At 33.0% G+C, this 65,882-nt stretch overlaps 2 protein-coding genes across 3 annotated transcripts in view; one reads left to right on the top strand and one right to left on the bottom strand.

The window, feature by feature from the left end:
- Positions 1-5,337: 5,337 nt before the first annotated feature.
- On the bottom strand, positions 5,338-38,979 carry LOC133172517 (ankyrin repeat domain-containing protein 27-like). 2 transcript variants are annotated; one of them, XM_061307418.1, is made up of 25 exons: positions 38,850-38,979; positions 38,494-38,610; positions 37,591-37,647; positions 37,026-37,119; positions 36,693-36,779; positions 36,486-36,580; positions 35,177-35,236; positions 34,884-34,940; positions 34,244-34,517; positions 32,498-32,576; positions 31,951-32,016; positions 31,650-31,737; positions 31,124-31,183; positions 30,474-30,663; positions 29,752-29,891; positions 29,341-29,433; positions 26,755-26,863; positions 25,774-25,934; positions 23,847-24,029; positions 23,139-23,258; positions 22,310-22,504; positions 21,497-21,616; positions 11,559-11,717; positions 6,086-6,179; positions 5,338-5,942 (listed from the first exon to the last, which is right to left on the bottom strand). In XM_061307418.1, exons 1-25 carry the CDS (start codon positions 38,949-38,951, stop codon positions 5,395-5,397), a joined length of 3,348 nt encoding a protein of 1,115 aa, XP_061163402.1. In that variant the 5' UTR covers positions 38,952-38,979; the 3' UTR covers positions 5,338-5,394. The 2 variants fall into 2 exon arrangements, with proteins under 2 accessions (XP_061163402.1, XP_061163403.1); XM_061307419.1 differs by having other exon boundaries at positions 36,693-36,776.
- Positions 38,980-46,125: 7,146 nt separating this feature from the next.
- Positions 46,126-65,882, top strand: part of LOC133204628 (trichohyalin-like) — a 21,484-nt gene continuing 1,727 nt past the window's right edge. The window contains exons 1-47 of the mRNA XM_061340379.1: positions 46,126-46,215; positions 46,838-46,868; positions 47,047-47,103; positions 47,778-47,834; positions 48,140-48,196; positions 48,501-48,557; positions 48,863-48,919; positions 49,225-49,281; positions 49,593-49,649; positions 49,962-50,018; positions 50,324-50,380; positions 51,063-51,119; positions 51,432-51,488; positions 51,794-51,850; positions 52,529-52,585; positions 52,896-52,952; positions 53,629-53,685; positions 53,991-54,047; positions 54,410-54,466; positions 54,772-54,828; positions 55,138-55,194; positions 55,509-55,565; positions 55,871-55,927; positions 56,237-56,293; positions 56,970-57,026; positions 57,381-57,437; positions 57,743-57,799; positions 58,162-58,218; positions 58,524-58,580; positions 58,892-58,948; positions 59,262-59,318; positions 59,624-59,680; positions 59,986-60,042; positions 60,363-60,419; positions 60,724-60,780; positions 61,135-61,191; positions 61,497-61,553; positions 61,859-61,915; positions 62,236-62,292; positions 62,597-62,653; positions 63,008-63,064; positions 63,370-63,426; positions 64,101-64,157; positions 64,463-64,519; positions 64,824-64,880; positions 65,235-65,291; positions 65,597-65,653. Of these exons, the coding sequence (XP_061196363.1) occupies positions 46,126-46,215; positions 46,838-46,868; positions 47,047-47,103; positions 47,778-47,834; positions 48,140-48,196; positions 48,501-48,557; positions 48,863-48,919; positions 49,225-49,281; positions 49,593-49,649; positions 49,962-50,018; positions 50,324-50,380; positions 51,063-51,119; positions 51,432-51,488; positions 51,794-51,850; positions 52,529-52,585; positions 52,896-52,952; positions 53,629-53,685; positions 53,991-54,047; positions 54,410-54,466; positions 54,772-54,828; positions 55,138-55,194; positions 55,509-55,565; positions 55,871-55,927; positions 56,237-56,293; positions 56,970-57,026; positions 57,381-57,437; positions 57,743-57,799; positions 58,162-58,218; positions 58,524-58,580; positions 58,892-58,948; positions 59,262-59,318; positions 59,624-59,680; positions 59,986-60,042; positions 60,363-60,419; positions 60,724-60,780; positions 61,135-61,191; positions 61,497-61,553; positions 61,859-61,915; positions 62,236-62,292; positions 62,597-62,653; positions 63,008-63,064; positions 63,370-63,426; positions 64,101-64,157; positions 64,463-64,519; positions 64,824-64,880; positions 65,235-65,291; positions 65,597-65,653 (2,686 nt within the window). The remainder of the gene's footprint in view (positions 46,216-46,837; positions 46,869-47,046; positions 47,104-47,777; positions 47,835-48,139; positions 48,197-48,500; positions 48,558-48,862; positions 48,920-49,224; positions 49,282-49,592; positions 49,650-49,961; positions 50,019-50,323; positions 50,381-51,062; positions 51,120-51,431; positions 51,489-51,793; positions 51,851-52,528; positions 52,586-52,895; positions 52,953-53,628; positions 53,686-53,990; positions 54,048-54,409; positions 54,467-54,771; positions 54,829-55,137; positions 55,195-55,508; positions 55,566-55,870; positions 55,928-56,236; positions 56,294-56,969; positions 57,027-57,380; positions 57,438-57,742; positions 57,800-58,161; positions 58,219-58,523; positions 58,581-58,891; positions 58,949-59,261; positions 59,319-59,623; positions 59,681-59,985; positions 60,043-60,362; positions 60,420-60,723; positions 60,781-61,134; positions 61,192-61,496; positions 61,554-61,858; positions 61,916-62,235; positions 62,293-62,596; positions 62,654-63,007; positions 63,065-63,369; positions 63,427-64,100; positions 64,158-64,462; positions 64,520-64,823; positions 64,881-65,234; positions 65,292-65,596; positions 65,654-65,882) is intronic.

Below are 65,882 nucleotides of genomic sequence, written 5' to 3'. Positions count from 1 at the left end.
TATGTAAAACTTTGATCCTCCATTGTGGCCCCGCCCTACCCCCGGGGGTCATGATTTGAACAAATTTGAATCTACACTACCTGAGAATGCTTCCATATAAATATGACTCATCATGGCTTTGCTGTTCTTTAGAAGATTTTTAAAGATTTTTCCTATATATTTCTATGTAAAACTTTGATCCTCCATTGCAGCCCCGCCCTACCCCCGGGGGTCATGATTTGAACAAACTTGAATGTACACTACCTAAGGATGCTTCCACATGAGTTTCATCTTTCCTGCGCCTATGGTTCTTGAGAAGAAGATTTTTAAATGATGCCATTATTTTTTCAGTAGTTCCTAATTATCTCCCCTTGAAAGAGGGCGTGGCCCTTCATTTGAACAAACCTGAATTCCCTTTACCCAAGGATACTTTGTGGCAAGTTTGGTTGAGATTGGCCCAGTGGTTCTTGAGAAGAAGTCGAAAATGTGAAAAGTTTACAGACAGACAGACAGACGGAGAGACGGACAGACAGACGGACGCCGGACAAAATGTGATCAGAAAAGCTCACTTGAGCTTTCAGCTCAGGTGAGCTAAAAAAGTGAAAATAAATTCTTTGTGAAAAAATCAAAAGCCATAAAATTAAAAAGGAAATATTAAGCAGTACATGAAGAGGTCATGGGTGGAGTTCGGAAATGTTCATTTTTATACACATTTGATAAAAAGCAAGCTTATAAGAATTAAATTTAATTACATTACTTTATTTTAAATTTAACCTCTGGATTTGACTCTAGATAAAAAATTTAACATGTGAAAGACAGCCTTTTGGAGGCTTCGTGAATGTTCTTACATATATTTAAAACAAATTACCTGATATTTTAAAACTCTCCAGGAATAGGTGATTTTCAAAACAAGAACGATAACTGTACAGCTTGGATAAGATTTGGTGGAAAATTTGGAAAAGGTTTTTTTTTTCAGAAATTGTGTTTTTGTCGCTGACAAATTCGTTGCATACCTCAATACAATGAACCCTAAAAATACTCTTCCAAAGTAACATACAACTTGTTGTTTCTTTACAAAAGAACTTACGACTAAGATGCCATAACTTTTATATAGAATAATTAATTTTGAAAAACTTTACAATCGGCTAAAGTATTTGGTCTTAGTCGTAAGTTCTTTTGTAAAACGGGCCCATGTATCCTAAATTTATCCCTTTTTTATTTACGATGCTGGTTCCAGAATCACGAACGAATTTTGACTTAAAGTTCATCATTCTTCTGTTAATCAAATAATATTTTGCCTTGATACGTACAAATGATTTTCCAAATGAAATCTAAATTATAACTGATATGCGAACAATTTCAGCATACCTTGCGGTACAAGGTCCGTGGGGGGGGGGGGGGGGGGGATATATTCTCCTTTTAACAAGTATATCTCTTGTCATCACTAAAGGACCTTGACAATATCTTGGCTATAATTATCTTCTTTTGTCATCAAGATATGAAACACGGTAATGTCATAAGCATAAACAAATCTAAATTTGAACACTCCATCAAATGGTTTCGAAGGTGCATCAAATTGCGAATTCACTACCTCAATGTCAAGTGACTTTATCTTCAAGATATGATCTTGAGTCATAAACATAACACATATTAGTCATCAGCAATTGCATTCTTAAGTCTGTATAACATTCTTCAAAATTCTGACTTTTGAAAAATTACCTTGCGTCAAAATCTAGCTGCGGAACTGTGGCTCTCTGGTTGAGAAATTCGGACAGACAAACCAGAGAGTTACATATCCAAGCATTGTAAAAGCCTTCGATTTACGGCGACGCTTTTTGTCGCACACTTTAGGTATTTTTTTTTATTATATGCATCCCCCTGCTAAAAGCATGGTATCCGCTTATTAACCAAATCATGACAAAGAGCACACGGCGGGTGTGACGGGTCGGCAGGGGATGTTCACTCCTCCATGGCATCTGATCCCACCTCTGATGTTGTAGAGGTCAGTGTTTGCTCTGCTTAATGGACCTTTGAACTTGAACACTGTTCGTTATTTCCATATATTTCATATTCTACTCCCAACCTTGTTACATGTACTTTCTTTACTTTTCAACGATCCTAAACAGATTATGTAGCCAGGAATATATATTTCCAAAAACTTCGCATTCCGGCATTCATGTCAGGGTCATGCTGTCAGGGATCGTTGAAAGGTAAATAAAGTATCAAGATAATGGATAAATTATATGTTTTTAAATTAACAGTTACCATGCCTTTGGAGGGGACATGCAATTAATTAATATAATACAAGAAATAATACCCTTAGCCGGCGTGCACAAGAAATTAGCGTCGCCGTAAATCGAAGGGTTTTTTACCATTCTTGAATCTGTAGTTCTCTGGTTTGTCTGTCCGAATTTTCTCAACCAGAGAGATACAGTTCTGCTGCAGGTTAAAATCATTTTGGACATGAGCAACAATACAATAATGTTTAAACCCATTCTAATCAATCCTTCAAGAATGAGCACGATTTTTTTTAAGGACAGACGTTTATTCAGAGGACAAGTCAGACAGATGGACAACCCTGCCAAGCTCAATGAATCCTTCCTGTGGAGAGGCATAATAATCAAACAATATTTTACTGCCATGCTTATTAATGTCCTCATCATACAATAGGTTCGAGTATTAATAGTAATTAACTCAATTAAAAAAAAGCTTTTTTATAACAGTTATCCCAAAGTGTACCTTTTGCTATCATTTTATGAACATCATGACATAAAATTGACCTTTATGACATTTTGTCAATCTCATGACACACCATTAGCTCAATGATTCCTTCTTTTGCACAACATGTCCATTCCGCTGCATATCAGAATCGCTTCGTGGACTGTTTATCCCTGTGCAACAATATTGAGGATATGAACAGAATTTACTGCTATTCAACACGTTTGATAGTTCAAGGAGTATTTTACAGGTACACTGTTTGGTGTTTTTATAAGTTGGCATATTAAATACAATAAGAAGCAGAAGTTAAACAATAATCTTCTTTATAAAAACCACCCTTATTTACATGTGAATAATAAAACTTTCAAAAATCTAGATTTTCATTGCAAAATTCATTTATACTAAAAAATGCATGAATGTTGAAATGTTTGCAAAGAAATTTTTTAAACAAATATAGCTGCAGAAATAAGAATGATAAGCCAATCCTTCTTGGAACAAAACTTCAGGCAGTTGTATTTCACAACTGTAAACCTTATCTGAGTGTTTAATTGGGATTTTTATCATTTCTAGGAACACGGATATTAATATGTAACTATACAATACCAATTGATCATAATAAATCAAAACGCCCAACTCCCAACAAATCTGGTGTCAAAATACAAAAAAGAAGAAAATCCCGGTGATATGATTGTAATCAGATTTCGGAGCAAATCCCTATGGTATCCTATTAAACACCACTGAGCCAAACTATGGTATCACTGTGAATCAAATAAAGAAAGGTACAGAATCTAACGCCTCTAACATATGGAATAATTGAATAAAGGAATACAAAATCTGCAATTATCATCAAAAGAGAAATGTGAGGACTTCGAGAAAGATAGGAATATACCTTCATGTAAAGTTCTAAAATTGTATACAAAAATTTCCTCCGTTAACAAACATCTTACAGCACAACAAAGGAAAAATGACGGCATCGAAAGGAAAGAACAGACAATAAGAATTTTTATTAAAGCTAGCGTGTATTTAGCAGCAGTGTATTCATAATTAAACCATTATTTGAGACATGTGTAAAAGACGTGAAAAATCATAAGCCATAAATTTTAATAGGAAAATTACGTTCATGAAGAGATCATAGGTGGGGTTCGGAAATGTTCATTTAAGTACACATTTCATAAAAATCAAGTTCATGGAAATAAGGCGAAAAATTGTGATATTAAAATAAACTCTGAAATAGAATCTGGAAAACAACTTAAACACATGGAAGAACAAATTAATCTGAGAGCCTTTTGGCGGCAAGGTCAATGTTCTTAAGCATAGCTTCTAAAAAATAAGTTGTTTTTAAATTCTTTCCTTTGGACAGTTAATGAAGTATACAGACTGCAAAAGATTTTATGAGAAATTCCGTATGTTTTTCAGATAGTATTTCTGACCGCTAATTCGTATAATTACTTAATACTTAGTTTATATAATAAAACATACACTAATAACTTACAGTTGTCTCATGAAATAACGGGTGTTCCAACAACGCAGATTAGGGTGGATGATTGACATAAAATGTATGGTTGTTAACCTTCTCACGTTTTATTGTTCAGTTCTACTAAAAAAGTAAAATTTTACCCGAAGGTACCCGCCTTCTTAATCTAAAAATTATTGTAAATGTTTAATCGAATTCTGTTGAAAAAAAAATTTCCTAAAGGTATCCGCTTTTTCAATTTTAGATGCTGGCTTCAGGATCATGAAACAATTTAGACTTAAAGTTCACATCCCCCGGTTTACTCATATAAAATTTTGCTCTAATAATAACAATTCTTCCAAAAGAATCTAAATCACAAGTGAAATGAGGAGATTTTCAGCTTATTTGAGGTACAAAATTTGACACATACAATATCGCCTTCTAATTTGACATTTTAGGAATGTCTTAATCCCTGTGCAAGGTATATCTCTCAACAGAGGGTAAATGTACCTTAAGTTATAATCAGTTCATTGCCCTGAAATATGTAGAGGTCAAAGAGTCCAAGATAAATGATTTTTCATGATGACATCGCCAAAGTGCTGCTATCTCTAAATTTTGATTTCAGTTCGTAATAAAACAAGTATCTTACATAAGACTGAAATTTGACTTTATTTCAAGTCCCGGGGCCAGATCTCTGAACGCAATTTCAATTTCCACTTTCAGTACTGTGATAGTGCTATAGAAAAATACACATTAATTTTGTTCAGATTTTTTACAGCGTTTTCTTTCCATGTATACTTTTCAAAGCACATTCTTCTCTATGTACCTTTCACAGCGTTTTCTTTTCCATGTAATTTTCACTGTCATTTTCTTTAACACCAATACTCTTTTTATCATTTTCTTTTCTGTGTACACGTGTATTTCATATTATCTTTTTTTTTAAATCTAGAAGTACATTGTGTGGTCTAACACAAATTAATGTTGCAATAACATGTTTTAGAACACAAATATGAAGAACCTTAGTTGTTCTTTTCTTCAATGCAATTCATGCAATACAAAACGAACAAAATTAAACGTTTCTTTTTATTCAACGTAAAAATAACTCAATATTCATTTTTTTTAATTTATAAATATTAAATATATTGCTTTTAAAATTATTAAATTAAATTTTAAAAAATACTGATAAACATTTCACCACTACTGCTTAAAAATAAATTCTAATTCACAATCAAAATGTCTTTTTTTTATGTAACACTACTTTCATTAATATTTGTATCAGAGTCTGTGTTGCTCTCTTCTCTTCCTTGTAGCTGATCATGAGTACTTTTTTGCAAATCAGGGTTGGTCAATAGGGGTTCAGCTGTGTCGGTTTTGTCATGGTGTATACTATTCACAATTGCAGTACTTTCTATATTAATCTGTTGACCATCCCCGATTTTGTTTCCTGAAAACACATCATCTTCAACTTCGGAATTTTCAGAAGTTGCTTCTATTCTATTTTCTGAATTCTTGGAATTCACATTCATCACTAATCTATAAATATGCAAGGGTTCACTCCTGTCCAATGACTCAACATGTCGAAGTCCGCTCAAATCAAAATTCTGGATAGACAAGGAATGTCTGAGAGAACGCAAGTTGGGACTACTTCTGTCGTTAACAACTGGGGTTTGCTTTAAACTTTCCCTCCTATCAACGTTTTTGATGGACGAGGTCAGGGTTTGTAAATTTTCCCGACTTCTCTCTTCAAACGCAGCAAATAAACTTTGTATACTGTCTGGGGCTTCCGGTGATCCTATGAAAACAAACTCAAGAGTTGATAATTTGATTAAGTATTTTCCCCTACGCAAGCATTTTTTCAGAGAAATCAGGGATACACTTTTGGGGGTTTTGATGAGGGCTTTTTTTTGTCAGAGGAAGAAAAAATCATTCTCTTACCTTTAGAATCCCTCTTTGTTACTACCTCAGGAGAGGTTGCAGAAAGTTGTCTCTTTGTGATATGTGCATTTAGAAGGTCACGGATTCTAGAAACCTATATAACCAATGATAACGATTTATATAATAAATATACATTTTACATTTTGAAAATTGATGAAAGTGCTTACTTTAACATTAAGGCTAAGTCTGAATTTAGTGTGGTGGTTCATCCGAAAAGAGTACACGCAAATAGAAGAGTACATGTATGTAGAAAATATAAGTTAGCATTACCATCTTCACAGTTACATTGTACATAGAATGTATTTTTGCAAAAAAAAAATACAAAAGCTGCGAAAAATAATGTTCTACAGAGAATGCCAAAGTAGAAAAAGAGAAAAGAGAAATATATTAAAAGATTTATTGGTGATATTCCATTTTATTCATACTGCCTGCCTATGATAATATATGGGCCTAGTGTTCTAAATACTCGTGTTTGAATTAATTCAGAGAAAATGACATTTTAGCATTCCATTAAAATATTGATAAATCGGGTTCCTGTGATGTAGGAAAGGGAAATATGTTCCCAATATTGTGTTTTGATTTGCTAAAATATGCTATAAAATATGGCAAGATTAGTCATTTGGTAAAAATGTTACATTTTCAAACACATTTTTCTATAAATTTCCTATCTCTGAGTCAACTCTCCACGATTTTAAAACTCAAAGCATTTTAACTCAAAGAAACGAACAACTGTTACACTTGTAAAAAAAAAATGGAGAGAAGACCAAGAGACCATAAAAAATGAACTTTCCCCCCAAAAATCACTTTGTTTAATCTATTTTATTGTCGTTTAAAAACCCAACCTTAGTATGCTGCGACGATAGCACAGTGATATGTTACTGTCCATGACAGTGATGAATCGATAAGTTTTGGTTTTATCCTCGCACGGAACGTTTTTTGTAAACAATGAAGTCGTTTAATTTTATTTTTTTTTAATTTATCAATTATAAAATTTAAAAGTAAAGTTTAATTTTGATTATGTTGCACCGAGAACAAAAACAATTCTTCCCACAAACTGAAACTTTAATACATCTAGTGCATCTAAAAGTCTTCTATTAGTTTTCAGCTGCTTCATTCCCAAACCAACAATCCACTTCATTTTATTCCAATATAAACTACGCTCACCTCTCCCTGCTTTTAAAATAATAAAGCCTACAACAAAGTTTCTACATGAACTATTTGTCGTAGGATACCAGTTCTTTATCTACAATGTAATAAACTCCAAATGCTGTGACATTCTCCGTATTAGTCCTTTATGTTGAACACGAACCTTAATTAACATTGACTGCCCATCTATAAACCCCTGATCATCGCAGAACTTGGCGGGAAGGACATTTTAATCCCGGAAAACTAATGGTAGACTTCGAATCATTATTTTATCTACTTTTACAGACCAAAACCGAACAGAGAGATATAGAGAAGCTGAATAATTGTGATAACCGCATCGGTAGATACGCTGCTGGACTATCATCGCGGTCAATGGGAGATACAAAAATTCCATTCATCAAAGAGATTTACCATTACCTCAATGGTAGAGAATTAATTTACAGCAACATAGACCGTGTTGGACTTCGGATCATAAAGGAAGTGACTACTTGCGCTACGTCAGAAAGACAAATTGCTAGAACATTGGTTTAAGATGAAATTTCCTTCAACAATATTAGATCAATTTTCCCTACGATTCCATAACACCTCTGACATGACTAATCAAGCGGATGTCGCAACACTGTTATTTTATCACCATTAATGTTTCTATCTGCTCAAATAATGAAAGAATAAAGATTTTTTTCAAGCATTAACCTATTTCTTGTTTGTTACAAAACCGATGCGAATGAACCGAATTTAACGATGTTCATCAACCGCATTTCCGACAGGGGTTTAGCCTGTAGAGGGGATATATTTTAATTAGTCGACAGAAATTATACTTAAAAATGATTTACATAAAACTTTCTACAGGCCTTTTTTCCCTCCTTAGTCGAACACGTCTGTCGCCTAATTCTATTGTAGTTCTACTCAAGTGCTGTAAGATAACGCACTAACTGTTGTAATTTGTCACGTGCTTCAACTTTTCTCCGTCACTGTATCCAATTTAGCATAACCACATTTTCAAAGTTATCAAATTTCCGATTTTATGTATCGTTTTTATTTGGTATTCGTAGGATCAAAGGCTAGATAAGATGCGTGCCTGATAACTCGTTTATTCGAACTTTTACACAGTGAACGCATTACTTCATACAGTATACACAGATTATCTTACAGGCTAAAGTACTTAAGTATATAACTTTTTTTTACCTATTTGCAGGTCAGTTGATGGTGTTGGAAAAAAGATAAGTCTAATTCAGTAGCTATGGGATAGATAGACATTTTCAAATTTGTCAATACTCATAACTGCTGAAAGATAGCCTCTAAAAACGGAGAAAATTATTCAACATCGAACTGGATTCTAAATTCCGAGGGGAAAAAACTTCCACACTTTTGGGATTAACTTTATTTCCTACGATTCTGAAATAAATATTTTATTACTTAAATATATTTTAGACTATTTTAATGCAAAATTTGCGGATGGAAAAAGAGCGATTTACTTGAACTCATAATTCTTCTTGCCCAACACGTAAATAACTAGGTGAAAAAAAAAAATATTGAATATATTTAGTAGTGACATTACATGTGTATAAATGAAGACTTCTACGGTTTAATTTCTCGCCGATTCGTCAATCGTATTTTAAATGAACAGCGAATGCATTCAATTTGCTTTTAATCATTGTACTGCGATATTTTCATTCTTCACTTTTGTTGTAGAATGAACAGGACAAAAAATTTAATTTTCCTAAATAGTAAATATTGCAAACTGCGTAAGTTAAGATGTGGTTCCAACATAAATATTCGCATTATATTGCATGTTTATGTAACTCCATGAATTATGATGACACGAAATCCTGCAATGAAGTTACGTAAATTCACCGTCTATTTATCTGTGTACTTGTCTAAACGTTGTTATAAAATTTCTTTTAAGGTCTACCGTTCCAGACAGAAGACCTTATAGTGATTGTACTGTTTATTCTATTTTCCCCCTTTTCTTCTCGGCAGGATTTCTCAGAGATTGCTGAACAGATTTTCATGAAATTTTCAGGGACGATAGAGAATGAAAATACCGAGAGAGGTTTTTTTTTCATTTTTTTTTCCAAAATTCACTTTCGGTCGTCAGATATGTCCAATTTCCTTTTTTCAAAAATATTTTGTCCGAGTCATATCTCAGAAACGGTAAAAGATTAAGACACAGACTTTTATGAGTAATAGGTCTTGAGGAGTAGGCGAAACCGTTTGGGTTAAGAGCGTCAACCGTCACTTCCGATCGTCACAGGAAGTGATCACAGATATCGAGAATTTCAACTTTTCTTATTTTGAATTAAATTTTGCCACACGTTATTGCGTCAACTTAGTACTTTCGAAATACGTGGTCCCATCGGAATCAAAAACATCAACTTCCGGTTTTAAGAAGAAAACTACACAATTTGAGTATTAAACTTTCCCATAAATATCGCTTAAAGATAAAGTATTTGAAATAATTTTTTCATATGTTATTAAGACTAAAGATATCTAGAGTAACTTCGAATATCTTTGTAAAATTCACTTCCGGTCGCGTGTTTTCCTGTCCTCAAAATGAGAAGTTGTATGAGCGAATTCTAGGAAATGGTAAGAGATTAAGACACTAAACTTATACGAATAATAGCGAGCTCATTAGACTAACGTGTAAGAACAGAGTAAATTCAGAATGACATAAACGTCAGGTAAATTTTGGTATGAAACCTTTCCAAAATTCCCCCACTACCAGGATTCCATGCGATAATGGCGAATATTAAAATTATATAAAATATAAAAGGCCTGCAGTTTGCAGAGAGCTTAAAAGAAACAAAAAAATAATTACAGCTATTCTACAATGTATTTCGCTAAATATTGCACTATGCCTGTAGTCTCAATCAACTAGACGCTCGGCTGTCTCCGTAAATTCCGACGTCATGTGACGTCACAGTCTAGACTGTGTCTCTTGCGGTTTGAAGAGGCGGATCAAAGTTACAAGTGAAAGGTGTGTAACGGTTTTTGATGGAACTTACGGCTACACCGTAAAACAAATTAGACACATTCTACCTGATCAATACATAGGGCTCACGGCGGGTGTGACCGCCAACAGGGGAGGCTTACTTCTCCTAGGCACCTGATCCCACCTCTGGAATTTCCAGAGGTCCGTGTTTTATGCCCTCTTCACATATTTGTATTGTTTGTAGATTTTTTGAGATCGATCACTGATCGTTATCTTAACCTTTTACCTTGAGAAGAAGGCGAAACCATATGGGTTAAACGCGTCAGTCGTCACTTTCGGTCGTCACAGGAAACGATCAAGAAATCAAAAATTTTACTTTTCTTTTTTGAATTAAAACTTGCATCACTTTATTGCATCTCTTTCGCTGTCTTGAAACATGTTAGATTCCATCGCAAACAAAAACGTTAACTTCCGGTTTTAAGAGATAAACTACGTTATTTCTATGTTTAACTTTCTTATAAATATCGCTTATAGGTAAAGTATTTGAAATGTTTTTATACATGTTGTAAATACTGCAAATGTCTAGAGAAACGTCAGATTTTTTTTTTAACACTTCCGGCCGCGTGTTTTCCTGTCCTCAAAAATTAGAATTTGTTCTCGCAATTGCTCGGCAACAGTAAACGACTGAAATCTAAAACTTCCAGGACTGATAGTCAGTGATCAGTTTATTGTATCGTGTGAAAATTGTGTGTCGCCGTTACTTCCGGTCGTGCAGGAAGTGATGCAAAAAAAAATGAATTTTTCATTTTTTTTCTACAGAATTTTTAGGCTAATACCAACTTTAGAAAGCACATGTCCATGCAAACTTTTTTCGCTGAAAGTGACGGCCGAAAAAACGTAAGTTGTCTCAAACATGAGTATTTTATAATGGAAACTTGTAGGGATTATCAGTTGTGACTTTAGGGGTAGAATGACGTTTTTATTCGTTTGGACCACTTCCGGTCATGACAGTAGTAAATAAAGAAAACAGGAAAGTTAATTCAGAAATATAGATATTTAATTTTTCAACTTTATTCACATATCTTTGGAAGGTTACAGATGACCTCTATTAATCATTTAACGTTATCTAATTTATAAGATTGTTTTTAGAAGGAGTCAAGAAGTCAACTTGGTATAGTAATCTACTGAATGTTCTGTTCATTTCCTTTCAGTTACAAATCTTAGCATGTGTAGTCAATATGTTATCCTGACTTCTTGTCCATCATCTTTTTGTTCAATTAGTTCAATATCTTAGGTTATCTGGATCATTTTTTTCAAATTAATCTACGTAAGAATAATTTTCAATAGAAGACTAACACCCTGTAGAATTTTTTCAATACCAAGTGTAACTCTTACCTTTGTTAAATCGAAAGGAGTTAGGCCCTCTTTATTTTTAGCTAATGGGTACGCTCCCTCCGCCAACAGCTTCGTTACCACCGCTTCATACCCGGTCTTGACAGCAATGTGTAGAGGGGTATTGCCAATGGAGTTTGATATATTTACTTTAGCCTGATACTGAAAACACAAGTTAAGGTTTAAAACGTGAACAGATACCTATGTATAGTCTCTCTCTCTCTCTCTCTCTCTCTGGTGAACTACAAAGCATTCATTTACCTAATATTCTTCAACAAAATAATTTTAGCTGACTTTTTTGTTTCACATTCCCCATCTAATAAAGTAAAAAAATCTGGTAACCGAAATCTAATTTTCCTAGTTAAAAATAATTAATAAATAGCACGGCATATCTAAGGCATCTCTCCATTAAAGTTCGGGGAACTAGATTTTTAAACAGAGCTCAATTTTTCATCGCTTAATAAAACCTGTAGCTGGAAGATATCAATTGAATGAGTAAAATGACCAGAGACATGTAGTTTTTAAAGAATGAGGCATTATTAAACGGTGTGTTCACTTTTTGTAATTTTTTTTCTGGTTTGATTCTCAAATCTGTGCAAAATGGGAGCAAGGCTATCAAACACAAAGTGCTCAGCTTCGCATACCGTAAAATATGCCAGTCTTATTCTCTTATGCCATCTTATGGAACCATAAAAAAAAAAGATCTAGAGCACTATCAGTTTTAATTAGTTCAGCATGTAAATTACAATATACCTTTCAAGTTTGTGGTGGTAACCACTCACAAATATTTACGTAAATACAATAATCTTATGCGTATGTCATGTTGTAAATTTTGAATTTACCGCGTGGCAGTAAACATACAGTTGTCATGTTGTAAATTTTATATTTACTGCCACCTGGTAAATTCAAAATTTACAATATGACACATATATTTTTTGAATAAGCAACCACTTGTTAATGCTTGATAGATTATACACAAAAAATTGTAAAGGATGAAGATAAGTTTTAATAAATATTCTTCTATCTGGATCTGCCCATGTTGTGGTATTTACAATTACTGGTATAAGGTTATTATACCAAATATGTCACTATTCTATAAGCTACACAAGAACTTGAGGACAAATTACCATGACTTCTGTATAAGAGAATTAAAATAATGTTACTGACTTGTAAAAAATCACCCAAGTGCAACCTTAATTTCACAATAGCATCACTTGCAGACAAAAATGTAAATCATTCTTAATGTAAATTTCTTTTATGAATTTTGCTCTATGTTGCTGAACGACTTCTACTAACCAAAGGCAAACAGGTCATCCAAAAATTGGACAAATTTAGTACAGATAAAATATTTGAAATTCAAATCAAGAACCTCTAGGAAAGATAATAAAATCTACATTCTGAGTAATCATACACTAACTTGCTTTACATTCATAAAGACAAACCCAAACCGCAATATATCTGAAAATTAGTCATAGTACATAAATCTTTGTTTATACTGAACTACTATGTCTATGTCATTGATATTAACAGGGTCATTTCAATTGTTCCTCACAGAATGAGGCAAAATACTGTATTACAACAAATCTGATCAAGGTAAATTATATTTAATTGACATCTGAAATGAGCCCAAATGCATCATGACTTTTAACTTTTATTTACAGGCAAACAGAGAGATTTTTCAAGATACCATAGGTACGAGGGTTAATGCAAAAGTAATACCACAACTACTACAAAATCTGTGTAATCGAATGTTATCAACAAAATTTCACACACTGATGCCCCTAGCTGTTTTGATTTTTGCCTAAAGTTTCATTCAATTATATAAAAAAAAAATTTAAACTATCAAGATAAACACAACGTTAGGTTTTGTCTATCGCCGCACGGCAAGAATGTTACCGACGTCCGCGTCGTTATGACGTTACTTTTTGGCACTCGTTTTCAATTTATTCGCAGATCTTTTTTAATCTTTCACATGCTTCTTTTTTAATAAGCTTTACTCCCATTTTGCTATAAAGCGCCTTGTTTTGAGTTGTAATTTTAAAATTATTTGAACTATGTCCAATGTTATTTCTAAATTTAATCCTTTTGCGTAGATCTTATGTATCGTCAGATACAAGAGTAAGTGATGTTAAAGGTTGTCCGATCGTCCAGAGCTACCTCAGTTGAAATGTTCATAGGTTTGATAACCTGACTTTATGCCAGACTTGACGATCGAAAAATTTAATACTAATAAGAAAAATAATTAACATTATAAAGATACACAATTCCAAGGTAAATGTCTATATTATAATATTTTAAAAAGTATTGCATTTATCTGAATGAAATTTCTAGACAAAAGACAAAAGTCAAAATAATTAGACGTTTTTATATACGTTTTTATTATGCATAAAATGTTGTCGATAACTTTCGATTATTAAAGATTTTATATCAGTTGTTTCATTACTTTCGGATCAACCTTCGTAACTCACATTACAGAACAGGCTAAAAGAACATGACACATATGCCTTGATGTTCATTAATGACAAGTGGCCCACCTCTTGGATCTAAATCCCAAATACAGCAAATTTGAATTTTTAAAGTTCATCATAACCATGCAATGAAGCTGTTTGCTAGATCGGGCATGAATTGTACAGCTCATTACAGTCATGTAAAAATCTCTCTGCTAGATGTCCGTGAGTAAAGAACAAGATTTTAATCCATAGGACATGAATGCCCCGCCCAAGGTATATTAGTAATACGACATGAAAATTTGTATTAGTGTATGAAGTTTGATGAGAATATCTTAAATAGTGTCTATAAAATTGAAATCTAAAAAAATTGATATAGATGATAAATTCTCACCAATTTGTGCATCAGTGCATAAGCTTACATAAAAATATATAATATAAATGTATTCTTTAAAATTGAGAAAAATGCAAATTTAAGAAAAGTGAGGTCAAGGTCACGGGAAAGTTCAAGGTCAAAAGTTTTTGATGCAGTTGAATAGCTCTCAATAATATACATCAGTATATTAAGTTTGATGAAAATATCTTGAATGGTTTCTTTATAAAATTTATTAAACTTAGCTCAACATTAATTCAAGGTGAAAGGAAAGGTCAAGGTCCAAAAATGTTGATGCTGTTGAATAGCTCTCATCAAAATGTGTAAGTATATAAGGTTTGATAAGAAGATCTTGAATAGTTTCTTTGAAACTGAGCTAAACACTAATTTAAAAAAAGTGAGATCAAGGTCAAAGGAAAAGGCAAGGTCAAAAAATGTTAATGCAATTGAATAGCCTACATCAGTATGTATCAGCATATGAAGTTTGATTACACTATCATGAATGTTTTACTGTCCCCGGCTTTCATGAAATCGAGGGGACATTAAATCTCATTCGTCTGTCAGTCTGTCTATTAATCTGTCACAAAAACTTTAACATTGGTTATAACTTTTGAATGAAATAGGGATTTCTTATTTCACATGTACATTACCTGTGACAAGACCTTTCCAAATATACTATGATTTTTGAACCTGTGACCTTAACCTTGAAGTTTGACCTACTTTTCAAAAATTTAACATTACTTTAAATTGGTCATAACTTTTTAATGAGAAAAGATAGGGATTTCATATTACAAAAGAATATTACGTGTGACAAGACCTTTATAAATATACTACAATTTTGACCCCGTGACCTTAACCTTGAAGTTTGACCTACTTTTCAACAAGAGGCCCAAGGGCCTTGAATCGCTCTTCTGATAAACTGTACAACCTATCATTTCTATTTGAAGCCTCTAAGTATCCTGTATATTTAGATAAACCCTTGAAATTCCAATTCACACTCTGAGAACCCAAGATGATTCTAAGCCAATTAGTACCTGAGAGTTGGTCATGGTGACCTACTTATCACTTGTCATTCTCTGAGGACCCATCAACTAAGTTTGATGATTCTAAGCCAATCAATACCTAAAATATTTTTTAAAATTATAACCATAAAATTTTATAAGTAGGTCAAGGTGACCTACTTTTCAGTTGTTGTACTCCGAGGACCCAAGATACATCGACTGACAAAGTCTGATGATTCTAAGCCAATTAGTACCCAAATATTTAATTAAAGCCATAAATTTTCAAAAGTAGGTCACGGTGACCTACTTTTCAGTCAACCTACTCCAAGGACCCAAGATGCATCAACTGACAAAGTTTGATGATTCTAAGTCAATTAGTACCCGAAATATTTAATTAAAGCAATAAATTTTCAAAAGTAGGTCACCGTGACCTACTTTTTAGTCGACCTACTCCGAAGACCCAAGATGCATCAACTGACAAAGTTTGATGATTCTAAGCCAATTAGTACCTGAAATATCTAATTATAGTCATATAAATTGAAAAGTAGGTCATGGTGACCTACTTTTCAGTTGACCTTTTTTTAGGACGCAAGATGCATCAACTTACAAAGTTTTATGATCATAGGCCTTAAAATGTCCAAATTATGCCTCTAAAACACTTTGAAATCGAATGCCTGCAAAGTTCAAAAAGTAGGTCACTGTGACCTACTTTTTAATAAAAATGTTTTATGGCCCCAGGATGCATCAACTTACAAGATTTAATGATTCTAAACCTCTTGGTATTTGAATTAATGACCTTAATTGTTTTGAAAAAGATTAGCCATAAAGTTCAAAAAGTAGGTCAAGGTGACCTACTTTTTAGTTGATGTACTTCGAGGACCCAAGATACATCAACTGACAAAGTTTGATGATCATAGGCCTTAAATTGTTCAAAATATGCCTCTAAATCATTTTGAAAAAGAATGGCCGCAAAATTTAAAAAGTAGGTCACCGTGAACTACTTTTGAGTCAACATGAAATGAGATCCTTAGATGCATCAACTGACAAGATTTGATGATCCTAGTCCTTATAGTAAGCAAAATATCAACATTTTAATAAAATGTCATTTTTGGTCAACTTTGAAGTGACCTTGAGACCACACCCTTTGCCCCAGGGTGATGCCTTGAACAATTTTCAATCTACAACATATCCTCATCCTTTTGTGTAAGTTTGGTGATAATCTGCCCAGTGGTTCTTGAGAAGAACATTTTTTAGCAACCAGTACTTTTGTTTCTATTTTCCTAATTATCTCCCCTTGTTTAAGGGTCACAACCCTAGTTTTAGTACAAACAGGAGCCCTTGGGCCAAGGATACCCTGTAACAAATTTGACAATAATTGGCCAAGGGGTTCTTGAGTTATGGCCCATAATCTAAAAAGTTTACGCACACTGCACAAATGGCCATAGCATTACCTCTTTGAGCCATTGGCTCAGAAGAGCTAACAAGAGGCCCATGGGCCACATCGCTCACCTGAGCACATTGGCAAGGCAAAAGCACAAATCAGTTCAGTATTGAAAAGATTGGCGGGGGGGGGGGGGGGGGGCTTGAATTTTAAACTACCTGATGATGCTTCCATGTCAATATATAATTTGTTTTAACAAATGGCTTTGTTGTACTTGAGAAGATTTTTTAAAAAAAATTCCCATATATTTCTCTGTAAAAATTTGATCCTCCATTGTGGCCCCGCCCTACCCCGGGGGGTCATGATTTGAACAAACTTGAATCTACACTACCTGAGGATGCTTTCATATAAATATGATCAATTAGGGCTTTGCTGTTATTGAGAAGAAGATTTTTAAAGATTTTTCCTATATATTTCTATGTAAAACTTTGATCCTCCATTGTGGCCCCACCCTACCCCCAGGGGTCATGATTTGGACAAATTTGAATCTACACTACCTGAGGATGCTGCAATATAAATATGACCAATTAGGGCTTTACTGTTATTGAGAAGAAGATTTTTAAAGGTTTTTCCTATATATTTCTATGTAAAACTTTGATCCTCCATTGTGGCCCCGCCCTATCCCCAGGGGTCATGATTTGAACAAACTTGAATCTACACTACCTGAGGATACTTCCACATAAATATGACTCATCATGGCTTTGCTGTTCTTGAGAAGAAGATTTTTAAAGGTTTTTCCTATATATTTCTATGTAAAACTTTGATCCTCCATTGTGGCCCCGCCCTACCCCCGGGGGTCATGATTTGAACAAACTTGAATCTACACTACATGAGGATACTTCCACATAAATATGATCAATCAGGGCTTTGCTGTTCCTGAGAAGAAGATTTTTAAAGGTTTTTCCTATATATTTCTATGTAAAACTTTGATCCTCCATTGTGGCCCCACCCTACCCCCAGGGGTCATGATTTGAACAAACTTGAATCTACACTACCTGAGGATGCTTTCATATAAATATGACCAATTAGAGCTTTACTGTTATTGAGAAGAAGATTTTTAAAGGTTTTTTCCTATATATTTCTATATAAAAATTTGATCCTCCACTGTGGCCCCGCCCTACCCCCGGGGGTCATGACATGAACAAACTTGAATCTACACTACCTGAGGATGCTTCCACATGAGTTTAATCTTCCCTGGCTTTGTGGTTCTTGAGAAGAAGATTTTTAAAAGATGCTACTAATTTTTCACTAATTCTTCATTATCTCCCCTTGAAAGAGGGCGTGGCCCTTCATTTGAACAAACTTGAATCCCCTTCACCCAAGGATACTTTGTGGCAAGTTTGGTTAAAATTGGCCCAGTGGTTCTTGAGAAGAAGTCGAAAATGTGAAAAGTTTACAGACGGACGGACGGACAGACAGACAGACAGACAGACGGACAGACGGACTACAGACAAAATGTGATCAGAAAAGCTCACTTGAGCCTTCGGCTCAGGTGAGCTAAAAATGTTATCTTTGCTTATAACTTTTGATTGTGAAGAGATAGGACTTTCATATTTGACATGTGCATTACCTGTGATGCCTTTTTAAATATACTGAAACTATGATTTTTGACCCCTTGACCTTGAAGTTTGTCCTACTTTTCAAAAATTTTAACATTACTTTGAATATTCATAAAATTTGAATGAGAAAAGATAGGGCTTTCATATGACATATGTATATTACCTGTAAAAAGATCTTTTGAAATACACTATGGTTGTTACCCCATGACCTTGACCTTAAAGTTTGACTTACTTTTCAAAAATTTTATCTTTGCTTATACAGGTGCATTACCTGTGACAAGACGTTTCTGAGCATGCTAAGATTTTTGACCCCTTGACCTTCATGTTTGACCTAAATTTCAAAAATTTTAACTTTAGTGATTACTTTTAAATGACATATGATAAGGGCGTTCATAATTTGACTAGTGCATAACTTGTGTCAAAATGTTTCTGAATGTACTGTAATATTTGACCATGTGACCTTGACTTTCAATTTTGACCAAATTTTCAAATATTTTATCAGTGTAGCTAACTTTTGAAGGAGCGAATAGGGCATTCATATTTGTCACATGCATTACCTGGGACAAGCATTTCCAAATATACTGATTTTTAACCCCATGACCTTAGAGTTTGACCTAATTTTCAAAACTTTTAACATTGCTGCTAACTTTTGAATGAGAGAAGACATGGCATTCACATTTGACATGTGCATTACCTGTTTCAAGACCTTTCTGATTGTATACTCTGGTTCTTGATATTATTTTTCACATGTACATTTTTGTGACAAGACTTTCGAGTTGCATTATATTTGACTTCATGACCTTGATCTTGAAGTTTGTTGTAGTTTTGAGAAGCTATAATCTTTGCCATACCTGTTATTATTTCATAATTTATGTCTTTTTGTATGATGCATAGACAATACAGGACACACAAACAAGACAGTTACAATATGCCATAAATAATGGCATCCCATCCACTAAGACACTGAAAGAGGGGGACAACAATTCTTTAAATTTGCTTGTTAAAAACTTGAGCTTAACACTAATTTAAGAAAAAAGAGGTCAAGGTTAAAGAAAAAGTCAAGGTCAAAAAATGTTGATACAAGTTTTTCGTGAATTATGATTTGAGGAAATTGAAAAAGATATGTAAAGCAAATTAATACAAAGAGAATCATATTAAGAGTGGTATATATACTTTTTCCTTACTGTAAATTTGGAAATTTAGGGATGGGGTAATTTATGCTAAATACTTGATAAGAAAGCTTTCAATTGCATAAATATTCCCCCTTGTACAATGTCTTTAAACATATTTTATTCAGTTTTAAAAATACATTATCCTGTCATCATGGAAATAACTCCAGTAATAATGTCCTTGCTTCTTATTAACGTAATTAACAACACGCATAAGTATTAGGTACAGCTATCAGTCACCAGGTACTTTTACTTTCTTTTATATATATTTAAATTGTGAATCAGAGTCACCGTCATTTAACGACGTTGGATCCTGATATTTAAAGTCTTAAACTTTTTTTGTCAAGTATATTTTTAGCTTGTACACACATAGCTTAATTAAAAATCAAAACAAAAAATGGGGGTCAATATGCTTCTTTTGGCGCTACAGTACATTTAAAATGACCTTTTTGCACTGAATTTGTATCTTAATCAAAAATAACATCTTCGACGTTTTTCCCTCCAATATTTTTTATCCAAATAAATCATGGGACAAAGTATGCTATTATTCTCTCTTAAAAAAGACACATTAAAATTGTGACAAAGAAAAATTTTCAAATTGCTTCGCATAATCAATTATTTGACCTTTCTGCACTCACAAAATGTCATTTTTCGGGCATTAAAAATTTAACAAGCAAGAAAAATATTTTAAAGTCTTAAACTTTTGCTGAATTTAAGTAGATTGATCAGAGTTATCTTATATATTCAGAAAAGAAAATCAAAAGTGGAGGTCTATGATGTTATTTTTTAGATATTACTAAAAAACTGTTAATTTTGTGATAAAATTGGCTCAATTTTTTCCTGGAGTTTCAGAATATATTTTCTATATTTGTCACAATATGATGATAGAATTCACAAAAACTGATTTAATTAATATTTTAGAACCAGCATTAAACATTTCAATGCACAAAATAGCTCTGTGTGCAACCAGCATGGAAAAATAGGAATCTAAACTTAACAGTACTGTATATATTTCAAAAGGGAAAAAATGATCATTTTCTTCTAAAAAATCTTCCGCCACAAAATATAGTTCCTGACTTAATCCTATTTGAATGGAATTTAATCGCGTTTTTTTCTTTGGATATAGTATAATTTGCATTGTAGAATCCAGATTTAAAGTTAGAACTTAAAAATAATGCAGAATTTTAGAAATAAAGCTCCAGACCAAAATCTGCTCAAAAGCTCAGGATCGAACATCCTTAATATTACATGTACTTACTTTTTACATATTTTAGCCTAATTCACAATTTAGAAAATGAATTAATTACCCATATGCCTAACTGCATAAAATGATATGGAAATTTAATGACAGATTGTACATACTTAGTCAAATACCTAAAAATACCTGATTGATAAACAAATCCCAATAAGACAGCATTTTATATTTGTCTCCAAGCACACAAAGTTCTGTATTGATAAATGTTACCTTGGATTACTTAATATAGATTCTTGTTTCAAACAAACTTAGCTTTTAGCATAAAAATGGCCATAATGAAGGAAATAGTTCATTGTCAGATCTAAACAAATCAAAGTTTATCTTATATAACCAACCTGTGACAATTAAGTGGATAGCATAAATATAATAACAAAATCTAAAGTTAAATAACTGTATGACTTTGATATGCTCTGACATTTGCAATACTTTTAATCATTGGCATGTTTATATTTTCCTTACAGGTGAATCAATGATATTCTCGTTTGGTTTTGCGTTTTTTGTTTTTGTTTTTAAAATAGATTCCTAGGAGACAAATTCCAGAACAACTGCATATGTATCCAATGACAAAGTTTGAAGCACACAAATAAAAGAATGGAATCCTTGAAAGAACAAGTCAGCATAATGTCAAAAGTGAAAATTGTCAGCTAATTACCAATTAAATAGAAAATTAATAATAAAAAAAATTCATATATTCACCATTAATAGACAGTCTACTGTATCCTTACAACTCTTGTAACAGGCCAGATGTAGAGGGGTGTCACCGTAATTGTCTCTGGCATTGACCTTGGCATTGTGCTTCAGGAGGTGAAGGACAATCTAATAAAGATATATGATAAAACTGATAATACCACAGAACATCTTCTTTTTAAAGAGGTAATAAATAATTTCTTTTAATGATATGCATTAAATTTATGTCACATAAAGTTGTCGCAAGTGGGAGAATTTAAAACAGGGTGAATTCAAACAAGACAGCATTATTTCTTAAACACAACCGTTTCTGGGCAAATTTAAAATAGGACAAAATTGTTTTCAAAGTTAATGGTGAACAGTAATCACAAAGTTGTCTTACAATGGATTCAAACTTAATTTGAGACCTGCAAATATATATATAGGTGCTCATTTCTTTAGACCCATGAGCCTTGTCATAAAAATTTTTAAAACACTTAATGTATTATGCAGATTTGCATGCAAGAGCATTCCTTCACAATGCTTCTAGATCCATTTGTGTATTTACTGTATATATCTTTGATGCCATAACTATTGTGCCTTATCGTTCTTCTATTTTAAAAATTGAAAAAACCCACTGATATTATGCAATACATGTATCTTCTTATTGAAGAACAACCACCCAGTAAAAATGGCATTCTTATACAGAATTTGGGTTAGAATCATGCAAACATATTTTTTCAAGTCGGGAATTGGAGCATCAATTGGCACTACTGTTTGTTCCTGAATTTTGAAGCTAGACCAATCGTGTCATTGAAAGTTTTACTTTAAACAAACACAAACCTGAGTACTTTTATTAATGGCAGCCAAGTGTAGTGGAGTTATCCCTTTCTTAGTATGAACATTGACTTGAGCACCTTTGTTGATGAACAGTTTGACAAGGTCAAGATTTTGAGCTTGGCAGGCTTTATGAAGAGGTCTGAACAATTTCTCATCTGTTATGTTCACATTTAAAGCATTTTCTGATGGAGCAGAACCCTAAAAAGAGAGGCAAATTATTAGAAATACATGTACTATAAAGTGTGACTTATATCATGTATAGCTGCAATTCTTATGATTGTGCTGTCAGATATACATCATCAAAGAAAAAAGAAAGGGGTTTTTGAAAAAAAAAAGTTTCACAGAATTTTTTCCTAATTTTTGTCCAAATGTTTCACTTAACAAAGTGTTTGAAAATAAATCATCAATTTATTTAAATTACAGTCAAACCTCGTTATCTCGAACTTGATGGGACCATGAAAAAACTTCAAGATACCAAGGATTTGAGATATTGAGGGTAAAATACTTAAAGAATATGTGGTTGGGACTTCCAAATCACTTCGACATATCCAAGGTATTTGAGATATCAGTGTTTGAGATACCGAAGTTCAACTGTATTAACAAATATTTTTTTCTATCATACACAATTGTGCTTGCTCTAATTTCCATAAAAGTGAACATGACATTTGAAGTCTTCACATACATGTATGTCTTGTATGAATAATAATTATGTCAGAAATTTTTTTTTTAAAGATACATGTATTTTCTCTTGATGAATATTTTTCACCAAATAAATAATGAACAACTATTTGTTTCAATTACAGTGACCTGATTTGCAGATATTAGCCCTGACCTGTTGGAGAGCTGAGCACTTTGGACATTGACAGAGTGGATGACACAGCTCACTACTGGGGGAGGGAGAAAGGGAACCAGTCTCTGGGGCAGAGTTATCCCACTTCATATAAAACATGACCTGGAAGAAATATAACTACAGGGCATACTGTTAAGTACAGTGTATAAAATATTCCTCCAATATTACTGATATGCTGTAGCAGCTAGTATACTTGCAAACTAAATGTTAATATCTTACAGAATGATATGAATTCAAAGGAAATATCAATTCTTTTCAGATTAAATACCATATAGCGGGTTTCTTTAGCGGTTGTAAAATTTGGCGTTTTGCTTGCTCAAAGGTATGCCGATAATTTTGGCAGAACTTTTTTTGGTGGACAAAGAGTTCCATGACTTTGCAAAAAAGAGGAAATTTGACTTTAAGATGAGTTTCAGTACTTTAAATATACGTTTGAATACCAATTTACACAAGAGTTTTAGCAAATACAAATACCAGTTGAAAGATATAAAGTTTAACAACAGACTGATCAAAGTTATTTAAGTATATATAAGTTTTCTTATATTCAGTACTTATAAGCAAGAGTGTAAATTTCGCGATTAAAATTTTAGCAGTCTACTACAAAGCCGCTAAAATAAGCCAAAAATAGCATCCCACTAAAAATTCCTATTATACGGTAATATATGAAGCAAAAACAAAGACAATAAATACCAGTGGGACATCTCCATTTTCTATGGCTCTGAAAAGCAAATTAATTCTATGGTTCTTGGCCTGGTCAAGGGAGGCCACTTCAGGTGTAAACAGTTTTGGGGGTGAGGACGGAGACTCTGGAGGGTGGTGTACCAGGTCCCTGTGGGGCTTGATCACTTTTACAACCTCATAATCTACCAGGGACTGAAAAATAAATTTCATATACAAATAATGTACAGCAAAACTATATAAACATGTATAATGATACATTCAGTGTTTGTTTTCACAGCAGACACATCAAAAGAATTTTGAAATACGGCTAGAGGTACAACAATGTCTACTCTATAAATATGACTCATGTTTCAATTGATTTCTTTTAAAAAGGAAAAAAAATATTTATGGACCATAATTAAAAATAAACGATATAGATGTAAATACATTTGTAAATGGGTTGTCCAATCAGTCAAAATCTAGTACCTGGTTAACCTAACCTTTTTCTGATCAAATATCTGGCTACTCTTTATTTTATACCCCCTGAACACATGTAAACTGAATATACATTTAACACTCTTACTGCAGTCTTCACATGAACTAAGGAATACATTTTTTTTATCCCAAAACATAGGTAATCAAAGATTACAAAGCTCACCTCGACGAATGTTATCTTTTAAGTAAGGCAAATTTCACATCATATTTTTTTTTTTAGTGTACATCCCAAGATCAATGTCCATGCAAGTTTGGTTTAAGTAAGACTTATAGTTACTCGGAAATAGACCTATTCAAAGAAAGTTTATCCTGTTTACTATTCAAGAAAATTTTGGTCAGTTACAACATCCAAAGTAAGTCGGGAAGTTTTCATCCTTAGATGCACCATCTATGCAAGTTTTATCATAACAGGCCATAATGTTATATAGCTACTCCAAAAAAAATTATCCTCGTCACTCATCTGGAAAATGTAGGTCAGATTCAGAATCCAAAGCAAGTCTGGAAGTGACCATGCCTAGCTACATCATCCATGGTATTTGGTTAAAATATGGCTAAAATTCACTCATGTGGAAAATCTAGGTCGAATCCAGCATCCGAAGCAAGTGTGGTAGTGTCCATCCCTAGATGCATCATCCATGCAGGTTTGGTCCAGGTAGAGCTTATAGTTACTTGGGAATGGACCTGCTCCAAAAACTTTAACCTGGTCACTCATCTGGAAAATCTACATCAGATCCAGCATCCTAAGCAAGTGTGGTAGTGTCCATCCCTAGATGCATCATCCATGCAAGTTTGGTCCAGGTAGGGCCAATAGTTACTTGGGTATGGACCTACTCGAAAAACTTTAACCTGGTCACTCATCTGGAAAATCCAAGTCAGATCGAGCATCCGAAGCAAGTGTGGTAGTGCCCATCCCTAGATGTATCATTCATGCAAGTTTGGTCCAGGTAGGGCTTATAGTTACTTGGGAATGGACCTGCCCCAAAAACTTTAACCTGGTCACTCATCTGGAAAGTCTAGGTCAAATCCAGCATCCGAAGCAAGTGTGGTAGTGTCCATCCCTAGATGCATCATCCATGCAAGTTTGGTCCAGGTAGGGCCAATAGTTACTTGGGAATGGACTTGCTCCTAAAACTTTAACCGGGACGCTGACGCTAATGCCGATGCCGACACCGACGCCAGGGGTATACCATAAGCTCATCTTGACTTCGTCAAGGTGAGCTAAAAATAGTAAATTGGACCAAGCGACTTTTACTACCATTTTCTTTTTCTTGAAAAAGAGTAGTGGTGTTGGTATTTGATGAACTGACCTTTCAAAGAGTACCCAGTTATTCCGGTACTTGTTGACAACCCTTTACATAAATTATATCTGTACATTTATTTTTCATTATGTATCTAGCTGAGACTGATTAACACATATCGAAGATGCTACACATTTCCCCTATAGTTACATATAAGGTCTGACCTCAGATTTTTGTCTTTCTATCAGCACTGTGGGTGTTGAGTCGTACTCCTGAAATATCCTCTGTATGTGGACATTATGGGCTATATTGTATGGAGTCTGTTTCTTTCTGTTTTTAATGTCTGTCCTGGCTTTACTGTCCAACAGTATTTGGATGATAGATTCTGTAAATCACAAATAAATCTCTCATGATAATCATGTTTTTTAAAAGAGATTCTCAGTACTAAAAGTGAGTTAACAAAACTGCAGCAAAGCAGTAAGAAAAAGACATTGTAAAAAAAATCAATAAGGTGCAATAGGGATTGTCTCAATGATAATAATTTTATCTCAATGATATTAATTTCCTATCAATGATATTTAACTTCATCTCTGTGATAGAGAGTATAATCATGTACATTACATATGTAATTCTACTAGTGCTAGTGCAAAGGTCAAAGAAATGTAAAGTGGCCACTATTCTCCAATAAATCAAATGTCATCAACAAATTATCAGTAAAGAACCGTTTTCCTCAATTGTGATGCACATTGGTGGGAATAATGTTTACTTTGGATTAAGATTACATCACACTTTTTTAATGTGTGAAGTGCAAATGAACAAGGCGTATCATTTAATAGTGATGTCATAAGACACTTCTGTTGGTGTTGAAATCCAGCTTCTCTGTTTCTTGATCTATATAGGAGTTCAAAAATTCTCTTGTCATCTGAATTGTTGAAGAATATACCCCTCAGTCTGGAGATTTTGTTGGAAAATTAAAATCTTGCCATTCGATCAAGCTCAGTTTTTATCTTTTAACGAAATCTCTCAACCGTTAGGGTATAATCACCACCAATTCCTCTGGCGCGGGAATTATTTCTTAATTTTACCAAGTGTTACGTTATATTATTATGCATAAAGGCATACAAAATTAGAAGTACATGTATGTCATATTTGACCGACAGGTTTAAAAAAAGAAATGCAACATATCTTTAAAGTGACTATCTTACCATATCCCCACTTTGATGCCAAATGAAGAGGAGTGTCCCCTCTATTATTCTGAGCATTCACTTCAAGTTTAGTCCTGACTTTATCAGTAAACACTAAAGCCTTCACACACTACAATATAAATATCAAATGCATAGTCACACATTTTACATTAGACATATACATGTAATGCACCAGTACCATAATTGATCTAAATACAAAGTTGAAAAGCTAGGTCATGATGAGAAAGTACAATAACTTAAATAAGACTGGGACCACAAAAGACTTTCAATTTGTAGTCACACATACCGGGTATTACGACAAATTGGAAAATTCAGCACACAGGATGTTATGAAGCCTTCAAGAGGATTTAAAATGAGTCAGGCTCTCTCTTTTTCCAAGAATAGCATGCTATATATATATATGTACTAATATCAAGGCTTTGAATTCTAAATACATGTACAGTTGCTATTTGTTTGGATTTTTTTAATGCACATTACATTTAATATGCACTCAAAGTATATCTAGGCCAAAGTTTTTTTTTCAATTGGTTTACGATTCCGCCGACCCTAATTTTCACAAATCATGAAAATAAAAATAATGTCTTTTTCCGACATATTTTTCCGGATTTTTCTCAGCTGAACTGTTGGGTTTTAAATTTTAGAATGCATCTTAGTCAAATAAGCGCTTATAAATATATGAGACCTTTACAAACATTTAGGTGACCGTAAATAAACACATGTGCAACCAAAAATGGCGGTTCTGTCATGTAAGAAGGTAATTCCTCACTGAAAGGAATGACACACACTTAAAGAACTTTTTATGCATGGAAAAGTGAATAAAATCTTGGATGCATGATCCCTTTCTCTAATTGCGATGTCTCAATTGGCTAAATTCATCCCGTAATATTGGAGAGTGTATGACCAACCCTGATCGACCTAGCAGACAAGGATACACCTATAGGTAACAGGGATTTATCAGTGCCTTCTCATGGGCCGAAATTCGGCCTCATTCCCAATTGAAAATGAGTTCAGTTTTCCCAATTTGGCAGTATTTTTTCCCAATTGGTGAACAATGCTTTTATTTTTAATTATCTTTGGGAAAAAAGTAAAATTGTCAGATTGTCTGTAATTTTCATCTATTTAACTCATTTAGCAAAGCTACAGTCATAACACATGTTTTAAAACACTGAAAAAACGTCGCCAACTTTTAATCCGAATTTCCTCCGTTTTCTAAAAATGATGATATTGTGTAATTATATAGATTTATTAAGTTATTTCCATCTACTCAATTGATCTACAAGTGAATGGTAAGGACTTTATGCATTATTTCAGATAGAAAAATATATTTTCAATGCATTAATACATATTAAAAGAGGACTTTTAGAAATGTGTACTTAGTATAATTTTTTGCAGGAGATTTATAATCTCCAGAAACAGATACTATAATGACCTAAATTGAAATCTCATACACACATGTACATGTACTACCCTAAGTTGTATAAATACTTTATACTCATTGAAGTCCATTCTAATTGTCGTTTGGTTGCCCAAATTAGAGTTCATGCTGAAATGTTAAATGAATTACCCCTGAATACATGATTTAAGCAACATTTTAATTTTTTTTCCAATTTCATCAAATAGCCGATATTTTTTTCCCAATTTCCCAAAAATGGTGTTTCCCAAAATAGGCTGATAAATCCATGGATAATAGTTAAGCCAATTTAGTGTTGAGAGATACATCTTAGTTGAAGTAACGCTGACCTGAGTGATTATTTCACTGGATAAGTTCAAATGTGTATAAAACATTTTGTTAATTTATAGAAGTAATTTTAATATACAAATCTTTGCAAATTTGATACTCAATTGAGATTAGAGCCCTCTGAATTACTAAGTAAATAATGAGCATTGCCTACTGTGCAGGTACATAACAAAATTTAAAGAAGGGCTTGATCGAGAAATTATTTGAACATTAAATTTAATAGCTGCATGATCAAATTATTACAGTATAACCTTTATTTCAACGTCAATTACTTTCAATATTGTTAAACAATTAAATTGTATTTTTCTTCAATCTAAATTTAACTTAAATTTGGATCCTTATTTTTAGTTTGTGGGGATACCGAGGTTTATAACACATCACATATCACTGAAGAGCACAAAAAGAAGTTGAACATCATGAACCAAGCACTGATTGACAAACAAAAATCAGAACTAAATGAAAATGACATTCAGTCTAAAGTTAGAAATGAATTAAAATTAAATAAAAAGAGTTATGTGATCAAGACAATAAAACTTAAAAGTACTATTGACGTGTATTATTTTCATTAAAATAAACATTGCTGGTATTTAAAAATGAAATTGTTGAATTCTAAATTATTTTTATTTTTATTTTTCGACCACCCAATGCATTTTTTTGAGACAGAAAATCGTAAACCAAAAAAAATAAAAACTTTGGCCCTAATTTTTTTTTTAATATGGTGTACATGCAACAATTATGTATATAGCATTTATACATGTATGTATCTCTTTACATTTGGTTTTTGGTTTAACCAGAAATTCCAAGATGTCTTCACAATATGGGTATTAGCAAAATTAGACTAAACTTACATCTTCATGTCCACTGTCTACACAGAGATGGAGAGGGGTATTACCGACACCATCAGCCTGGGTACAGTCCGCACCAAAGTGAATCAACAAAAGCTGAAGAAAAAGAGTTTGAAGTTATCTGTATACACAACAATTCATATAAATGAAAGTTTGTAGCTCAGCTGATTCTAGAAATATAAAGTTTACCTCCTACCTATATTACAAAGCGAGAAGATATATGTTACATAAAACCAGTGTCTATGATGGAGTATAATAAATTAACTTTAATAAAGGTGTTTTGCACCTAATAAATTAATTAAATTCTTATTATTTCATTTTCAATAAAGATGGCATGCCATGATTATGTAAGATGTAATTGATAAAAAAAATCTCTTTAAATGCCAACATCTCAGTCTCCAATAAGCCACTTACAATAATGTTCTGGTAGCCTTTCTGGCAAGCCAGATGTAGTGGGGTGTAGCCCAGATAATCACTGGCATTGACTATTGCTCCATGCTGAACTAAAAGGTCCACAAGGTGGGCTTGTCCATGTAATGCTGCTATGTGGAGGGCTGTAAGAAAATGATCAGTATTTATCTGCACCATATGTAAATTGTATGTTTTTCTTTTAACTCTCAATAAGCTTATTTTTTTTTTATAATTACTTTCATTTTTAGAAGAAATTTTTTTTAGCTAGATGCTTTATCAGCTTATTTTTAGTAACACTGCCGTTATAGTCTTCTTCAGAAAAAACATATAAATGATTAATATATAGCAATACTTATCATTTCAATGTAATTTTATTGTAAAAAAAAAAGCTTAAATCATTTCAATTGTAATCATCATTTAATGGTACAAATCTAAAATCATTCAAATCTGAACATTTGTGTCACTTTCAAATATCTGTTACCAGTAATTTGTTTAATATACTTTGATTATGAAAACATTACAGTAAAACATCATTATCTTGAACTTGATGGGACTGAGAAAAAACTAAGATATCAGAGAATTCCAGATATCGAGGGGAAAATACTCAGAGATTAAGTGGTTGGGACTTTCAATTTACTTCGACATATTCATAGTATTAGAAATATGGGTGTTTGAGATAACAAAGTTCAACTGTATTTTAGTATAAACTTTATGCAAAACTGTACCTGTGTACCCATGGTCATCTCGTGTGTATGCTGTAACCAGGGTTTTCTCTGTTGGATTTTGCCTTAACAATGTGTGACATTTGTTACAGGAACACAGAGGGTGACACATTTGTAAGAGGATTTCCTCCCCAGGGGTGTTGGGTTTCCCCAGCATTGCCCTCACTGCTGCCTCATCTCCCCCCTCCACATACTGATCAGAAAAATGTATAAAATATACTTAGCCATTTTCTGCTAATCACCACCCTCCATATTCTGATTTTAAAAATGTTTGAATCAAATACATTTGGTATTGTTTGCATTCTAAATATATTTGAACATGATGTACAATGTAACTTAAAATATTTCCATACTGACAGTCAAACTAAAAGAATTGGGTTACATTCATTGTTGAGAAAATCATTCTTAAGACAAAGCAATTAACTTAATTCTAATAACAAAAGCGACTGAAATCAGTGCAACTATTATGCAAGTGCATTATTTTAAATATTCTCAAATTTATATCAGAGATTTTTTTCACTGGTAAATACTGGTGAATGGTTTTTTTTTTCTTTCATTATCTTCGTAATCAACAGAATTAACACAAATATCTTTACATTACCCATTCTAGAGAGAAAATGAAGACCTATGTACTTTGTTTCTGTAAAGCTTACACTGAAGAATCTATCCACACTCTTCGTTGTGCCTGAAGCCTGGCGGTTTACCTGTTTCCTCTACAAAAAACAAAGACAATTATTGGCACTTGAAAGTTTATCATAATTTATCTATTAAGTCATCAATTGCTAATCCATAACCAGCAAAATGCCTGAAGAATTGTGACAAACTATTAATTTGTAAATTTTGTGTTGCTGACATTTTATATGACTGGAAAAGGTCAGATATTTTATATTCTAATTGATGCTTTATTATTTTTGCTGGAAGGGCTATAATATTTTATATCTTTAAGATGCTCATGGCATTATATTTGCAAGTGATGCATCAGTTACCATAAACTGTTTGATAATACATTTTGATGCAAATATCAGCCTAATTCCAATGTCTATACCTTGAGAGAATATAAACTTAATGAGGTTATTGCTATGTGTGTTATATCTTAAGATTCTGAAGACATTATTCTAAAGTGATACAGCAGCTAACGTAATGTCTATGCATACATCAGCCTGTTTCTGATATCTATACCTTGAGAGAGTATGACTTGATGGCCTCTTTCTGTAAAATGCCACTTCTTATGTGTTCAATAGCTGCTTCCACAGTAGTCAAGTAAAACCTTCAATACAAATGACTTCTCCTCAATAAAATTAAAAGGTGAATTTGTAAAAATATGTCACATTCTCAAAAGCATTATTTAAAGTCTACTATAGGTAGGTATTTATAAATCTATATTTATGTAATGTTATTTGTTTCAAAACAAAAATCAAATTAAAGTTCTCATTCCAGGTTAAGAAAACAGAGGTAAAAGAAATTATTAGGTCATACTTACATAAATTCATCAAAATTATAAGCTCGTGAGAAGTGAAATTCCTTCATATATCTTAGATTTGCCATCCTGCATAAAAATACACATGATAAAGACTATAATTCATATATGCCATTCATGCATAGAGGTTAAAGTACAGCACTGTAGAATCATCAGACATTGTATTTTGTGGGGTTCAATTTTTATGGATTTCATGGATATCCAATACCAAAAAAAAAATAGATAACTTCAACAAATAATAATTTATAGCATACTGCATACATAAAAATGCTTGCTTACAAAATCATCTCCCCAAGACATGTAAATTTTGAGCAATCCGCAAATACAGAGAAACTTGTCTAATCCGGACACCACTGGTTCCAAAGAAATTGGCCGGATCAGTCAACATTCCAGATTAGGCAACATACATTTTAAGCAATTGAATTTATTGAATGGGACTTAAAGTTTACAACAAGACTTCGGAATACACAACATCTGGATTACACAATTTTCACTGTATTGACCCTATTAATGAATTTAAAGATTCCACAGCATGTAATTTAACATTTACCAGTTTGGAATCTCAGACTTGATTAGGAGGTATATCATGATGGGGAGAAACTCATCAGTAGTCAACATCAATGATGCATCTGTGAAGAGAAAAAACATCACAAAGCATGCCCTATCTTTTGTACATATAGATTAAAACAAATATAACTCAATATTTAGTTCTGACATTGATTATGATTCAAATAGCTATAATTCTATATTCAAATCTAATTGTGATACATATATTTGGGGTAGAATAACTCATATACAGGTTTACTGAAAAACTAAAAATCTTACATGTAACGTACATGCACATGTCATATAATTGTATCTATATACTTTATTTTTCCTATTATAAAAATCTTTGTAGATTCTATCAGACAATATGACTTTTTTAAATCTCCAACCAGGGAGCAAGAACACAACACATACTTGTGACTTCCATTGTCATTTAAGGAATACATTCTTTTTTATACATTGAAAATGCCATACTAGTATACACTTTTAAGTACTCTATGGGGATGAATTCCACAGGTTGTAATTTTCATTTTTTTTTCTCTCTTATGACATTATCATGTTTGATGAGGGTATAAAATAAAAGTTATCTCCCTTTGCTTGCATTATTAATCAAGACCATAGATCAAATAGGGTCCATGTTTAACAATAAATACTGGTCATTATCTGCTATAAAAATGCACTTTTTAATTAAATCAATGATGCTATATTTTAAACAGTTAAAGACAATTTCAATATTTCTAACCTTGTGTAAATTTTGGTAACAGTTCACATGACTGAAAATACACCAGGAGTAAATTTACTCATATATGTAAAAGTTAATTTGCACTTAGTCTGACTAGATGTAAATTGTGCACTAGGAGTAAAAATAAAACGTACTCACATGCAAATCTTGATTCCCCCCCCCCCCTCCCCTCCTTCACACGCACTAAAATACACTCAAGCACAAAATTTGCAAATAGGTAAAATTTGCTCACTGTGTGTAAATAGGCACATGTGAATGGGGCATAAGACATAATAAACTTTGACAATGCATGTATTGAGCTGTGAACAACTTTTCTTTGCAAAGGTCATAAGACAATATGCATTCTAAATGCTTGCATTTTTGATAAATAAAAAGAAATGACAGGGTATGGTGATGGCCGAATCTGGCCCCTTATTTGATGTAAAAATCAGAACACAGTTAAAATTATGACAGTTTGAAGTTAAGAACTTAAAATGATGCTTGTTTTAAAACCAGCACTAATTTTGATTCAAAGCTTACACGGAGGCCACAAGAGGGTGCAGAAGTAGGACATTTTCCCGAATTTCCTCAATTCTGGTGGAATTTCGTCAAATTTGAGATACTTTTCACTTCGGGAAACACAGAGCACAAGCTTGCCTATCTGAGATTTTTATACATGAGATGCATCTGATACTAGTGTATGGAATATATAAATTTGGTAGATAGGCAAGCTTGTGCTCTATGTTTTCTGAAACAAAATATGCTGTAAAATCGATGAAAATTTGCATAAAAATGAGAAAATTTGGAAATTGACATATTTTCTGACCTTCCTGTGACCTCTGTGTATCCCATAACTTAGAACCAATACTCATTTTGTGGCAGGGGTAACAACAGGTTTCTACTGATAAACTGGTGCATCATTCTGAAAGACACCCAAAACCAGGGGCCAAAAAGGGGCCTTAGCCTGTCTTGTCCTTTATTTAACCATGAATACAGTTACTGTTGATTTTCACATTGCTGTCTAATCACCTTTCTTATCCATATCTTTAGTTGGCGTGCTAAGATTGGACACAACTCTCTTCAGACAAAGAAGTCGACCCAAAGGAGTAGAAAACTTGTTAATGCTTTGTAATTCTTTCTTGGCCAGTCTTATGTTAGACATAAACTCGTGGCGGACACCCAGGTCATCCAGTTTGATGTCTGACAGAGTGCGAGCACACCTGTTCACTTCTGCATCCTCTCCTGTCAGGTTTGTCTGAATGGCTTGGAACAATCCACGATGAATAGAGACCATCATGTACACCTAAAACAAATGCACAATAAAACCTTCAAAAACTGACTTATATACCAGTATGATATGAATGAGGTTTCTTTTGAAAACAAAATTATATCCCAGTCTGATCATACTGTCAAACATAAAGAAAAAAATACTAGATCATTTCCAGTTTATCTGATTCAAGACCATAAAAAATATGCATCTTTAAACCATACTGAATTCATATTGTTCAATCAGGCAGTGAACATACTTTTATAATGGTATAAATTTAATGTCAGAAATATAGAATAAATTGTCAGTGCTATAAATACATATACACATTGATCAAAGCTAAGATATAAACAAAGAATGCCAAAAATTAAATGTACATGTATTAGGAAATTAAAAGCTGACCTCAACTGCGGACTTCAGCATATCCATTTCTTTCTTGTTCTCATGAACTCGCCTACGCTGGATAAAAAAGGGATACATATAAATGTCACATATTACACGTACTTTTTCAAAATGATTTATTCTTTTTAAAAAGGATAACATGTAAAATTAATTATAATAATTTACAAACTTTATCCATCCATGCATGCATGCATGCTGATAATATATATTTACATGCAGTACTTCAGTAATCAGTGTATGTTCTATATTATTTGAAAATAAGTGTAGCACTGTTTCTACATTTTTTCCCTTACAATTGATGAATCTTTAAGAACAGTCTGCATTGCCTTTGTAAACTGAGTACTGGCAACCTCCTAAAATAGAAAATTTCATTTTGTGTGGCAATTTAAGTAAGTGAAATTAAAACACATTTAAATGTATACATATATAAACTAATTAGGAACAATTCTGCATTCTCTTCATCTCTAACAAATACATGTACATTTAAAATCATTTCAAATACATGTACATGTACCAATCATTATTGCAATGAATCATTTTCAATATTGAAGATAGATGCAGGAGTTTTCAGGACACTTATATGCTGTCAAGAGATAATTCTTTAACAGTAAAAATGAAATACTACAATATAGTTATGATAACAAATTATTATTCATTAATCATGTAAAATTTCATATCAATTTTCTAAACAAAATAATTTTATAATTACAATATATGTACGAGGGTTGTTCATAAAGTTTGTGGACAAATGCTATAATTTTCTTTTAAATTAAAGTCTGCACTGGCAAGCGTGTACGATAATATTAAATTTTATACTATAAACCACGATTTAGTAAATAAGCTAATAGATAATTTATGAGCGTCATCAATATAAACAGTTCCTATACACAAGCTGAACAGCCCAGTCCTACTTTGCACAAGATTTATCACAACGCCATGAATAGGGATATCACATTTTCATCAAAGAACAGTGGTTTTCCACTTCTTGTAGTGTCTCTGAAATTGTTCACACTGTTGAAAAATTGTATAAATCAATTTCAAATCAATGAACTAAATATATTCCAATAATTTCAAATTGTTTGAATAAATATTTTGTCTCTGACATCGTTTCAACCATATTAAAACATAATTTTAGGATTGGACGCTGTTCTGTTTGGATGGCTGACGTCACTTTTTCTGTAATTTTTGAAACATATTTCTTGCATTTTTTCTTGATATTTTCACTGTCTGTATAGTGATATTAAAGATGTCAGAAAATGGCAACAGCAGCTTTATTTGCAACACATTTAATTTTTTCTAAAGCTTTGACTTGATTTATAAAGAAAATAACAATTTTAATCAGAACACTTTATTTCAGAGTTTTTGGCATTTTAACCCTGGGCTGTGCACACTATCTGTGACCTTTAAGGACAATGGTTTTTACAAAAATATTAAGTTCCAACAACTCAAATCAAACTATTCCAACTTGGATTTTCATAACAAATAATTTGGTATACTATACAATAAGTATATCTAAAACCATTAATTTCCACAAAAACGTCATTGTCCACGAACTTTAAGGACAACCCTTGTATACATGAGAACAAACTTTTGACTTCTCACCACAATGACAATAAATTTCTCTGAGGCCAAATTTCTGTATTGTTTAGAAAATGAATCCAATTGTCTGTCCAATGTGTCTTGAAGTCTTTTTCCTCCTACACAACACAAACATTACAACTTACAGAAGTGTAGAATGCAAAATGGAAAGGGTTTTTCCTTTTTTTTGTTGTTTTTTAGATGAATTTGACAACAATATCTCAATCTTACCATGGCTACCAAAAAGGAAAGCTTTACACTGCTCATAAGACCTTGGCATAGTTTCTTGAACTGTTTTCTCCTTTTGCTGACTTCCTGCTTACAAAAAATAAAGTTTACCAGTAGGTACTTGGTGTATTTTAATAGAACAATGCAATCACTATGCACCAAATTGTTATAACACTTGAAAACTTTTGTGTTGCAATTATAAATTTCTTAAGAGGAAGAAAACGAAATGGTGAAAATACATGACAAGTACATTTTGCATATCAAAAAGTTTTCCCTTTTAAAATCTGCTCAATGATGAACCCCCCCCCCCCCAATCCCATCCCCCACTAAAAATACCAGAATGAGGTCTGTTAAGGAAATTTTCAATGCAGAGAACTTGGTAGCTTTCATCGTTGTTGTTGTAGAATGCTTCTTCAAACAATATATTGACCTGTAAAGAACAAGATGCTGTTTTATGTACTGCATAAACTTAAGATTCTTTGTATTGAACTTCATTTTTATTGCTTTGTGAGTTCCAAGACTCCTACTGAGTACAAGCTAAAACAGTCTTTGTTGTTAATTTATGTTGCACAAAATTATTCCTTTATACTCATGATTCATGACAGTAAACATTGAATGGCACAAAGGATTTACTTCCCCAGTAAATCATGATCAGGAAATTATTGAAAATTTGCAATATATCTCTCATACATGTATTTTTAAAGTTAATTTAACACAGATAAGTTTAACATTTATCGATATATATACATGGAAGTTAATTTAATAGTACATATATCAGATACTTATGCATGTCTATAAAAGCAATTCTAGTAATAAAGTACAAATCATATTGAATCATACTCTCCTAGATTCCTCGATCCCCCCAGTCATTATTCATTCCTTATAAGGTACCAGTACTCACCTTGTTTTCCTCCTGACCCAGGAATATCTTAACTTGATTTTCTTCTATTTTCACAGCCTTTAGAAAAGTCAAACAGGAAGACTCCAATAGATATACAAAATAGTTAATTCATGGGTAGGAAAGACATACAAGAAGATTGTCTATTGTAGATTCTTTATTTTATGCAAGTACTTATAATATTATGAAATGACTCATACATGTCAAATCCTAAGATTGTGAATTCTTGAGTGCAATGTCTGTTAATCAAGAGCTTTTACATGTATTTCAGCAATATAAAAAATAAAGCAAGAAGTTTCATTTTGAGAGTAGCACTTCTAGCGAAATTATGCTATAATAATTTCTTATATAAAAAAACATATAAATTCTTATAATAAATAAAAAACAGTATTTTAAGTCTATATTAGCATTTACCATTATCAAGCAAATTGTAACATGAAAAATCTAGAATGCATATTCCTTTATATAATGTTTGATAAGGATCCATTGAAAAGAAAAGCATAAATCATATTAGCCATATATTTTAATTTTCACCATCACTGACTGATAATTTTTTTTATACCAGCATTTTGAATATGTAGCATGTATATCTTTCTTAAATTTTTAAACACTTTCTAAATATTTTGTGAAAATTTGATACATTAAAAAAAATTCTTAACCCACCATAAATATATAAGTAAATGTATATTGATCATGTGATAGCATATTTCACACTATGATAGCTAGGACAAGATTCATAAAAGGAAGTGAGGCTGTACAGGATCATCTAGCATAATTACCATCACTTTCAATTTCATAATTAAGAGGCTGGGATTATCTACCAAGACATGATTTCACTGTGTATTATCTCCATTATATAATTTTTTTTTTTTTTTTACATAATCTACAAGTAGTCACAACACTCACCTTATCAGACCATGTTTTCCACACCCCACTGTCTCCCTGAGTTGTCAAAATATGATCCCTTAGATCTTCCTCTGATATTTTCTTTTTTTCCACCACAGAATACTGTGGAATGCAAAGCTACAAAATATACCATTCTAACATGTTCTAAAATTGTACATGCAAAACCTGTGGTGGGGTACTTTGCTCACATTTAATTCAACATATGCTATCACACAAATGACAATTAAATTTATATAACTATGCAAATGAATAATTTGCAAATAAAATTTAGAGTATAATGGTATTTACATACCAAAAAGTAGATATCATCTATATCATAGAAAAATATACATCATTTATTGAAAACATTAATATACCGTGCATCTTAACGAAGTTGCTTCTTCATACAGTTGGCTGAATTCACTTTGAAGTGTTGTAAAGAAGGGATTCTCATAAATGTCTTCATCATACTTATCCATTATATTGGGTATTGTCCAATAACAAATTAAAATATTTACCTGAAAATATACACATTTTTTTATTAATATTTTTTCTTATCGAATAATTTTTTCAGAGTAAGAACTTACTTGTCTGAATTCATACACTATAAAGCTGCTGACAAAACTTACTGCTCAAAAAACTTAATTCAAGTCAACTTGGCAACAGTTTTAAAGTGTGACTTAGACTTATGTATAAAAGTCTTAATTAAAAATCATCATATTAAATTTTAAAAAAATAACTCATAAAAGTCATATAAAAATAAAAAATATATAATATATTAATATATATAGATATAATATAAATATAATATAATGTAATATTTTATAATACTGGCATGGTAAATAGTTTATTAATAATAAAAAAAAAAATACTAAGAGTCTAGAGAATTTTAACATTCAATATCTTGGCATTTTATTGAGATTGCATTATGTATTCATGTTTGCCTTAAATTGAAACAGCATTCAAATGAATATTGAGCAGCCCCTTGTAAACAAAAATTGTCATCTGGTCAATCACTCAACGGTAATATTTATGATGGGTATTGGCAGCTAGGTAAGATGTGTATATTAATTTTCAAACAAAATTATCATAATAATTTAGTACCAGGCCTATTAGCCTCTGTCAATAAAAACCTCAATCACCAAGTCATAATGCTTGGAAGGGTCATATTGAACACTTACAAGACAGATGCTGATACTAGTACTGCACATGCAGTTTTTATTTAAATATTGATACTGACAAATCTCATTAATTTTGAGTTATTTCATCATGTTCATTGAAATAATTAATACAAATCAATGGGAAACAATTTACCTATATAATAAAGGAGTTGTTGGAATTATATTAGTGAATATTGGCCCTTGTTAGCTGTACAAATGCACTCCCAAGCTTGTGCATTTGTACAGCCAATTAACTCATGTCAACATTCAACTCATGTCATATATTCACCAATTAAAGTTCAATTACCCTATACTATATAATATAAAAATATATTTTTTAAAAAATAAGTCAACTTGGCAATAATTTAAAGTGGATCTAAAACTATGACTTAAAGTCTTAGATGAGGGTCTTAAATGCTTGTCACCTTAATACATTTGTGAAATATAATGCATATAACGTACTGTATAATGTCTATAGTTAATTCTGTTTTTTTTTAATTCACATACATTGCATAGATCATATATAAATGATTCTTTTGAATGAAATAAGTTCAGAAAAATAAATGTATTACTTGATCGAATCAGGGACCTATAATATATTAGTTGAATTTTTTTTTAAAAAAGTGTCCCAGTCCAGAATGCGACACATACATCACAGCATGCATTTCTTCAGATGCTGCAAATATGAAGTTTGAATTCCTATGAAGGCATTCTAACACATTGTTTAAAAAAAAAACAATTAAAAGCTACCATACTTCAACTTCTGGGTAAATTTTATTTCACTGCCTTTTCGTACACAACATATACACATATTGATGAAATCAGTTTTATTACAAATTCTACTGCACAGCAATTGATTTCTGTTTGAATTTCAGTGTGTGACTTTTTATATTGAAAGCTGTTTGTTGATGAAAAAAAATCCCTTTTGCCTGTTAATTCTTGTAAAGTGTACTACTATAAATCAGATGAATCACAAGACAAACACAAAACAAGGCCAAGGACAACTGCTTAAAAAATCTCTCTGGAAGAGCCCCACAATCAAGCCACACATTTGTCCATTTCATACATTGACTTCAAAACCATCTGTAGTGGATACATTATGTACCTAAACAATACATATACTCGTGATATTTTTCTTCTTTTATGCAACGCATTTTCATTTGTGATTTTTCTTCTAACTGACGAGTAAAATGTACAGTAACAATAAACTGATGAGAAATGGATTACTATTTCTCTTCTCATATATATACCAATGTTTTACTCAGTGTTTATGTACATTAATCAAAGCATAACAAAGAAAATATAGGATACACTACCCATTTTTAACCTTTCGCACTCATAATCTGTTTGTTTTCCTACATACACTAAAATTACCTCCAGGAACGAAAGAGTAGCTAAGAACTTTTGAGAAGTTATCTTTCCTTTTTTAAAATTATCACGGAGCTATTGTGATTGTGTTAGAAATTGTACATATTGAATTTAAAAAAGGTGAAGGTAACAGTGACCGATCTATAAAAGGAAGAGGAAAAAACAAATCAGTGAACAGCCACAGGACATAAAATACGGACCTCTAGAAATTCCAGTGGTGGGATTAGGTGCCTAAGAGGATTTAACATCCCCTGACGACTGGTCACACCGGCCGTGAACCTTATGTATTGTTCAGATAGATGGAGTAATCGTAGTCAAATTTAGTATAAAAATTGGTATGAAAAATATCAGTCAAAATACGATGCAATGATAGATTATATTTGCCTGAACAAGGTTATTATATCGACCATAGAATTTACGAAATGCTGACTTTAAATGATGATTTTGAAATCCCTGCAGCATCAACATATTATCTGTCAGTAGCCTGCCTAGGTTTAAAAATATTGTTTGTACTCTGAGCATGCTCTTGAGTATGGAGTGAGCTAGGAGACATGATGCAAAAACACCATACATGTACATGTATGCATGTGATAGTGAAATATTACTAGTTCATAAATAAGGAAAGTTGGTGATGGGAAAGCTGAAGTCATCTGGTTTGTCATACAGTTTAGAAGTTAATTGGTCCTTAACGTCTGTAGTCAGTAAATCATCCTACAAATATTACAAATATGAATCAGATGGTCTATGGTCTTTTATTTCGAGTTCACTGGGATATATCGAGTCGACATCTGAATGGAAATAACTATTGTTAACTGATAAAACGTCTTCGATATATATCTAAATGTCGAGTTGAAGGCTACAACAAGTGTTTTATTCTCATATAGAAGCTTTTGAGTAAATTCTTCTTCGTAGGAATATAAAATAGTTCGGCTTATAAAGGACACTCGGGTGGCTCGTACCTCGCACACTACTTAACCTCAGACGTCAAATGTGTTCTACCACATTGCTGATACAGTCATGTGTTCTTATTTGAAATTCATTCAAATCTTATGTATACCTTTGAAATCTGAGTTACTTTTTGGCATGCCCAACACGATGTTTTTGTTTTCAAAGACTACTAACATAAGGTCGTTATCAAAAGCAATATACATGTACAAGGAAGAATTAGACAAGTTAAAAGAAAACTTTTGAAGATCTCTATGCAGAGCGAAATATGAAATGAGTTACAAGACCGTTTCCGGCGGAGAAATGTATCGATTTGATGCATACTCTTCCACCAATCACATCCGAGGTTTATATGGAGCGTAGCGGAGTCAGCCGAGGATTGCCGATTGAATAAAGGAGCATAATTAGTGTCCATCAAAATTCCAACAGACTGTTGGAAAACTCGGCCTTGTCAATGAGGAACTCCAGCATCCTTTTAATACCAGAGTACTTGCGTAGAATCAGAGTAATTTTCAAAAAAGTAATTTAGGTGATGACTTATCAAAAGATATGAAAATTTCCAAGTTCCATTTTTATTGAAATGATGTCTATGATATCAAAAAGCCTGGACTTTAATTTATCCTGAGGAATGGTTGCATAAAATGTAGAAAAGTCATACGTTTTTAATGTTACTAACATTTTTTTCCTCTAAAATTGTATAGCAGATAATATGAAAAAATTTAAAGAAAAAAAAACTAACAAACAAAAACAAGGGTGTTAAATGTTGCCCGATACAATAAGAATGGAAAGATTCATATCGATTTCTAATTACATGTGTATTTATTTAATGAAATGTAATTTAGTCACAGAGCAAAATATAAATTTTGTCTTTTTAAGTAGGGAATCCCCAGTGTTGCCTCCTTGAAACAAAACGAATTCGATATAAATATTAAGAGCCAGGAATTTTCTTCAAAACTGTCATTTCCGATTTTCTTTCAAGGAGGCATAATTTTAAAAATTGAAGGAAAAAAATATCCCTCCAAAATGCAAGAACTAGTGTACGAGCGTATCGGGATTGGTTGAGCACGATGTCTTTTTGAACTTGGTTCGAATCCTGAAATGGCTGATTTTTATACATGATATTTTTTCTTCATAAAATAATGAAAATATAGTGAAATACATTGTATCAATTCAAAAAAGAGATTATCCCGATATGATGTTCTTAGGAGTAATATTTTAATTAACTTTAATTACATTTACATGTAAATTGTTTCCCTCATTACTGGGATCTCAAAATAATAAATCATAGGGATTTTATATAACTAAATGACGATGTGATAAAAATGAAGTATAGTTTTAAATGATTTAATAATAACATGTTATCGTTATTAGTAATGGTCCTGAGACGACTTAAAACAGGGACGTATATACTAGGGATGCGCGATTTTATCGGTATACCGGTATATCGCGATTTTTCATTGCGTGATACGTATCGTGATACGGAGACTAAAATACCGGTATTAGGTACATAACTATAAATTCCGGAAATTATTCATGTATTTGTTCAAAGTATTGAATGACAATTATAGGAAATGTAAAAAAGGTTGAAAACAGTTAAACAATGGCATCAAAATGTGCTATATACTAAATAAATGAAAATTTAAAAAGTAAAGTTATGTTTTTATAGCATATTTTTAAGAAATATGATGGAAATTCATTTTAAATTGTAGTAAAAATTGTGTGTAAAAATATCACGATTTATCGTGATATTTTTGGGAAAAAATCGTGATATATCACGATACGAAGTTTTTGCCGATACCCATCCTTAGTATATACCGTACGCCCCTGCTTTAAACGACTAAATTGAAATGACATAATCAAGTGAAAGTCTTGGATCTAGCATCTACAACTTAGATATGGTACAACATTTTACTTTAAAGAAATACATTCACTATAGTTATCTTCATTTAAAAAAAACTGTTTAAGGTGCATATTGTATTATATGCTTGTAAGTTCTCCCTAACTATACATATATAGAGGCAGTAAAACGTACATGTATACAGTATGTATAAGTTGAATAAATTCCAACAGGTCGTCAATGTTCCATAAAATAATAACATATATGAAAGTTATGAATAAAATATATTTTTTAAAAACTTGCTTTGTTTTATGCAGGCCCCTAGGAAGCACTTTCGGGGGGGGGGGGGGGGGCAACCAAACATTTCCATTATATTTCATACTTTGATATTGAAGAAAACATTTTTGGTAGCTTTCTGCATGTCAGCTGTTGATGATAAAAAACATCCATGCATATGAACAATGTCGAATTTGTTTCAGTTGAGAACGTACTCAAAAAAGTTTGTAACCTCAAGCATAAGAACTGTACTCAATGGAGTACATGCATGTACCCGGAGTGCGGAGTAAAAGTCTGAGTACGAGTGTGGTAAAAGTTTTATAAAGTAAATCTCTCAAGACCATAAATTGAGAACAGATTTTTAAAAGTCAAAATTACAAAAGAAATAATTTTCAATAATCAAATAAAACTTTCATCACGTGTTTGTATTTAAATATCATAAAAATATCCAATTTTTGAAACACATTTGTAAAATAAAACTCAAGATATCATGACAAGTCCATTCTCAGTCTATTCTCAGTTTATTGTCTTGGGGCCTGCTTATTTTGCAATTTATGTTCAAAAATATTTCTTTTAAGCTTTGTATACAGTTTTAATGTACATGCATATAATAATGTTTTTTCTAGTTAATTTCTGTGCTTTTCTTGGCAGGACTCTTTCTTGTGAAAATACTTTAAAATCCTAAATAATAATTTTGCTTGCGGTCGATTTGATGTTTTGCATCAATCTTACATTGTGACTTGTAACATGTTAAATTACGTTGTATCAGAGACCGGTATGAACCGGGGGTGGGAGTGAAATGTTGCGGTCTACGTTATGCTTTACAGCAAAAACTACATACTGTATAATTGGCAGTTGTGCCTCCTCAATAAACTACACAGTACAAATGAAAGCTAATATACGGGTTTCCCCCTCTTAATAAAATATGATGACCTCCTCCCCAACTCTATTTTACCCCCCCCCCCGAAATTTCTTCTGACGGACCTATAAATAAAAGCCTAATGTACTGTTTAAATGCACATACGACGTATTTCTCTCAATTTTTAAATGTTCGGAAGTATTTATGTAATTATTGTGTAAGAGTTCATTTTGTAGCGTAAACATTCATAAACTTCTAGACAAAAATATAGGTAGAATGTTAGATCCGCCAATAAAAGTGAACAAAGGGAAATCACTCGTCTATGAAGCAATCGGAACACTTGGAAATATTGGGTAGCTTGTGTAAGAAAATGACCGAGTTTATTCCGAATGATGATGATGGGTTACCAAGGAAGTAGATCCTTTATGACAACAAAAGAGTTACAGAGCGCGAAAGTTTGTGGACGTGAAAAGGAGCAGAGAAATACACGAGGAAGAAAGCACCCAGACAGGTTTGTTTCTTACAAACATGTTTGATGTTGGTTTCAACTTAATTCATATATTACATATTTTGCGAAATTTAAACATGTAAGACCCTGTATTAATATTCATTTTGAATTTTTATCATAACATAAAGAGATGCATCAGAAGATAGTACTATTAATTAGAGGTCAAATCTATAAATTCAGTGGTCTTGATTTTCACAAATTCCACCCGTTTGTTAGGAAAACGATTTTAAATATTAAACATAGCATTTTCCACGGAGGAAGTTTCTGCAAATAGGCCTAGATACTTTATTCAATGGAAATTAAACTTATAAAATGGTAGATCAGTCACTATACTGGAGACACAGACAAATAATCAGGCACCAACAAGGGAGTTAAGTTAATCAACAAATAGATTTACTATTTATCAGGTTTGGATACATGTAAAGATAGATATGTATTTGAAACAAAATCAACGATATGTTCTGAACAGTATCACAGTCTCCGCTAAGTAGACGTACATGTATACTACGATACCCTACTTGCATTTTATATTTAGCAAAGATTTTGAATATCAATCAGTTGCTTGACTAATAATTTAGAGTAGTTTTTAATTCATTTTATTAATCTTTAGATAAAATTATTAAAATTTCTTCGAATTCCGGATTTTTACACCGTATCTGCTCCGAGCGTTACAAATGTAAATAACCCGGATACTGTTACCATGACTTCACACGAGTTGCAGGCCGCGGAGGATTTGGATGCACGGACAGAAGGAGAGATTAAAAATAGAAATATACAAGAAACACAGCAGGTATGGAGATTTTAAAGCGTTTTATGGCAATGTTCATATGGTGTTCATATTCTATATTACTGATTTTTACGCAAAATAACACAGGAAGTCATCATATCATATATTGTTTACACACAGAAAACTGGTTTTCAAAACAGTGTATTATAATGAAACATCCCTAAGTAACCAAACTCCGTCAAAGACTCAAAGTAAGCGAAAACATACAGCTTTATACTCTGATATATTTTTGGATTTGTTTTTCGATAGCAACTCACAGATTTCAACATTGTTTTTGGAACTGGCAGCAAAAATGCATTTACTGGGCCAAAATAACACTACTGAAATGATATCAAAAATGTTCAAATTCAAAGAATACATTAAAACCACTGTCATCAATAAGCATGAGAATAAGGCTATGTAAAGATTATAAGAATCAATAAGATTAAATAAATTATTAAAAATAGAAATTTAATAACTGCGTTTTACAAGAAAAAAAGAAGGATAATCTTGGAAGAGAGTGCATGAGTAAAGCTAAGCTAAAAACATTTCACCCCCTCCCCCCCCCACCCCCCCCACCCCCCGCCAAAAAAAAACAACAACAAAAAGTGATAGCTGCAAGTGTTTTGTAATATTGTATTTTCAGTTGAATGTGATTAGCATGGTACAGAAGAAAAGTGTGCATTGTTGATGCACTCAAGTCACAGTCTGAATAGGTAGTGTTAGTGGTACCAGTTGCTAATGTCCCTGGTTTTGTCTATGCTATAAACAAACCCAGTGGATTAAAAAACTGTTTTGAGCCACTCACTCATAAAACTTCAGAATGTGACTTGTACTGAATCTTGGCTGTGATAGAAGCCAAGAAACAACACCAATTGAAGAAAACTGCTAGCAGCACACAATGTGAAGATGGTAAGTTTATTTAATTATCAGATTCCTTTTCAATTGTAATGTTTATTTAATTCTTTTTTGGATAGCTGCAAGTGTTTTGTAATATTGTATTTTCAGTTGAATGTGATTAGCATGGTACAGAAGAAAAGTGTGCATTGTTGATGCACTCAAGTCACAGTCTGAATAGGTAGTGTAGTGGTACCAGTTGCTAATGTCCCTGGTTTTGTCTATGCTATAAACAAACCCAGTGGATTAAAAAACTGTTTTGAGCCACTCACTCATAAAACTTCAGAATGTGACTTGTACTGAATCTTGGCTGTGATAGAAGCCAAGAAACAACACCAATTGAAGAAAACTGCTAGCAGCACACAATGTGAAGATGGGAAGTTTATTTAATTATCAAATTCACTTTCAATTGTAATGTTTATTTATTTCTTTTTTTTTTTTTTTGATAGCTGCAAGTGTTTTGTAATATTGTATTTTCAGTTGAATGTGATTAGCATGGTACAGAAGAAAAGTGTGCATTGTTGATGCACTCAAGTCACAGTCTGAATAGGTAGTGTTAGTGGTACCAGTTGCTAATGTCTCTGGTTTTGTCTATGCTATAAACAAACCCAGTGGATTAAAAAACTGTTTTGAGCCACTCACTCATAAAACTTCAGAATGTGACTTGTACTGAATCTTGGCTGTGATAGAAGCCAAGAAACAACACCAATTGAAGAAAACTGCTAGCAGCACACAATGTGAAGATGGTAAGTTTATTTAATTATCAGATTCCTTTTCAATTGTAATGTTTATTTAATTCTTTTTTGGATAGCTGCAAGTGTTTTGTAATATTGTATTTTCAGTTGAATGTGATTAGCATGGTACAGAAGAAAAGTGTGCATTGTTGATGCACTCAAGTCACAGTCTGAATAGGTAGTGTTAGTGGTACCAGTTGCTAATGTCCCTGGTTTTGTCTATGCTATAAACAAACCCAGTGGATTAAAAAACTGTTTTGAGCCACTCACTCATAAAACTTCAGAATGTGACTTGTACTGAATCTTGGCTGTGATAGAAGCCAAGAAACAACACCAATTGAAGAAAACTGCTAGCAGCACACAATGTGAAGATGGTAAGTTTATTTAATTATCAGATTCCTCTTAAATTCAATGTTCATGATAATTTTTTTTTGATAGCTGCAAGTGTTTTGTAATATTGTATTTTCAGTTGAATGTGATTAGCATGGTACAGAAGAAAAGTGTGCATTGTTGATGCACTCAAGTCACAGTCTGAATAGGTAGTGTTAGTGGTACCAGTTGCTAATGTCCCTGGTTTTGTCTATGCTATAAACAAACCCAGTGGATTAAAAAACTGTTTTGAGCCACTCACTCATAAAACTTCAGAATGTGACTTGTACTGAATCTTGGCTGTGATAGAAGCCAAGAAACAACACCAATTGAAGAAAACTGCTAGCAGCACACAATGTGAAGATGGTAAGTTTATTTAATTATCAGATTCCTTTTCAATTGTAATGTTTATTTAATTCTTTTTTTGATAGCTGCAAGTGTTTTGTAATATTGTATTTTCAGTTGAATGTGATTAGCATGGTACAGAAGAAAAGTGTGCATTGTTGATGCACTCAAGTCACAGTCTGAATAGGTAGTGTTAGTGGTACCAGTTGCTAATGTCCCTGGTTTTGTCTATGCTATAAACAAACCCAGTGGATTAAAAAACTGTTTTGAGCCACTCACTCATAAAACTTCAGAATGTGACTTGTACTGAATCTTGGCTGTGATAGAAGCCAAGAAACAACACCAATTGAAGAAAACTGCTAGCAGCACACAATGTGAAGATGGTAAGTTTATTTAATTATCAGATTCCTTTTCAATTGTAATGTTTATTTAATTCTTTTTTGGATAGCTGCAAGTGTTTTGTAATATTGTATTTTCAGTTGAATGTGATTAGCATGGTACAGAAGAAAAGTGTGCATTGTTGATGCACTCAAGTCACAGTCTGAATAGGTAGTGTTAGTGGTACCAGTTGCTAATGTCCCTGGTTGTGTCTATGCTATAAACAAACCCAGTGGATTAAAAAACTGTTTTGAGCCACTCACTCATAAAACTTCAGAATGTGACTTGTACTGAATCTTGGCTGTGATAGAAGCCAAGAAACAACACCAATTGAAGAAAACTGCTAGCAGCACACAATGTGAAGATGGTAAGTTTATTTAATTATCAGATTCCTTTTCAATTGTAATGTCTATTTAATTCTTTTTTTTTTTTTTGATAGCTGCAAGTGTTTTGTAATATTGTATTTTCAGTTGAATGTGATTAGCATGGTACAGAAGAAAAGTGTGCATTGTTGATGCACTCAAGTCACAGTCTGAATAGGTAGTGTTAGTGGTACCAGTTGCTAATGTCCCTGGTTTTGTCTATGCTATAACAAACCCAGTGGATTAAAAAACTGTTTTGAGCCACTCACTCATAAAACTTCAGAATGTGACTTGTACTGAATCTTGGCTGTGATAGAAGCCAAGAAACAACACCAATTGAAGAAAACTGCTAGCAGCACACAATGTGAAGATGGTAAGTTTATTTAATTATCAAATTCACTTTCAATTGTAATGTTTATTTAATTCTTTTTTTTTTTTTGGATAGCTGCAAGTGTTTTGTAATATTGTATTTTCAGTTGAATGTGATTAGCATGGTACAGAAGAAAAGTGTGCATTGTTAATGTACTCAAGTCACAGTCTGAATAGGTAGTGTTAGTGGTACCAGTTGCTAATGTCCCTGGTTTTGTCTATGCTATAAACAAACCCAGTGGATTAAAAAACTGTTTTGAGCCACTCACTCATAAAACTTCAGAATGTGACTTGTACTGAATCTTGGCTGTGATAGAAGCCAAGAAACAACACCAATTGAAGAAAACTGCTAGCAGCACACAATGTGAAGATGGTAAGTTTATTTAATTATCAGATTCCTTTTCAATTGTAATGTTTATTTAATTCTTTTTTGGATAGCTGCAAGTGTTTTGTAATATTGTATTTTCAGTTGAATGTGATTAGCATGGTACAGAAGAAAAGTGTGCATTGTTGATGCACTCAAGTCACAGTCTGAATAGGTAGTGTTAGTGGTACCAGTTGCTAATGTCCCTGGTTGTGTCTATGCTATAAACAAACCCAGTGGATTAAAAAACTGTTTTGAGCCACTCACTCATAAAACTTCAGAATGTGACTTGTACTGAATCTTGGCTGTGATAGAAGCCAAGAAACAACACCAATTGAAGAAAACTGCTAGCAGCACACAATGTGAAGATGGTAAGTTTATTTAATTATCAGATTCCTTTTCAATTGTAATGTCTATTTAATTCTTTTTTTTTTTTTTGATAGCTGCAAGTGTTTTGTAATATTGTATTTTCAGTTGAATGTGATTAGCATGGTACAGAAGAAAAGTGTGCATTGTTGATGCACTCAAGTCACAGTCTGAATAGGTAGTGTTAGTGGTACCAGTTGCTAATGTCCCTGGTTTTGTCTATGCTATAACAAACCCAGTGGATTAAAAAACTGTTTTGAGCCACTCACTCATAAAACTTCAGAATGTGACTTGTACTGAATCTTGGCTGTGATAGAAGCCAAGAAACAACACCAATTGAAGAAAACTGCTAGCAGCACACAATGTGAAGATGGGAAGTTTATTTAATTATCAAATTCACTTTCAATTGTAATGTTTATTTATTTCTTTTTTTTTTTTTTTTGATAGCTGCAAGTGTTTTGTAATATTGTATTTTCAGTTGAATGTGATTAGCATGGTACAGAAGAAAAGTGTGCATTGTTGATGCACTCAAGTCACAGTCTGAATAGGTAGTGTTAGTGGTACCAGTTGCTAATGTCCCTGGTTGTGTCTATGCTATAAACAAACCCAGTGGATTAAAAAACTGTTTTGAGCCACTCACTCATAAAACTTCAGAATGTGACTTGTACTGAATCTTGGCTGTGATAGAAGCCAAGAAACAACACCAATTGAAGAAAACTGCTAGCAGCACACAATGTGAAGATGGTAAGTTTATTTAATTATCAAATTCACTTTCAATTGTAATGTTTATTTAATTCTTTTTTTTTTTTTGGATAGCTGCAAGTGTTTTGTAATATTGTATTTTCAGTTGAATGTGATTAGCATGGTACAGAAGAAAAGTGTGCATTGTTGATGCACTCAAGTCACAGTCTGAATAGGTAGTGTTAGTGGTACCAGTTGCTAATGTCCCTGGTTTTGTCTATGCTATAAACAAACCCAGTGGATTAAAAAACTGTTTTGAGCCACTCACTCATAAAACTTCAGAATGTGACTTGTACTGAATCTTGGCTGTGATAGAAGCCAAGAAACAACACCAATTGAAGAAAACTGCTAGCAGCACACAATGTGAAGATGGTAAGTTTATTTAATTATCAAATTCACTTTCAATTGTAATGTTTATTTAATTCTTTTTTGGATAGCTGCAAGTGTTTTGTAATATTGTATTTTCAGTTGAATGTGATTAGCATGGTACAGAAGAAAAGTGTGCATTGTTGATGCACTCAAGTCACAGTCTGAATAGGTAGTGTTAGTGGTACCAGTTGCTAATGTCCCTGGTTTTGTCTATGCTATAAACAAACCCAGTGGATTAAAAAACTGTTTTGAGCCACTCACTCATAAAACTTCAGAATGTGACTTGTACTGAATCTTGGCTGTGATAGAAGCCAAGAAACAACACCAATTGAAGAAAACTGCTAGCAGCACACAATGTGAAGATGGTAAGTTTATTTAATTATCAAATTCACTTTCAATTGTAATGTTTATTTAATTCTTTTTTTTTTTTGGATAGCTGCAAGTGTTTTGTAATATTGTATTTTCAGTTGAATGTGATTAGCATGGTACAGAAGAAAAGTGTGCATTGTTGATGCACTCAAGTCACAGTCTGAATAGGTAGTGTTAGTGGTACCAGTTGCTAATGTCCCTGGTTGTGTCTATGCTATAAACAAACCCAGTGGATTAAAAAACTGTTTTGAGCCACTCACTCATAAAACTTCAGAATGTGACTTGTACTGAATCTTGGCTGTGATAGAAGCCAAGAAACAACACCAATTGAAGAAAACTGCTAGCAGCACACAATGTGAAGATGGGAAGTTTATTTAATTATCAGATTCCTTTTCAATTGTAATGTCTATTTAATTCTTTTTTTTTTTTGATAGCTGCAAGTGTTTTGTAATATTGTATTTTCAGTTGAATGTGATTAGCATGGTACAGAAGAAAAGTGTGCATTGTTGATGCACTCAAGTCACAGTCTGAATAGGTAGTGTTAGTGGTACCAGTTGCTAATGTCCCTGGTTTTGTCTATGCTATAAACAAACCCAGTGGATTAAAAAACTGTTTTGAGCCACTCACTCATAAAACTTCAGAATGTGACTTGTACTGAATCTTGGCTGTGATAGAAGCCAAGAAACAACACCAATTGAAGAAAACTGCTAGCAGCACACAATGTGAAGATGGTAAGTTTATTTAATTATCAAATTCACTTTCAATTGTAATGTTTATTTAATTCTTTTTTTTTTTTGATAGCTGCAAGTGTTTTGTAATATTGTATTTTCAGTTGAATGTGATTAGCATGGTACAGAAGAAAAGTGTGCATTGTTGATGTACTCAAGTCACAGTCTGAATAGGTAGTGTTAGTGGTACCAGTTGCTAATGTCCCTGGTTTTGTCTATGCTATAAACAAACCCAGTGGATTAAAAAACTGTTTTGAGCCACTCACTCATAAAACTTCAGAATGTGACTTGTACTGAATCTTGGCTGTGATAGAAGCCAAGAAACAACACCAATTGAAGAATACTGCTAGCAACACACAATGTGTAGAGGGTAAGTTTATTTAATTATCAGATTCTCCTTAAATTGTAACGTTTAGGATAATTGTTTTTGATATCTGCAAGTGTTTTGTAATGTTGTATTTTCAGTTGAATGTGATTAGCATGGTACAGAAGAAAAGTGTGCATTGTTGATGCACTCAAGTCACAGTCTGAATAGGTAGTATTAGTGGTACCAGTTGCTAATGTCCCTGGTTTTGTCTATGCTATAAACAAACCCAGTGGATTAAAAAACTGTTTTGAGCCACTCACTCATAAAACTTCAGAATGTGACTTGTACTGAATCTTGGCTGTGATAGAACCAAGAAACAACACCAATTGAAGAATTCTGCTAGCAGCACAAAATGTGAAGATGGTAAGTTTATTTAATTATCAAATTCACTTTCAATTGTAATGTTTATTTAATTCTTTTTTTTTTTTTTTTTTGATAGCTGCAAGTGTTTTGTAATATTGTATTTTCAGTTGAATGTGATTAGCATGGTACAGAAGAAAAGTGTGCATTGTTGATGCACTCAAGTCACAGTCTGAATAGGTAGTGTTAGTGGTACCAGTTGCTAATGTCCCTGGTTTTGTCTATGCTATAAACAAACCCAGTGGATTAAAAAACTGTTTTGAGCCACTCACTCATAAAACTTCAGAATGTGACTTGTACTGAATCTTGGCTGTGATAGAAGCCAAGAAACAACACCAATTGAAGAAAACTGCTAGCAGCACACAATGTGAAGATGGTAAGTTTATTTAATTATCAGATTCCTTTTCAATTGTAATGTTTATTTAATTCTTTTTTGGATAGCTGCAAGTGTTTTGTAATATTGTATTTTCAGTTGAATGTGATTAGCATGGTACAGAAGAAAAGTGTGCATTGTTGATGCACTCAAGTCACAGTCTGAATAGGTAGTGTTAGTGGTACCAGTTGCTAATGTCCCTTGTTGTGTCTATGCTATAAACAAACCCAGTGGATTAAAAAACTGTTTTGAGCCACTCACTCATAAAACTTCAGAATGTGACTTGTACTGAATCTTGGCTGTGATAGAAGTCAAGAAACAACACCAATTGAAGAAAACTGCTAGCAGCACACAATGTGAAGATGGTAAGTTTATTTAATTATCAAATTCACTTTCAATTGTAATGTTTATTTAATTCTTTTTTTTTTTTTTTGATAGCTGCAAGTGTTTTGTAATATTGTATTTTCAGTTGAATGTGATTAGCATGGTACAGAAGAAAAGTGTGCATTGTTGATGCACTCAAGTCACAGTCTGAATAGGTAGTGTTAGTGGTACCAGTTGCTAATGTCCCTGGATTTGTCTGAATAGGTAGTGTTAGTAGTACCAGTTGCTAATGTCCCTGGTTTTGTCGATGCTATAAACAAACCCAGTGGATTAAAAAACTGTTTTGAGCCACTCACTCATAAAACTTCAGAATGTGACTTGTACTGAATCTTGGCTGTGATAGAAGCCAAGAAACAACACCAATTGAAGAAAACTGCTAGCAGCACACAATGTGAAGATGGTAAGTTTATTTAATTATCAGATTCCTTTTCAATTGTAATGTTTATTTAATTCTTTTTTTGATAGCTGCAAGTGTTTTGTAATATTGTATTTTCAGTTGAATGTGATTAGCATGGTACAGAAGAAAAGTGTGCATTGTTGATGCACTCAAGTCACAGTCTGAATAGGTAGTGTTAGTGGTACCAGTTGCTAATGTCCCTGGTTTTGTCTATGCTATAAACAAACCCAGTGGATTAAAAAACTGTTTTGAGCCACTCACTCATAAAACTTCAGAATGTGACTTGTACTGAATCTTGGCTGTGATAGAAGCCAAGAAACAACACCAATTGAAGAAAACTGCTAGCAGCACACAATGTGAAGATGGTAAGTTTATTTAATTATCAAATTCACTTTCAATTGTAATGTTTATTTATTTCTTTTTTTTTTGGATAGCTGCAAGTGTTTTGTAATATTGTATTTTCAGTTGAATGTGATTAGCATGGTACAGAAGAAAAGTGTGCATTGTTGATGCACTCAAGTCACAGTCTGAATAGGTAGTGTTAGTGGTACCAGTTGCTAATGTCCCTGGTTGTGTCTATGCTATAAACAAACCCAGTGGATTAAAAAACTGTTTTGAGCCACTCACTCATAAAACTTCAGAATGTGACTTGTACTGAATCTTGGCTGTGATAGAAGCCAAGAAACAACACCAATTGAAGAAAACTGCTAGCAGCACACAATGTGAAGATGGTAAGTTTATTTAATTATCAAATTCACTTTCAATTGTAATGTTTATTTAATTCTTTTTTTTTTTTTTTTGATAGCTGCAAGTGTTTTGTAATATTGTATTTTCAGTTGAATGTGATTAGCATGGTACAGAAGAAAAGTGTGCATTGTTGATGCACTCAAGTCACAGTCTGAATAGGTAGTGTTAGTGGTACCAGTTGCTAATGTCCCTGGTTTTGTCTATGCTATAAACAAACCCAGTGGATTAAAAAACTGTTTTGAGCCACTCACTCATAAAACTTCAGAATGTGACTTGTACTGAATCTTGGCTGTGATAGAAGCCAAGAAACAACACCAATTGAAGAAAACTGCTAGCAGCACACAATGTGAAGATGGTAAGTTTATTTAATTATCAAATTCACTTTCAATTGTAATGTTTATTTAATTCTTTTTTGGATAGCTGCAAGTGTTTTGTAATATTGTATTTTCAGTTGAATGTGATTAGCATGGTACAGAAGAAAAGTGTGCATTGTTGATGCACTCAAGTCACAGTCTGAATAGGTAGTGTTAGTGGTACCAGTTGCTAATGTCCCTGGTTTTGTCTATGCTATAAACAAACCCAGTGGATTAAAAAACTGTTTTGAGCCACTCACTCATAAAACTTCAGAATGTGACTTGTACTGAATCTTGGCTGTGATAGAAGCCAAGAAACAACACCAATTGAAGAAAACTGCTAGCAGCACACAATGTGAAGATGGTAAGTTTATTTAATTATCAAATTCACTTTCAATTGTAATGTTTATTTAATTCTTTTTTTTTTTGATAGCTGCAAGTGTTTTGTAATATTGTATTTTCAGTTGAATGTGATTAGCATGGTACAGAAGAAAAGTGTGCATTGTTGATGTACTCAAGTCACAGTCTGAATAGGTAGTGTTAGTGGTACCAGTTGCTAATGTCCCTGGTTTTGTCTATGCTATAAACAAACCCAGTGGATTAAAAAACTGTTTTGAGCCACTCACTCATAAAACTTCAGAATGTGACTTGTACTGAATCTTGGCTGTGATAGAAGCCAAGAAACAACACCAATTGAAGAATACTGCTAGCAACACACAATGTGTAGAGGGTAAGTTTATTTAATTATCAGATTCTCCTTAAATTGTAACGTTTAGGATAATTGTTTTTGATATCTGCAAGTGTTTTGTAATGTTGTATTTTCAGTTGAATGTGATTAGCATGGTACAGAAGAAAAGTGTGCATTGTTGATGCACTCAAGTCACAGTCTGAATAGGTAGTATTAGTGGTACCAGTTGCTAATGTCCCTGGTTTTGTCTATGCTATAAACAAACCCAGTGGATTAAAAAACTGTTTTGAGCCACTCACTCATAAAACTTCAGAATGTGACTTGTACTGAATCTTGGCTGTGATAGAACCAAGAAACAACACCAATTGAAGAATTCTGCTAGCAGCACAAAATGTGAAGATGGTAAGTTTATTTAATTATCAAATTCACTTTCAATTGTAATGTTTATTTAATTCTTTTTTTTTTTTTTTTTTGATAGCTGCAAGTGTTTTGTAATATTGTATTTTCAGTTGAATGTGATTAGCATGGTACAGAAGAAAAGTGTGCATTGTTGATGCACTCAAGTCACAGTCTGAATAGGTAGTGTTAGTGGTACCAGTTGCTAATGTCCCTGGTTTTGTCTATGCTATAAACAAACCCAGTGGATTAAAAAACTGTTTTGAGCCACTCACTCATAAAACTTCAGAATGTGACTTGTACTGAATCTTGGCTGTGATAGAAGCCAAGAAACAACACCAATTGAAGAAAACTGCTAGCAGCACACAATGTGAAGATGGTAAGTTTATTCAATTATCAAATTCACTTTCAATTGTAATGTTTATTTAATTCTTTTTTGGATAGCTGCAAGTGTTTTGTAATATTGTATTTTCAGTTGAATGTGATTAGCATGGTACAGAAGAAAAGTGTGCATTGTTGATGCACTCAAGTCACAGTCTGAATAGGTAGTGTTAGTGGTACCAGTTGCTAATGTCCCTGGATTTGTCTGAATAGGTAGTGTTAGTGGTACCAGTTGCTAATGTGCCTGGTGTTGTCGATGCTATAAACAAACCCAGTGGATTAAAAAACTGTTTTGAGCCACTCACTCATAAAACTTCAGAATGTGACTTGTACTGAATCTTGGCTGTGATAGAAGCCAAGAAACAACACCAATTGAAGAAAACTGCTAGCAGCACACAATGTGAAGATGGTAAGTTTATTTAATTATCAGATTCCTTTTCAATTGTAATGTTTATTTAATTCTTTTTTGGATAGCTGCAAGTGTTTTGTAATATTGTATTTTCAGTTGAATGTGATTAGCATGGTACAGAAGAAAAGTGTGCATTGTTGATGCACTCAAGTCACAGTCTGAATAGGTAGTGTTAGTGGTACCAGTTGCTAATGTCCCTTGTTGTGTCTATGCTATAAACAAACCCAGTGGATTAAAAAACTGTTTTGAGCCACTCACTCATAAAACTTCAGAATGTGACTTGTACTGAATCTTGGCTGTGATAGAAGTCAAGAAACAACACCAATTGAAGAAAACTGCTAGCAGCACACAATGTGAAGATGGTAAGTTTATTTAATTATCAAATTCACTTTCAATTGTAATGTTTATTTAATTCTTTTTTTTTTTTTTTGATAGCTGCAAGTGTTTTGTAATATTGTATTTTCAGTTGAATGTGATTAGCATGGTACAGAAGAAAAGTGTGCATTGTTGATGCACTCAAGTCACAGTCTGAATAGGTAGTGTTAGTGGTACCAGTTGCTAATGTCCCTGGATTTGTCTGAATAGGTAGTGTTAGTAGTACCAGTTGCTAATGTCCCTGGTTTTGTCGATGCTATAAACAAACCCAGTGGATTAAAAAACTGTTTTGAGCCACTCACTCATAAAACTTCAGAATGTGACTTGTACTGAATCTTGGCTGTGATAGAAGCCAAGAAACAACACCAATTGAAGAAAACTGCTAGCAGCACACAATGTGAAGATGGTAAGTTTATTTAATTATCAGATTCCTTTTCAATTGTAATGTTTATTTAATTCTTTTTTTGATAGCTGCAAGTGTTTTGTAATATTGTATTTTCAGTTGAATGTGATTAGCATGGTACAGAAGAAAAGTGTGCATTGTTGATGCACTCAAGTCACAGTCTGAATAGGTAGTGTTAGTGGTACCAGTTGCTAATGTCCCTGGTTTTGTCTATGCTATAAACAAACCCAGTGGATTAAAAAACTGTTTTGAGCCACTCACTCATAAAACTTCAGAATGTGACTTGTACTGAATCTTGGCTGTGATAGAAGCCAAGAAACAACACCAATTGAAGAAAACTGCTAGCAGCACACAATGTGAAGATGGTAAGTTTATTTAATTATCAAATTCACTTTCAATTGTAATGTTTATTTATTTCTTTTTTTTTTTTGGATAGCTGCAAGTGTTTTGTAATATTGTATTTTCAGTTGAATGTGATTAGCATGGTACAGAAGAAAAGTGTGCATTGTTGATGCACTCAAGTCACAGTCTGAATAGGTAGTGTTAGTGGTACCAGTTGCTAATGTCCCTGGTTGTGTCTATGCTATAAACAAACCCAGTGGATTAAAAAACTGTTTTGAGCCACTCACTCATAAAACTTCAGAATGTGACTTGTACTGAATCTTGGCTGTGATAGAAGCCAAGAAACAACACCAATTGAAGAAAACTGCTAGCAGCACACAATGTGAAGATGGTAAGTTTATTTAATTATCAAATTCACTTTCAATTGTAATGTTTATTTAATTCTTTTTTTTTTTTTTTGATAGCTGCAAGTGTTTTGTAATATTGTATTTTCAGTTGAATGTGATTAGCATGGTACAGAAGAAAAGTGTGCATTGTTGATGCACTCAAGTCACAGTCTGAATAGGTAGTGTTAGTGGTACCAGTTGCTAATGTCCCTGGTTTTGTCTATGCTATAAACAAACCCAGTGGATTAAAAAACTGTTTTGAGCCACTCACTCATAAAACTTCAGAATGTGACTTGTACTGAATCTTGGCTGTGATAGAAGCCAAGAAACAACACCAATTGAAGAAAACTGCTAGCAGCACACAATGTGAAGATGGTAAGTTTATTTAATTATCAAATTCACTTTCAATTGTAATGTTTATTTAATTCTTTTTTGGATAGCTGCAAGTGTTTTGTAATATTGTATTTTCAGTTGAATGTGATTAGCATGGTACAGAAGAAAAGTGTGCATTGTTGATGCACTCAAGTCACAGTCTGAATAGGTAGTGTTAGTGGTACCAGTTGCTAATGTCCCTGGTTTTGTCTATGCTATAAACAAACCCAGTGGATTAAAAAACTGTTTTGAGCCACTCACTCATAAAACTTCAGAATGTGACTTGTACTGAATCTTGGCTGTGATAGAAGCCAAGAAACAACAACAATTGAAGAAAACTGCTAGCAGCACACAATGTGAAGATGGTAAGTTTATTTAATTATCAGATTCACTTTCAATTGTAATGTTTATTTAATTCTTTTTTGGATAGCTGCAAGTGTTTTGTAATATTGTATTTTCAGTTGAATGTGATTAGCATGGTACAGAAGAAAAGTGTGCATTGTTGATGCACTCAAGTCACAGTCTGAATAGGTAGTGTTAGTGGTACCAGTTGCTAATGTCCCTGGTTTTGTCTATGCTATAAACAAACCCAGTGGATTAAAAAACTGTTTTGAGCCACTCACTCATAAAACTTCAGAATGTGACTTGTACTGAATCTTGGCTGTGATAGAAGCCAAGAAACAACACCAATTGAAGAAAACTGCTAGCAGCACACAATGTGAAGATGGTAAGTTTATTTAATTATCAAATTCACTTTCAATTGTAATGTTTATTTAATTCTTTTTTTTTTTTTTTTTTTTTTGATAGCTGCAAGTGTTTTGTAATATTGTATTTTCAGTTGAATGTGATTAGCATGGTACAGAAGAAAAGTGTGCATTGTTGATGCACTCAAGTCACAGTCTGAATAGGTAGTGTTAGTGGTACCAGTTGCTAATGTCCCTGGTTGTGTCTATGCTATAAACAAACCCAGTGGATTAAAAAACTGTTTTGAGCCACTCACTCATAAAACTTCAGAATGTGACTTGTACTGAATCTTGGCTGTGATAGAAGCCAAGAAACAACACCAATTGAAGAATACTGCTAGCAACACACAATGTGTAGAGGGTAAGTTTATTTAATTATCAGATTCTCCTTAAATTGTAACGTTTAGGATAATTGTTTTTGATATCTGCAAGTGTTTTGTAATGTTGTATTTTCAGTTGAATGTGATTAGCATGGTACAGAAGAAAAGTGTGCATTGTTGATGCACTCAAGTCACAGTCTGAATAGGTAGTGTTAGTGGTACCAGTTGCTAATGTCCCTGGTTTTGTCTATGCTATAAACAAACCCAGTGGATTAAAAAACTGTTTTGAGCCACTCACTCATAAAACTTCAGAATGTGACTTGTACTGAATCTTGGCTGTGATAGAAGCCAAGAAACAACACCAATTGAAGAAAACTGCTAGCAGCACACAATGTGAAGATGGTAAGTTTATTCAATTATCAAATTCACTTTCAATTGTAATGTTTATTTAATTCTTTTTTGGATAGCTGCAAGTGTTTTGTAATATTGTATTTTCAGTTGAATGTGATTAGCATGGTACAGAAGAAAAGTGTGCATTGTTGATGCACTCAAGTCACAGTCTGAATAGGTAGTGTTAGTGGTACCAGTTGCTAATGTCCCTGGATTTGTCTGAATAGGTAGTGTTAGTGGTACCAGTTGCTAATGTGCCTGGTGTTGTCGATGCTATAAACAAACCCAGTGGATTAAAAAACTGTTTTGAGCCACTCACTCATAAAACTTCAGAATGTGACTTGTACTGAATCTTGGCTGTGATAGAAGCCAAGAAACAACACCAATTGAAGAAAACTGCTAGCAGCACACAATGTGAAGATGGTAAGTTTATTTAATTATCAAATTCACTTTCAATTGTAATGTTTATTTAATTCTTTTTTGGATAGCTGCAAGTGTTTTGTAATATTGTATTTTCAGTTGAATGTGATTAGCATGGTACAGAAGAAAAGTGTGCATTGTTGATGCACTCAAGTCACAGTCTGAATAGGTAGTGTTAGTGGTACCAGTTGCTAATGTCCCTGGTTTTGTCTATGCTATAAACAAACCCAGTGGATTAAAAAACTGTTTTGAGCCACTCACTCATAAAACTTCAGAATGTGACTTGTACTGAATCTTGGCTGTGATAGAAGCCAAGAAACAACAACAATTGAAGAAAACTGCTAGCAGCACACAATGTGAAGATGGTAAGTTTATTTAATTATCAGATTCACTTTCAATTGTAATGTTTATTTAATTCTTTTTTGGATAGCTGCAAGTGTTTTGTAATATTGTATTTTCAGTTGAATGTGATTAGCATGGTACAGAAGAAAAGTGTGCATTGTTGATGCACTCAAGTCACAGTCTGAATAGGTAGTGTTAGTGGTACCAGTTGCTAATGTCCCTGGTTTTGTCTATGCTATAAACAAACCCAGTGGATTAAAAAACTGTTTTGAGCCACTCACTCATAAAACTTCAGAATGTGACTTGTACTGAATCTTGGCTGTGATAGAAGCCAAGAAACAACACCAATTGAAGAAAACTGCTAGCAGCACACAATGTGAAGATGGTAAGTTTATTTAATTATCAAATTCACTTTCAATTGTAATGTTTATTTAATTCTTTTTTTTTTTTTTTTTTTTTTGATAGCTGCAAGTGTTTTGTAATATTGTATTTTCAGTTGAATGTGATTAGCATGGTACAGAAGAAAAGTGTGCATTGTTGATGCACTCAAGTCACAGTCTGAATAGGTAGTGTTAGTGGTACCAGTTGCTAATGTCCCTGGTTGTGTCTATGCTATAAACAAACCCAGTGGATTAAAAAACTGTTTTGAGCCACTCACTCATAAAACTTCAGAATGTGACTTGTACTGAATCTTGGCTGTGATAGAAGCCAAGAAACAACACCAATTGAAGAATACTGCTAGCAACACACAATGTGTAGAGGGTAAGTTTATTTAATTATCAGATTCTCCTTAAATTGTAACGTTTAGGATAATTGTTTTTGATATCTGCAAGTGTTTTGTAATATTGTATTTTCAGTTGAATGTGATTAGCATGGTACAGAAGAAAAGTGTGCATTGTTGATGCACTCAAGTCACAGTCTGAATAGGTAGTGTTAGTGGTACCAGTTGCTAATGTCCCTGGTTTTGTCTATGCTATAAACAAACCCAGTGGATTAAAAAACTGTTTTGAGCCACTCACTCATAAAACTTCAGAATGTGACTTGTACTGAATCTTGGCTGTGATAGAAGCCAAGAAACAACACCAATTGAAGAAAACTGCTAGCAGCACACAATGTGAAGATGGTAAGTTTATTCAATTATCAAATTCACTTTCAATTGTAATGTTTATTTAATTCTTTTTTGGATAGCTGCAAGTGTTTTGTAATATTGTATTTTCAGTTGAATGTGATTAGCATGGTACAGAAGAAAAGTGTGCATTGTTGATGCACTCAAGTCACAGTCTGAATAGGTAGTGTTAGTGGTACCAGTTGCTAATGTCCCTGGATTTGTCTGAATAGGTAGTGTTAGTGGTACCAGTTGCTAATGTGCCTGGTGTTGTCGATGCTATAAACAAACCCAGTGGATTAAAAAACTGTTTTGAGCCACTCACTCATAAAACTTCAGAATGTGACTTGTACTGAATCTTGGCTGTGATAGAAGCCAAGAAACAACACCAATTGAAGAAAACTGCTAGCAGCACACAATGTGAAGATGGTAAGTTTATTTAATTATCAAATTCACTTTCAATTGTAATGTTTATTTAATTCTTTTTTGGATAGCTGCAAGTGTTTTGTAATATTGTATTTTCAGTTGAATGTGATTAGCATGGTACAGAAGAAAAGTGTGCATTGTTGATGCACTCAAGTCACAGTCTGAATAGGTAGTGTTAGTGGTACCAGTTGCTAATGTCCCTGGTTTTGTCTATGCTATAAACAAACCCAGTGGATTAAAAAACTGTTTTGAGCCACTCACTCATAAAACTTCAGAATGTGACTTGTACTGAATCTTGGCTGTGATAGAAGCCAAGAAACAACAACAATTGAAGAAAACTGCTAGCAGCACACAATGTGAAGATGGTAAGTTTATTTAATTATCAGATTCACTTTCAATTGTAATGTTTATTTAATTCTTTTTTGGATAGCTGCAAGTGTTTTGTAATATTGTATTTTCAGTTGAATGTGATTAGCATGGTACAGAAGAAAAGTGTGCATTGTTGATGCACTCAAGTCACAGTCTGAATAGGTAGTGTTAGTGGTACCAGTTGCTAATGTCCCTGGTTTTGTCTATGCTATAAACAAACCCAGTGGATTAAAAAACTGTTTTGAGCCACTCACTCATAAAACTTCAGAATGTGACTTGTACTGAATCTTGGCTGTGATAGAAGCCAAGAAACAACACCAATTGAAGAAAACTGCTAGCAGCACACAATGTGAAGATGGGAAGTTTATTTAATTATCAAATTCACTTTCAATTGTAATGTTTATTTATTTCTTTTTTTTTTTTTGGATAGCTGCAAGTGTTTTGTAATATTGTATTTTCAGTTGAATGTGATTAGCATGGTACAGAAGAAAAGTGTGCATTGTTGATGCACTCAAGTCACAGTCTGAATAGGTAGTGTTAGTGGTACCAGTTGCTAATGTCCCTGGTTTTGTCTATGCTATAAACAAACCCAGTGGATTAAAAAACTGTTTTGAGCCACTCACTCATAAAACTTCAGAATGTGACTTGTACTGAATCTTGGCTGTGATAGAAGCCAAGAAACAACACCAATTGAAGAAAACTGCTAGCAGCACACAATGTGAAGATGGTAAGTTTATTTAATTATCAGATTCCTTTTCAATTGTAATGTTTATTTAATTCTTTTTTGGATAGCTGCAAGTGTTTTGTAATATTGTATTTTCAGTTGAATGTGATTAGCATGGTACAGAAGAAAAGTGTGCATTGTTGATGCACTCAAGTCACAGTCTGAATAGGTAGTGTTAGTGGTACCAGTTGCTAATGTCCCTGGTTTTGTCTATGCTATAAACAAACCCAGTGGATTAAAAAACTGTTTTGAGCCACTCACTCATAAAACTTCAGAATGTGACTTGTACTGAATCTTGGCTGTGATAGAAGCCAAGAAACAACACCAATTGAAGAATACTGCTAGCAACACACAATGTGTAGAGGGTAAGTTTATTTAATTATCAGATTCTCCTTAAATTGTAACGTTTAGGATAATTGTTTTTGATATCTGCAAGTGTTTTGTAATGTTGTATTTTCAGTTGAATGTGATTAGCATGGTACAGAAGAAAAGTGTGCATTGTTGATGCACTCAAGTCACAGTCTGAATAGGTAGTGTTAGTGGTACCAGTTGCTAATGTCCCTGGTTTTGTCTATGCTATAAACAAACCCAGTGGATTAAAAAACTGTTTTGAGCCACTCACTCATAAAACTTCAGAATGTGACTTGTACTGAATCTTGGCTGTGATAGAAGCCAAGAAACAACACCAATTGAAGAAAACTGCTAGCAGCACACAATGTGAAGATGGTAAGTTTATTCAATTATCAAATTCACTTTCAATTGTAATGTTTATTTAATTCTTTTTTGGATAGCTGCAAGTGTTTTGTAATATTGTATTTTCAGTTGAATGTGATTAGCATGGTACAGAAGAAAAGTGTGCATTGTTGATGCACTCAAGTCACAGTCTGAATAGGTAGTGTTAGTGGTACCAGTTGCTAATGTCCCTGGATTTGTCTGAATAGGTAGTGTTAGTGGTACCAGTTGCTAATGTCCCTGGTGTTGTCGATGCTATAAACAAACCCAGTGGATTAAAAAACTGTTTTGAGCCACTCACTCATAAAACTTCAGAATGTGACTTGTACTGAATCTTGGCTGTGATAGAAGCCAAGAAACAACACCAATTGAAGAAAACTGCTAGCAGCACACAATGTGAAGATGGTAAGTTTATTTAATTATCAAATTCACTTTCAATTGTAATGTTTATTTAATTCTTTTTTGGATAGCTGCAAGTGTTTTGTAATATTGTATTTTCAGTTGAATGTGATTAGCATGGTACAGAAGAAAAGTGTGCATTGTTGATGCACTCAAGTCACAGTCTGAATAGGTAGTGTTAGTGGTACCAGTTGCTAATGTCCCTGGTTTTGTCTATGCTATAAACAAACCCAGTGGATTAAAAAACTGTTTTGAGCCACTCACTCATAAAACTTCAGAATGTGACTTGTACTGAATCTTGGCTGTGATAGAAGCCAAGAAACAACACCAATTGAAGAAAACTGCTAGCAGCACACAATGTGAAGATGGTAAGTTTATTTAATTATCAGATTCCTTTTCAATTGTAATGTTTATTTAATTCTTTTTTGGATAGCTGCAAGTGTTTTGTAATATTGTATTTTCAGTTGAATGTGATTAGCATGGTACAGAAGAAAAGTGTGCATTGTTGATGCACTCAAGTCACAGTCTGAATAGGTAGTGTTAGTGGTACCAGTTGCTAATGTCCCTGGTTTTGTCTATGCTATAAACAAACCCAGT

The sequence above is a fragment of the Saccostrea echinata genome, unplaced genomic scaffold (genome assembly GCF_033153115.1).
Source record: "Saccostrea echinata isolate AGI-Se365-2 ecotype Australia unplaced genomic scaffold, CSIRO_AGI_Sech_v1 ptg000054l, whole genome shotgun sequence".
In the NCBI taxonomy this organism is placed as follows: Eukaryota; Metazoa; Mollusca; class Bivalvia; order Ostreida; family Ostreidae; genus Saccostrea; species Saccostrea echinata.
This window is presented reverse-complemented; position numbering and strand designations above follow the sequence as displayed.

Coding starts and splice junctions, on each gene's coding strand:
- LOC133172517 (XM_061307418.1), bottom strand. CDS start 38,951: ATGGATAAGTATGATGAAGACATTTATGAGAATCCCTTCTTTACAACA. Junction 26,864..29,340: donor TAGACAGTGGACATGAAGAT/GTAAGTTTAGTC, acceptor TTTATATTGTAG/TGTGTGAAGGCTTTAGTGTT. Junction 5,943..6,085: donor AACAAAGAGGGATTCTAAAG/GTAAGAGAATGA, acceptor TTGTTTTCATAG/GATCACCGGAAGCCCCAGAC.